Source organism: Mesocricetus auratus, unplaced genomic scaffold (assembly GCF_017639785.1).
Source record: "Mesocricetus auratus isolate SY011 unplaced genomic scaffold, BCM_Maur_2.0 Super-Scaffold_100676, whole genome shotgun sequence".
Classification (NCBI taxonomy): Eukaryota; Metazoa; Chordata; class Mammalia; order Rodentia; family Cricetidae; genus Mesocricetus; species Mesocricetus auratus.
Window position 1 is genome coordinate 142,534,586 of NW_024429266.1, and position 72,089 is coordinate 142,606,674.

General features: G+C 39.1%; 1 pseudogene; it reads left to right on the forward strand.

The window, feature by feature from the left end:
- Positions 1–17,698: 17,698 nt before the first annotated feature.
- LOC110342471 lies at positions 17,699–26,323 on the forward strand (annotated as a pseudogene).
- Positions 26,324–72,089: the final 45,766 nt, after the last annotated feature.

Below are 72,089 nucleotides of genomic sequence, written 5' to 3' on the forward strand. Positions count from 1 at the left end.
GAAGAGGAGAAAAAAAAGGTACTGAGGGATGAAGAGATGGTTGGCTGTGGTAAAATGATGTTAAACATTTGAAAAATTACTTCTTGGAGGTTCTGCACGGAATAGCATGCTCTTGAAAAATTTGTAGCCATTTGAGGAAGCAAGGCAAAAATGTTGACCAGGAGTGTGCTGATGAGTGCAGGCTGTACCAAAACAGATAAAGTATGGCGCAATCATTTCAGAAAACTAACAGTTTATAAATAAAACCTCAAAGAACCTCAAAACTCACAAGTTCAGAGATTTGTGGAGTTTAAAGGAGTTAAACAAAAGATGAGGTGTGTTAGTTATTCTTTATTGCTGTGGTAAAAAATCATATCGAAAAGCAATCTCAGGAAGGAAGGATTTATTTTTGGATAACTCTCTGTGTCTCTGTCTGTGTCTGTCTGTCTGTCTGTCTGTCTGTCTCTCTCCCCCTCTCTCTCTATCTCTCTCTCTCTCTCCTTCCTGTGTGTGCATGGGTATGTGATCAGTCAGCTTCCTGTTTCTATGCCTGTGCCATAGCTTCCTCACTATCATGGACTCTGGCCCTCGGGAAGCATAAGGAAAACTGAGCTCCTATTTCACTAAGTTTCTTTTGTACATGGCATTTCGCCACAGGAAAGTAATCAATACTACTGATACCTATATGTATGTGTGTGCATATATTTTTATGGATATCTGTATGTAACATGTGATGGGGGAATTCCTTCTGTGTATATGTAAATAAAGCACCGTTGGCCAACAGAGAAGCAAGATAGGTGGGACTAAGAGTCTAGGGGGATTTTGGAAAACAAAGGCACAGTCAATCATGATGTAGGACACCAGAGGAGTAAGAGGTTCAGACCCTTTCTACTGTGGAAATACTCAGATTAGCAGTTATAAGTTAACAATTAAGTAAAAGCCAGCCAATAAGAAATCAAAGCAAACAGCCAACAGTTTCATAATTAATATAGTGTCTTGTGTGTTATTTGGGGGTTGAGACAACAGTGGGACCCAAGAGGCTGTGAGGAAGACTACACGCTACCTATGGTGTCAGAGTGAGATATGAATTTCCACGTGGAATGACAAAAGTGTAAAAGGGATTTTAGAAACAAAAGAACAGAGAGAAGCACTACTTCTTGGTAGCAGGATTTTTCTCAGGTGGGCTCTATTTTGTTAGACACAAGCAGAGACTGATACAGATCCCTTAAGGGAGTCTTCCTGCCTCAGCATAAATGGAAAAAAAACCCACAGGGCTCTTTTAAGAAGTCCTGCCAACAACTGAATGGTGTGCACAAGCAGTTGGCTGTGGCAGTGGCCACATCTCCAAGCTAGTACAGACTAAGGCGGTGAGCACAGCTCCCGATGCTGGGTATGCCCGCCATTTTGGGAAACCAGCGGCTGTTTCCACTTTAACTTTAGCAATGTTATTTAGAAGGTAACAGACACGTGGCCAGAAAAATACAAAGATTAAGAGCAAAGTCAGATTCAGATGAAGTGAAACCTCTAAAAGTTTCATAGTGTGTTTAAAAATATATGTAGGCTTGGGATAGAAAAAAAACAGGATTGTGAAAAAAAACATAAACAAATCGAGTAGCTGGGTGTGGTGGCATACTCCGTTAATCCCAGCACCCAAAGGCAGAGGCAGGAGGATTTTCACAGAGAAACCCTGTCTCAGAAAATAAATAAATAAATAAATAAATAAAAGTAAAAGATATAGAATGATATAAGCTACGTAAAGATGGAAAATACACAGAGTCTGGATACTGTAAGCTATTGTGTATTTCAGTTGTTCAATTACTAAGGAAGGAACAATTGCTGAAATATACGTGATTATAAATGCTGCTAAATTAACACAACTTATATATTTTAAAAATGCTTTGACTTCAAAATTTAAGTATAAGGATATGTTACTTTGGAAAAGAGATTTTTTTATTTATGTTTCCACAGAAAATGGAAAGCTGTGGATTCTTTCCAGTCTTCTGTGGTTTGATGAAGCAAGACCTCCTGAAGCAGTGTCCCAAGCAGTCCAGCATCTGAAACAGCTGGGATGATACAGCCATACAAAACAAAATCAAGGACTTGGCCATGTTTCTATGTTTTGTCACAATCCCCATGGTATGGACTGCACCACCAACAAGCAGGAAGCAGTTTGGAATGAACAACACCCAAATTCCCAAATATTGCTTACAAAATTTTGTTTTCATTTAAATGGGGTTGCTTATTAATTGTAATGATCACAGGCAATATCTTTCTAGGGAATATGATATACAAATGAATACTTTGTCTTGGAATGGATTTTCAATTATTGATACAAATTTAAGGTCAATTTTCTGATATATATTTCCCCTTATGTTTACATATTATGTTTATACAGCACTTTTAAAAATGTAATGTATATGTTACTTGACCTTTTTCCTTAGCTGCTCTTAATATTTTTTCTTTATTCTGTATATTTGGCGTCTTGATTATTATGTGGCGAGGGGATCCCAGGGATGCAGGGATGGTTCAACATATAAAAATCCATCAACGTAATCCACCATATAAACAAGCTGAAAAACAAAAATCACATGATCATCTCACTAGATGCTGAAAAAGCCTTTGACAAAATCCAACACCCCTTCATGATAAAGGTCTTGGAGAGATCTGGGATAACAGGGACATACTTAAATATAATAAAAGCTATATACATTAAACCAACAGCCAACATCAAACTAAATGGACAGAAACTCAACACAATTCCTCTAAAATCAGGAACAAAATAAGGCTGTCCACTCTCTCCATAACTTTTCAACATGATACTTGAATTTCCAGCCATTGCCATACGACAACAAAGGGGGTTCAAGGGGATACAAATTGGGAAGGAATAGGTCAAACTTTCACTGTTTGCAGATGATATGATAGTTAACATCAATGACCCAAAGAACTCTACCAGGGAACTCTTACAGCTAATTAACACCTTCAGCAAAGTGGCAGGCTACAAGACCAACTCAAGAAAATCAGTAGCCCTACTAAATGCAGATGATAAAACAGCTGAAAAAGAAATCATAGAAACATCACCCTTTACAATTGCCACAAACAACATAAAATAGCTTTGGGTAACGCTAACCAAACAAGTGAAAGACCTGTATCGCAAGAACTTTGAATCTTAAAAAAAAAATTATAGAAGCCCTCAGAAAATGGTAAGATCTCCCATGCTCCTGGATAGGTAGGATCAATGTAGTAAAAATGGAAATCCTGCCAAAAGCAATCTACAGATTCAATGCAATGCCCATTAAAATCCCAGCACAATTCTTCACAGACCTTGAAAGAACAATAATCAATTTTGTATGGAAAAACAAAAGACCCAGGATAGCCAAAACAACCCTGTTCAACAAGGCAACGTCCGGAGGCATCACCATCCCTGACTTCAAGCTCTATTATAGAGCTATAGTACTGAAAACAGCTTGGTACTGGCACAAAAATAGACAGGTAGACCAATGGAATCGAATTGAAAACCCGGATATTAACCCACACACGTATGAACATCTGATCTTTGACACAGAAGCTAAAAATATACAATGGACTAAAGAAAGCATCTTCAACAAATGGTGCTGGCATAACTGGAGGCTGGCATGTAGAAGAATGCGGATCGATACATGTTTATCGCCATGCACAAAACTTAAGTCCAAATGGATCAAAGACCTCAACATAAATCCAGCCACACTGAACCTCTTAGAAGAGAAAGTGGGTGGTACCCTTGAACGAATTGGTACAGGAGACAGCTTCCTGAACATAATACCACTAGCACAGATAGTGATATCAACAACTGAAGAGCTTCTGTAAGGCAAAGGACACAGTCAGCAAGACAAGAATATTCACTAATCCCACATCTGACAGAGGGTTGATCTCCAAAATTTACAAAGAACTCAAGAAGCAAGTCTCCAAAACACCAAAGGACCCAATTAAAAAGTGGGCTGCAGAACTAAATAGAGAATTTTCAATAGAGGAGTCTAAAATGGCTGAAAGGCACTTGGGAAAGTGCTCAACATCCTTAGCCATCCAGGAAATGCAAATCAAAACAACTCTGAGATACCATCTCACTCCTGTCAGAATGGCTAAAATCAAAAACACCAAGGACAATTTATGCTGGAGAGGATGTGGTGAAAGGGGGACACTCCTCCATTTCTGGTGGGAGTGCCAACTGGTTCAGCCACTTTGTAAATTAGTATGGAGATTCCTCAGAAAAATGGGAATAAACCTACCACAAGACCTAGCAACTCCACTCTTAGGCATATATCCAAAAGATGCCCATTCATACAACAAAGATGTCTGTTCCACTATGTTCATAGCAGCATTATTTGTAGTAGCCAGAACTTGGAAGCAACCTAGATGTCCCTCAACCGAAGAGTGGATATAGAAAATGTGGTACATTTACACAATGGAGTACTATTCAGTAGAAAAAAATAATGGAATCATGAGATTCGCAGGCAAATGAATGACACTAGAAGAAACCATCCTGAGTGAGGTAACCCAGTCACAAAAAGAGAAACATGGCATGTACTCTCTCATATATGGATTTTACACATAGATCTGGGGAGGGCCAGCCTACAATCCCATGGCCAGAGAGTCTGGGAAACAGAAACTTCATTTAGTGGCTGATGGAAGAAGAATCAAACTCCCTAGGTTAAGTACTGAGCTGAACTCAAGAAAGCCAGTAACAGAGAGGGAGGACTGATGACCAAAGTGATTAAGACTGGGCTGGTTTAACCCCCAGAAACAGCTGACCTGACAAAGGTTAACTCTTGAATCCCAGGCATCAGCCTGGGAATCCAGCATGGGACTGATCAAGACCCCCCTGAATGTGGGTGTCAGTGAGGAGGCCTAGGTAATCTATTGAGCCTTGGGCAGCAGATCATTACTCATCCTGAGTATACACATGTACTTTGGACTCCCATCCAACAATGTGAGGTGCACTTTCACCCTGAACTCTTGGGGGAGGGTCTAGGCCCTGCCCTGTATGAAATGACAGACTGTGGACACCCCCATGGAGGGCCTCACCCTCCCTGGGGAAATGAGGGGATAATGGGCAGTTGGGGGGAGGGCACTGTAGGAGGTGAGGGAAAGGGAGAGGGACCTGGAACTGCCTTGTGAAGCAACCTTGTTTCTTGTCTAAATTTAAACTGAAAAATAAATTAAAAAAACAAAAAAATGTAATGTATAATTAGATACAGGTTATAGATAGTTACCTATAGTAACCAAAACTTATAGTTAGGTTAGTTAATTTTACTACATATATGGGGATATATTTGAGACAGATAGATAGTCTTCAAACTTTTCGAAGAACTTCAGAAAATGTCATTTAAAATGGTTTAGGATTTTTTTTGACAAAGAGAAATGTCTGCTCCTATCACACCAGTTATGTCTGAGAGGAAGATGGTCATCAAAGAAACTCCCTATGGAGTTTGCTTTCAACATGAAAGATTAGCCATTAGGGCAAGAAACTACTCTTGCCTAGACTATTGGACTGTTGCTGGATAAACTGGACATGCAGAACCCTCAGGAAAGTGACTCCTAAACTTGGTACCTGGTTCATGGAAGAGTCTGCCAGACATTCTGCTAGACACAGAAAAATGACTGACAAACTGCCAATGCAGACAGACACTTTAAAATTTCCTGTTTTGCTGAGAAGTCTTCCAGACACACTGTGGCCTACGGGCTGAAGATGGATGCCCCAAGGTTGCAAAGGAACTTTGTGTGACTGTTCAGGTACTGAGGTGTCTCTGTCAATTCTAGAGTTTATATATTACCCTTCTCTGGTCTTTTTTGCAGTTGAAAACAGCTAGTTTTAATTATAGTTTTCCTTAGTTATGATTAAAGATAAGTTACATATAAGACTTTGGATTCACACAGATAGGATAGATGATAAAATACTATCTTTAAATCTTACTAAATGTTAATGGACTAAATATTGCAACTATAGTTCTTGCTTGATACCTATTCTATATAATTTGACTATGTTAAATTTAAAAACTTTCATTTTATTTGGACAGAAAAGATGAGATGATGGGGGAAGTCCTTCTGTGTATACGTAACTAAAGGACTGTTGGCCAATAGGGAAGCAAGATAGGTGGGTTATGATTCTAGGAGGATTCTGGGAAACAGAGGCAAGATCAGTCACAATGTAGGACACCAGAGGAGTAAAAGGTCTGGATACTTTCTCTGATAAGAGAGGATCAAGCAGAAATCCTCAGATTAGCAGTTAAGGGTTAATAATTAAGTCAGAGCTAGCTGATAAGAAACAAAACAAATGACCAACAGCTTCATATTAGTATAGTGTCTTGTGTGTTATTTGTGGGTTTAGACAACACTGGGACCCAAGTGGCTGGTGGGAAGACTATACGTTACACATGTGGGTATAAGAATGTGCAGGTCAAAGGTTAAATTTGAGAGTCTTTTTAAATTGCTTTACATTTCATTTAATGAAACAGGCAATCCTGCTGGACACTAAAGATGCCAATTTAGCTATCCTGGCCAGTCACCTGCCATAGGGATCCCATCTATATCACCCCTGAGCCCCAGAGCTGTTGTCAAGATACTATCCTCACCTGGATTTTAGGTGGGTGCAGCAGATGTGGACCTGGTACTCATGCTTATGTGGCAAATGCCTTTCCCACTGAGTCATTTCCCAACCCGAGATCTGAGAAATTCTAGATCTGAGAAGCAGACACATTTTACGTATTCTAAAGTGGACATATATTATTCATGTGATAAAATAATACAAGGCTTAACATGATGACTTTTAGAATCACATTAAATATGAAGTAACTGAAAATTAGAATGAGTATAAAAAGTTAACAGAAATAAATAATTCAGTAAATAGTACTAGGGTAAGAGCTATTGAAACAAAAACAAAAAAAAATAAAACTTACATTTCATTTGCACAAAATAAAGCCTGAAGCACCAGCTGAAACGACTATGTCTGTGAATTACTGGAATTTGTGTGATGTTAGTAATTGGTGACATGGCTACTCTCCATGAGCAGATTCTTTTAGCTACTTTTGTCATAGCTGAGACCAAACCCTGCAGGAAGCAACTTAAGGAAGGAAGGATTCATTTAAGTTCATAGTTGATGGAATAGTCCACCCTGGCAGGGAAGGCGTGACTGCCAGGGTGGAATTCAGCTTCCCCTATAGCATCCACAGTGTAGAGCTGAGAGTGAAGAGGCCAGCTACTCAGGCCACTCTCCTCATGCAGTCTGGAGCCCAGCCTGAGGGATGCTGCTGCCCACATTTAAAGTGGGTATTTGAACTTCAATTAACCTAATCTAGAAAAATTCCTCACTGGTAATCCCAAAGGTGTGTTTCCATGGTGATTCTAAATCCAGACACATTAACTATCACACAGTGCTGCTCCCCTGGGTCTAACATCTCTTAACTCTGTATTGTTAACATCTTGATGTGGCAAATAGCCAACGCTATCCTTTCTGTTTCAAGTGTAAGGAAACAGGGAGAAAGACAGGATAAATTAATGACCCAAGGTCACATGGCTACAAAGGGACAGACACAAACAAGCTTCAAGGACTAGATCCACATTTGCTATGATGTCTTCATGATTCCTTGAGCTAACATTCACTTGAGAAGTTGTCCTGTGTTAAAAACTACATGCTCTCTTTTGTAATCTTTTGCTATTATTTAAATTTTAATAAAAGAAATAGAGGAATTAAAATGATAACAAATAAATACAGCATATGATTTTAATGTCCTTGAGAAAAATATGGAAATCATTAGGCATAGAAAACTGTAAAACCCAGATCCACAACTGCAGGCAAATTGCAGGGTTGAATTAAAGCCAACCGTCTGTGTGTTCAACTAGGAAGGAAAACAACAGAATGGAAGAACATCTTGAAAACACAAGAAATATTTTACTGCTTGGTTGGCTCCCAAAAGAGAGACATGGAAACCCCTGGAAAGATGGTGGAGTGTGTCTGAATTGCTTAACTCCTTCCCAGAAACAAACTGAAATTGAGAAGTTATTCAAGAAAGATCAGGATGTTGGAAAGTCAGATGTGGCTACAGTGTATGTCATAGGCCTTTGTCATACAAGGGATGTTATGTTTGCCTCATGGAACCTCTGACTTACATCACACTTGCCAGATTCGTATCTTGTGATGAGTCCTATCCTTATTTTATCCTTTAATATTTTTATTTGTTTTGATTAAGATAATGTAGATACCAATGTGCTTTCTTATGGCATTTTTATACATAGATACACACATACATGACATCTGATGTCTTCCCTTCCACTACTCCTCATCCTGTATCCTCTGACGTCCTCTAATCAGTGACCAGTCCTCCTCTACAAGGTACTAGCTTCTGCTTCCCTCTTATTTTAAAGACTGATTTCATTTTCATAGTATGTGTGTGTCTGTGTGTGTGTGTCTGTGTGTGTGTCTGTGTGTGTGTGTGTGTGTGTGTGTGTATGCACATGAGTACAGCTGCCTCACAGAGGCCAGAAGTGGATGTTGATTGCCCTGGAGCATAAATTGTCACAGTGAGTTATCTATCTTAGGTACTGGGAACTAAACTTGGGTTCTCTGCAGGAGCAGCAAGTGCTCTTAATGCTGAGCCATCTCTCCAGGTCCTGCTTAGCATATGTATTCTACAATCTTTCCTTGTCCTCTTAAGACCCTGTCCTCCCCTTTCTTGCTCCACTTTCTAGTTTCATAACATAAATGCACGTATGCAGATATATTGTGTTTGTATGTTTGTTTATATGTACGTATATCTTAAAACCTGAATTCTGCATATAAGAGAAAATAATATTTGTCTGAGTCTGGTTTATTTTAGTTAACTTTATGATCTCCATTTGCATCCATTTTTAAATCAATGTTATGATGCCATTTGTCCTTAGAGTGGCATAAAATTCTATTGAGTCTATGCACATTTTTATCACCTAACCCTCTGAGATTAACCTTCTATGTCCTTGAACAGTTGTTGCCTTTCTTCTGCCACACACAACTGCTCAACTCCTGACCCTGGACAATCACTTTCCAGTATATCCAATCCTTTCGGCGACAGCTTTTTCAATACAGCCACAGGTACCCTGACGTGTAGCTGCCCTTGACCTGATTCCTTCAGCCCTTTCTGCATTTTATTCTCCCTTTACAGCTCACTAACTTATAGGTGTAGTTTTCTGCTCTGGTAGGAAGAATGCTTGTCATAGTGTACAGATCTCTCCATTAACGTTGACAGCCTTTGAGAGACTTCCTTTTCTAACATCTCGCCCTCTAAGGTGTACACTTATTTCAAAATCTCTTTAAACATTCCACAAAGGCCAACACTCTTTCTTTTTGATAAGATTTTCTATTTCCTTAAAAAATGTATTTGTAGGGTTTTAAGCATGTGAATGTAGATGCCCAAGGAGTCTAGGGAAGGATATCAGGTCATTCACATCTGGTTTCAGAAAGATGTGAGATGAGCTGCCCTGTGTCGCTATGAGAGCTGAAAACTGGACTCAGGCCCTCTTTCAAGAACACTGTTGTACTGTTGAGCTTTCGTTCTTGCTCCCAAATTCTTTTTTGTTGTTGTTGATAGTAACATCGACAGTGCAAACACTAACAGGATCCTGGACTCACTGAATTGGAAATAGTTGCAGATTGGCCTCCAGACTACCTATTTATATTGTTAACTGGCAGGCTCAGATTCCATATACATACACTCAGTGTTTCAAATAGTTTCTAGATCAGAACTTGGAGAAGAGTGGGCAGTTGGGAAGACACCAGAACCAGGCTGACATTCTTATTTACTAGAAGATTTGCTGTATCTTTGTTGATTTTGGGATGTCAAATACACCCTTTACATAGCTCTGTCTCCACACAAATAAATCAAGAGCAGTGTCTACACTAAATCTACTGTCATTCAAATGGTATCTGCTTTTCTCAGCCATAAGTTTTCCCCTTTAATGTATCTAAAACTTGTCACTTCTAAAAGGTAAATGGCTCTCCAATGGCTAAATAAAGCAGAAATAGTACTCTTAGTAGCAGCTTGCCTTCAAAGAGTAAATACATCAAGTTTGGGTGTCAGAGGTATCGTGGAGATGTTTATTTACTTTTTAAATTTTATTGCACTGAAAAATATCCCTTGTGCCTGTTCATATTCATTACAGGAAGCCCAGTGGTATAAAAAGATGTCATGTTACAGAATTGCAGGGTATCCAACATTATAATATAGGGACATAAGCTGGTGTCCTATATGACCTGCTGTTCCCCCCTAGTTCCCAAATTCTGGGAACATTGCACAGGTTACAAGAAATGGTCCCCTTCATTTCCTTTCTGCTCAAATAACTTCATTTTGTTTATGTCCTGTAAAGTGATCAGCAAAGGTACCATTGCCTTCTGTACCTTTACCTTCTTGAAATAATCACATTAAGAAAACAGTGTTAAGGTGTTTCTTTCAAGATTTACCTTCAGAGAAGCCAGCAAGATGACTCAGTGCACAGAGTACTCAAATCCAGGTCCTAGCATTATCAGAGGACTCACAATCACATGTAACTCCAGCTCTGGAAGATCTTCAGGCACCCATCCACTTTCATGCACATACCCCAGTTCCACATAATCCAAAACAAAACACATTCTAAAAAACTAGGTTCACCAAAATATATACTCTGGGTTTCATCTTTTCTTTATGAGCGGATTATTTCTTCTAACACAACGAGCTACTTGACAGAGCTGTTAAAATACCAATTTCTCTTGGAAGCATATCTCTGTGAGGTTCATTAAAGAACATACTGTGAAAGTATTCCTTAGGGTGCTCACCCCAGGAAATGGAGCATCTGGACACTGAAATGGGGGTGGGCTTTACTTTCTGCCTAAGTAGAAATGGAACTGGTTATTTCTGGAAGTTCCGTGGAAACATACTCTATCGCAACATCCAATAAACACTCGGTCCCACTTGTAATGATTATGATCAGAAATACCTATTTCAGAACATGTCCTGAGCACACTAAAGATGCAAGAAACTAATGATATGCGGGAGTCCTGTGCTCTGCTCACAGAGCAATTAATGTCTTATGAGAACTCTGTCACGGACCTCTGTTTTTTAGCCTTTCCAAATCGTAATGTGTTGGAGAATCTTTGACATCCTCAGGAGGTAGTCCATCATGCAAATTGAAGCTGTTATTATCAAAGGCTTTCTCATTTCAGACCAGTTTGCCGGGCATCATTGTTCTCATTTACATGCGGGGGGAAAAGCTGTGGCCCCTTGGAGTGCTGTGTGCTATGATTCCCTCTGTGGTTACTTTTACAGTGAGAGAATTTCCATGGTTGAATGTGCCACTGAAGTTGAAAGGCTAATGTTATCGACTGAATGAAATAAGGGGACTTTCATCTGACGCCTGGTAATAAAAATGAGTTAGTGCTGCATGTAACACTTTGATTGTTGCGAACAGGGAACTTGTAAAGAATTGACTTTAAAAGAAGAAAGGAGGAGGAAAGAAAGAAATTTGGTTTTAAACCCCCCGATATTTTGTCTTTTGAAGGACTATAATTTTGCATATCTGACTTTTTAAAATTGAAATGTCAACATATACAAGTGTATTACAAGTGAGTTCTACTATGTTATTAAAGTCACACTGACCGCTTCTGTTTAAAAAGTTCAGCAATTAAATTTCTGGCTCTGTTGCTTAGTTGGCTAAAGCACCTGAATAGTGGGATAAGTTCGATAATTATTTGCAATTACTTTCCCCAAAGGTTCATCTTATTAATTTATTGGAAAGACTAGAAAGACCTGGATAAATGTATTCATTTTAAAGTGCTTTAGGTGGAATAAAAGTGGGATTAAGAAATAAAAGTTTGAGGCATCATAGAAAAGGGAGCAGAGAGCCTGGGATTGGTGGTGCATGCCTTTAATCCCAGCACTTGGGAGGCAGAGGCAGGCGGATTTCTGTGAGTTCAAGGCCATCCTGGTCTACAGAGCGAGTTCCAGGACAGCCTATAAACAATACAGAGAAACCCTGTCTCAAAAAACCAAAAAAAAAATAGAGATAGAGAGAGAGAGAGAAAGAAAGATAAAGGGACAGAGACACTACAAGAGCATGGGGATAAGACTGCCCAGTGTAATGATGAGCACACCTTAGCTGTGACTACCTGAACTAGATCTTCAAGAAAAGACAGGCAAGTAAGAGAGACTAGATGGAGAGAATGTGGTCAGCAGGAGGGAGGAGGGTTAGAGAGGATGATGGAGTGAGTGTGATTATAATAACTGCATTCGTATGTGATAGCCATTAAAAAGCAAACAGTGAAAAAAATAAATAAAATTTAAATCTTTGTGTTTTTCTCACCCTTTAGAGGTCTCTGAGTCCCCCTTTTTCTAAAAATAAAATTGCAGGAAACATTCTCAGAGAAAATATAAACAAGTTAACTAATGTGTGTGTGCATGTGCACACACATCTGAACACAAAGTCCAGTGTTGCTGAAAGACCACAGACACTTCCACATTATGTAGAAAGCCAGCCTTAACTAACACTCTTTTAATTTTTGAGATTATAATAACATCATCTCTCCCCTCTTTTTCCTTCCATATGCTCCTGTTTCCCTCCCAGCTCTCCTTTAAATTTATGACCTCTTTTTTCATTATATTTTGTTATATGCATATACATAGATGGATAGATAGATGATAGATAGACAGACAGATAGATAAATCCCTGTATGTAGCCTGTTCAGTATGTGCAATGCTACTTGCAGAAAAAAAACAGTATTTCTGCATACAAGTGCACAAGAATGTCTGCAGAGCTTATGAAGTTCATTGAAAACCATGGGACTGGAATTACAGGCTGTTGTGAGCTCTCTGACTTATCTAGCCAAACTCAAGTTCTCTGCAGAGGCTCTTCAAAGCTCAGGCATCTCTCCAGCACCCTCATCTGACTCTTTGAATGCCTGGAACTCAGTGGAGAATTTCCCATGTTATATTCCACAGTATATTTCTAGATCAGTTGATCCAGGGAACTACTAACTATAGGACATAGAGGCAGCTCCCTTGTTTGACCCACTCGCTTGCCTATCCCCACGGGCTCACAGTCTCACCATTTCCAGCTGAATCAATATGCTACAATGCAGAATTTTGTGGCTCACATCACCATGCCCTCATGTAAGCATTCTGTCCTGTTTGTTTAATGACCTGGCTGGATGGGACCCAAGTTTACCACTTACCCTTCTACAGAGTGCTCACAAGTAGCTCCTTCATACACCACATCCAGAGAGACATACATTCAAATTTTTTTATCTCCATTTCTAACGATGGGCATCATACATTTCCTCTCACTTCACCTTGTCTCTAAACTGTCTTAGCCCTCAATTTGAATATTCATCCTGAAGCTGAGGTCATCTCTTTGGGTCTCAGTGTTCCTGTTTCCAGAAACATTACCTGTCATGACCAGTTCAACACAGACAATAATTTTCATGCAACTCAGATACTCTAGCAAAGAAAGGAGCTATGTACTCATAATGTTAAAAGCTTAGACAGAGTTCTGGAGACCAAGAGATTCTCAAACACTGAGCTCTTGAAGGAGAATGATTAAAACTTTGGGTTCATTCAAGTCCTTTTCCTAAGTATGAACTTTCCAAATTCTTTGGCATGGAATATGTTCATGGCTATTGTGAAAACTAAGCCTGCAAACAACCATCCAGGTCAGTTTTCATCTCAGACTGACCCTTGCACATAATCCAAGAAAAATCATCTAAATTGTCTGAGTCTTAATTTTCTTACTTTTAAAATGCAGGCATCATCATATTCTAGAATCTGCTTTGATTGAATATTATGCTAATTAAAACATAAAGGGCACCTAAAATCATGGTACAAAATACAGATTTAAGGATAGTGTTTAGTATTCTTAAAATATATGGACTATTACTGAATTCTTAAACAGAACATTCCAAACAGGTTATCATGTTTAGGGCCCAGAAGAATCCTGTAAGGTTATTATCCCCATTATAAAGAAAAGGAAACAAATTCAGAAACAAGAAGCACGCCTGGTCAGCTTGGACTTTTCTCCCAGAAAAATGTATTGGCTATTAAGCTTTCTTTGACATAATTACAGGAGGAAAATTAAGTTGTGGCCCAAGGTTACAAGAATCATAGTGAAAGTTATTGTCTCCATTTTCTAGTGGGGGAAAAACTACTTGAAAAACTGATGTCTAAACATTGCCAATTACCATGTGATGAGAATAAAAATGGTGAAATTAAACAGAGGTGATGAACAATGCCAGACACTTGGCCACCCTACAGACAAAGTTAATAGAAAAGTAATTGCTGGATATAAGTGCAACGGGCAGTTGTCTCCATGCAAGTTAAGCCCGCAGATAGCTATTAAACCCCTCAGGACTCTCAACACTAGCTGTCTATGTCACTTATTTGTCACTTATCTTTTGTTGAATTGCCTTATTAATTAACTTCAAATGCACATCCATTACCTCTCCAGTACACCTGAGACCCAGCAGCATAGCCAGCCTCTTCTCTGTCCAGCAGGCCAGAAACTAGGCATGAGCTACTTCACTAAGGACACAACAGGCCAGGGACTCTGAGGTCACCAGGCAAGTGTCTGAACCCACATAGTCTTCCTCTTCCCTTCAAGTTTCATCTTAGCTTTGGAGTAAAGACAGGAGAAAGGAAGTTATCTAGGCGGCTCTCAGGATGAAGTGCAGCCAACAACCAAAAACAAAATAAATGAAGAGGAGGCTGTGAGTAAGGATGGAGGAGACTAACAGGAAACTAGACCTCAAGGGGCTCCCTCTGTATCTTTTGCCAAAATGGTTACAGGATTTCCTTGTGCTTATTTCAGTATTGCCATCCCCCCACTCCCCACATTCTCTTTACTCTCCCTGACTCAGGGATGTTCTGTTCTCTCATTTACCAGAACTCAATCCTCACAACTCAGGAGACTTGGCTGTGAAAACACTGCCCTTACTTAAGCACAGAACAGAGGAATTTCTTCTGAAAGAAAAAAAAAACAGAAGGGGAGAAGAGGATGGGGGAGGAGAACAAGAGGAATCAGGAAGCCTGAGATGGGAAGGAATAGAGGAGAGCAAGAAAAGAGATACCTTAATAGAAGGAAGCCAGTATAGGCTTAAAGAGAAATCCGACACTAGGGAAATATTCAGAGATCCACAAAAATGATCTCAACTAAGAACCTAGGCAGTCGTGGAGAGGCTGCCTTTGATGCCCTTCCCCTGTAATGATATTGATGACTACCTTAAATACCACCTTAAAGCCTAAATCCAGTAGCTGACGGAAGCAGAAGCAGGCACCCACAGCTAAGCACTGAGCCATACTCCTGGAATCCAGTTGTAGAGAGGGAGGAGGGATGAGCAACGGAGTCAAGACCATTCTGGAGAAACCTACAGAACCAGCTAACCTGACCGACTGAAAGCACAGGGACCCCAGTCATACATAAAGTTGGGGAACCAGCACTGGACCGAACCAAGCCTTATGAATGTGGGTACCAGATAGGAGGCCTGGGCCCTCAATGGGACCTCTAATAGTGGAACCAGTATTCATCCCTAGTGCACAAATGGACTTCAGAAGTCCATTCTCTATGGCGGGATTTTCTCTCAGCCCAGATACAGGGAGGAGAACCTAGGCCCTCCTCCAAATGATGCAACAGACTTTGACGATCCCCCATAGAAGGCTTCACCGGCCTTGGGGAGTGGATAGGGGGGTGCAAAATGGGTTGGGGGGTTGGCAGGAGGCATGGGAGGATGAGAGGGTGAGGGAATAGGGGGACTGATATGTAAAATGATTGTTTCTAAAAATGAGAAAAAAATTAGATTATTCCATTAAGTATCATCACTGGTTTCAAAATATATAACAATGCCATAGTAATTAAAACAGAATGGTATTGTCATGGAAACAGATACATTCACTAGTAGAACAGGGCAGGAATCCCAGAGATAAACTTGTACATTAATGGTTCATTGATTCTTGATAAAGTTGCCAGAACAAAACATGGACAAGTCTTTTCAGTAAATAGTGCTGGGTAAAATGGATTCTATGAGCAAAACTCATTACCTCTGTGCAGTGCTCAAACCACCCTGGTCCTACTAAGGGGTTCAAAACAAAACAAACAGCCCTTCTGACGCCTTCTGCTGGCCTCCACAGGTGTCTGCACATATGAGGCATACACACACACAACCAAATATAGCTTTTTTACTCTTTAAAAAAACAAATATGTAAGGATAAAAATATCTGAAAGTATCAGAGTAAGGCAATTTCTTCCAAGAACTATATAAATGCCTAAAATTTAATTCAGCTAAGTAAAGCAAAACAAAAAAATAGACATATCAAATGCCTTATGCATGAACTCAAATAAACAGAGACCTAAATTTTAAACTCAAAACCATAAAAGAGAATTAAAGAGGGAAGTGTTCTATGATAGTGGACACTGAAACACTTTCTTTGGTAGGACCGTAAAAGCACAGACAAGTAAAGCAAATATGCAACTATGGCTGCGTGATGAACTAGGTGATAATACGTTAAGTAAGCAATCCACAGGGATACTAGCACCATACGCTTTAGTATGTAGAACCCCAGAAGGAGAAAATAAGTGTAGTTCCTGGGGAATGGGGAGGAATTTGATTTCTTTGATCAATAAGGACAAAGTTAAATGTAGAGAGAATAGACCTTGTTGTATTATCACACAGGGTGGTGACCACAGCTAGTTGGGGAACCCAGAGTATTTCCAATTAGCAAACAGAGAGGATTTTAAATGTCCTCATGACAAAAATGACAGGCATTTTGGATAGTAGTCAGTACAACAATCATTTCATGCTGTATATATGTATCAAAAAAAGTCACATTAGGGTTGGAAAAATGGCTTGACATTAACTGCATTTGGGTGCTTTTGCAGTGGCTCAAAATTGCCTACAACTCCATTTTCAGGGAATCTGATGTACTGTTCTGGTCCTCACAGACACCTACACTCATATGTACATGCCAACACACACATACACACACACACACACACACATGCACATGTGTGTGGCATGTACACACATAATCAAAGAGTAAAATAAATATCTTTTAGAAATAAACAAAAATATAAATGTAGAATAACATAAGAAATCAACAACAATGTGCTCCTCCAGAAATTTGGTCCCAGTTCTGGAGTAGAGGAGAATACATAGGAAGACCTTGAAGAAATGTTTTTAGGATTAACACCCACAAAAGGAAGTCCTCCATATCAAATAAAGGGAGAGTAGAGTTCCCGTGATGTCTTTTTTATCCCCAGGTGGCCCTACAGGATGTTCTGGAATTACAAAGGCCACACAGATGTTGGAGTAAGAGAGCCAGGCCCTTCACTCTTCCTCACCTCACCAGGTACTGGACAGTGTGGCCATGGGAGGAAGAGTTCTCTCCAGCCATGGGAAAAGAGTGCCAAGAGAAGCTTCCTGCTCTCTTCACAGCAAATCAAGCCTCTCTGTCTCCAGGGGATCAGGGCAGCACCAGAGCATGCACCAAATAACTCTAAATTTCTACAAATTCTACAAAATTTCATAACATAAAGAATGTATATAACCATCTAATTAGGTATATTTGTTGTTACTGTGGTGAAAAGCAGATTACGAAAGGAAGGATTGGCTTTGTCTCACAGCTGTGGGTACAGTCCACTGTGGTGTGGAAGGCACACTGACAAGAGCCTCAGGCAGTTGTTCCCAGTGCAGCAACTAGAGATGGAGGCTGTTGCTCGGCTTGCCTTCTCACCTTCCTTCAGTCCTGACTCCAGACCACCAAATGGTACTGCCCATAGTAAAGGTACGTCTTTCCTTGTCAAAGGAACCAACCTAGAAACTTCCCCAGAGATAAGCCAGCGGTTTGGATTTATTTCCTTAGGTGTTTCTTGATCCGGTCAAGCTGAAGATGCTGACCATCACAGCTATGTTTTCTTTCTGTTACCCCTCTTTCCCTTCTTTTTCACCCCCTCTCCTTCCCCACTCTCTCTCTTTCTTTCTTCCTTAAATTTTCTGCCCAGAACCATGAATTAAACTCAATTTTGTATTGAGTTTGCAAAAATAAGCAATGAAACCTCAAGCCAATCCTATTTCTGAATTCAGTTACCAAAGAGAAGTATAGCCCAGCTGTGCTATAATGAATGCTAGGATTTACTAAAGACTTGAGTGTTATAATTTAATAAAAATTATGATTATATTGACAGATGTCCTTAAAGGGATGTTTATTTATATACACTATGGGGGTTCATTCATGGTTACTAAGTTAAATTTATACTTTATTAACTATTATCCAAATGAGTTGTTCTGTAACAAGTTAAGGTCTATTAATCTCAAGTCAGCAGTTAGCACTCCACTTTGTAAATGTGAAATACTTTAATATATTACTAATTGAAGAGGGAGATAAAATAGATGCCTGTTTTCATAGCAACTAGCTGTCATTGCTCCCTAAGGGCTAGCTAAAGCGGATAGCTTTTCTTTACTTTCTCTTATGAGACTCATGTTTGGGAAGGATGACAGTACTAGAGGTTGAAGCTGAAATACTAGACATGCAGTTTACCACTGAGACATTTACCTTTTGGACTAATTGCTAATCTGGAAAACTCACAGCATTTTCCTGTACCTCAAAAAAATAACGTTCATCAAGACTATTTGAAAATGGGTGGTCAACAATATTTTCTTTAATGTCAAGACTTAGCTGTAACTTTGATGACATTGTGAGAAGCGTTGGTCTCTCCCTCTATTACTCACTGGATCAGTCTACTCATAGCACAGAGTCAACATACTCTAGAAGGTCCTCTACTTCTTATTACTGATTATCAACTGGGCAGGACCTAGGTAAGCATCTGTAGATGTGTCCTTGAAGAAGCTTCTAGATGGGGTTAACCGAGATGGGAAGACACACAGTATAATGTTTGAAAGGCACAGTTCCACTCAGGACTGAACAGAGAGAAGCAAGCCAGCCAAGCACCAACCTTCATCTCTTTCAGTTTACAGATGGGGTAATGTGACATTATGCTTATGCCTCCATGATTTCCTTGCCATGATGAATGGTACCCTCAAACTATGAGACATAATAAATCCTTCCATACTTATGTTACTTTCTTTGTGTCTGATATGTGTTCTCAGCAATGAGAAAATTAACTGGTACACAAGTCCAGAGATGATTGACAGGCTCAGAACCCACATGTCTCTGCCTTCATGCTGTTTTCTTACATTATACTGACTTCTTGCTTTCTATTTCAGACTTCTAAATAGCTAATTCCCCCAAATTTTCTTTCCATGTCCCCGTGTGTGCACATACTAGTGTTGTTCATTATCTTCCTATTGGAGCCCCAGTTGTCAGGTGCTGTTCTGTATCTTTATAAACTACTTGACAGAATTTCTTTGTTCCTAGAACTATTTAACTCAAATGCTATTTAGGAAGACACTTGGCCGATTGAAAAAAAGTTACACAGCAGCATAGATTTAGAATGGCCATCCATAGTAATGTTGGAAAGTTGAAGGTTAAAATTCTAGAATGTTAGCCTAAGAAAGCTGATGTCTTACCCAGATTGTTCTGTTCCATATCTTAACTGAATAACAAGGTAATATATGGAAGACAATTCATAAACATTCATCGATGTGCTACAATAAATCTCCATTAACAGTAAGCACTCGAATATGTTTAAAATAAAGTGATTACTGGTGCCTACGAAGAGTGTGAGGTGAAAGATGGAGAAGGAAAAGTTAATTGTAGACAGTCCAGGATGTATATGGATGGAAGAATAATACCCAATCTTCCCATAGCACTGTGGGATAACCCTGACTGACAGCAAGGAACAGAATGCTTCACAGTAGCTGATAAAGAGAATTTTAAATGCTTTCATCACAAAAAATGATAAAGCTTTCAAGGGATACAAACCAAATAGTTCAATGAGATAATTGCAAAACAGTATAGAAATATTGAACTATGATATGGCTAAGCATACACTGTACCATTGAGATACATCCCCATCCTAGTGCCACAGATCACTGCATAAACCTGAACATTTGTAATGCATCAATATAATAAATCCAATATTGAAGAGACAGCACCAGGAGGTGCCCTGTCTAGTCGAGAAGTGATGGAATGATAAGCCCAAGAGAGACAACAGAATTTGATGTTGGTTTAAGCAGTTGGGAAAGATCCTTGAACCCTTGGGATTACCATTACACCTCAGGAGAACAAAGTGTGCTGGGATACCATGGGTGAGATGAAAGACAGCATCCTTGAAACAAAGGGCCTTGGTGTATAAATAGTGTTCTATTTAGTGTTGAGTAGCACTGGTTCCTTCTCACTTGGTAATTACAAAGGTTTGGGGATACTCTTGTCTTTAAAGAATCTTGAATTTACATCAAAACTTTTGGTTAAAAAATAAAACTAAAAATAGATTGCTGTGTTGCTTAAGTTCCTATGTCCTCTTCCTGCTTGGGAAATTTCACATTTACAAAGGGAAGACAATCTCCTAGAGAGGAACTCTGTGTTGTCTGAGGTCTGCATATTCCATAACCTTTTAAGCAGCTGAGACTCCATCTTCAACAACAAAATGACACTCCTCAGGCACAAAGAACAGCCTGCAGTGTGTGTCCTGGTGATTAGAACATAAAGATATACAGGGTGATTCTGGCCACTGTTGGGGAGACATATGCTGCCTCAATCTGGTTTATAGCATCATCTGCCAAGCAGAGACATCATCAAAGGACTCCACTGGGCAGATAAAGCGTGACACAGCTGAGCTTGACCTGAGAATGCTGCAGTGAAGTCCAGGATGTGGAGTCTCATGGCATCCTAGCTGCAGAAGTATGTGGTTTTTATTTATTGTTTGAGAGTTTCATGCACACTCATGATGTGTTTTGATCAATACAATCCCCATGCCCTCCCCTCCTACTGTTCCCATATCACTCCAAGGAAATGTGTATTTTTAACAGATTACTGTAACCCAGGGAACTATAGAGACAAATCCTATTCACCATTGGAGATTCAGGCTTGATAGACAGAAACCAAAGCATGGAGTCTAGAATTCAAGGAGAAACAACAGGGACTTTGCAATAATTTAAATTTCTAAGTTTATATTTAAAGAATTTAAACTTTAAAACCTATGTGTATCTTCACATATATGTTTCTACATGTTCCTTTGTGTCAGGTGCACTATAGGGAAAAAGGACCAGCCAAAGAAACACACCCTGAATAGAGCCAAAGAAAACACACTTTGGCTCTGCAACCAGAACCAAAGAAATACACCCTGACCCTGAAACCAGTGCCAAAGAAACACACTTTGCCCCTGGAATAAGAACCAGTGAAAGAAATACACCCTGGACCTAAAACTAGATCCAAAAGGCTAAAAAGGACAAGTGAAAGAAAGACACTTTGACCCTAAAACCAGAGCCAAATCTGACCCCAACCCTGTGCAGAAAACTAGCCAATCCCTGAGCAGAATATTAAAATCTAACCAATCCTTACCCTGGAATCCCTATATAAACCCTGTGTCTGTTCATCTTGTGGCCCTGGAAGCCCTATATAAACCCTGTGTCTGTTCAGCTTGTCGCTTTTCCTGCTACCCGACTGTCCTCTGCCACTCTAGCAAAAGACAACCCCTCTCCTGGATTCTTCCCTCTCAATAAACCCCTTGGATGAGCTTTGAGTGAAGACCTTCTTTTGCAGTGGAGCAAGAGACCACCCTGGGCAGAGCAGAGTGAGTAGTGCTGTAACACTTTTGCTGGGGAAACCTTCCCCTGGCACAGTGGAGTTGTTATACCCTGCTGTCCACTCTCCAGAGAGCAGAAGCTGAACTGTAGCAACTTTGTCCTGGAAACCTTCTGCCAGAGCAAAACTGCTATACTGGGCAAATATCCCCAGCTGGAAGACCCTGTCCTGCCAGAACAGAGCCAATAAATTTGGGGAAGCCTTTCCCTGATGCAGGGCTGTAAGCTGCTATGCTTACTGTGGCTTGTGGTATTCCTTGGCTCCCGAGCTCTAGGATACCTTTTCACCTGAGCTGTGTAACACTCAGTATTCTGTGACTCCCTAGTGCCAGAATACCTGTCCCATCCAATCTGTCCAAAAATGCCACATGCACCAGAGTGTTTGTGCAGAGAATGCATGTGCAGAGCAGAGGACCCTTATGGGTGTCATCCTGAGAAATGTTAACTCATCTTCTCAGGGTCTTACCAATTAGGTGAGACTGCCTACCCAGCAGAGATCCTTCTGCCTCTGCTTAACCAGTGCTGGCATTGCAGGCACATGCCAACACACCCAGAATGTTCACAGTGTTTCAAGCATCGAACTCAGGTCCTTGTGCTTGCATGCCAAGCAGTTTACTGATTGAGCCATCTCCCAGGTAACCAAGCAAAAATTAAAAAAAAAGAAAAATCAGAGTCATAGGAGGGAACACCAAACACCACAGAAACACGGTACTATTCAATAAAGAGTTTGTTGTCACCCTAAGGAACACCATTGTCATAGACCTGCATGATAGCCTCCAGGGAACAAAAGCAGAAACAATAGCAAACTCAAGAGGCAGCATTTCCCATGTCATTTGTCATAGACACAGCATCTTGTGTGTCATGTTGCTTCTCTCACAGGTATTGCCTAAAGAGATTTATTCAAAATAAAGATTTTGGACTTTTGGACTCAGAAATTCATTACTGTTTCCATAAGAAAATGGCCCTAGACAGTCACAACTTAAAAAAAGTAAATCTGTACTGGGTGAATATGAAGCCATAAATAGTGAGGCATCCGGCCATCCATAGTATGATCTGCAGACCAGCAACACCAGCAACACTATGTTGCTTACTATTTTATATCTTATGTATGAGTTTTTGCCTGTGTGTATGTCTGTGACCCACAAGCATTCAGTGTCTACAGGGCCAGGAGAAGAAACTGGATCCTCTAGAATCAGAGATAATAATTCTGGTGAACAACCATGTAGGTGATGCGAATTGAGCCTGGGTCATCTGGGAGAGCAGTGGGAGCTCTTCCCCACTTGAGCCATCTTTCCAGGCCCTAGGTTGTCTATTAGAAGGCAGCATCTCTCAGACTTGGAAGCCACTTCAGCCAAGAAAAAAGAATTGTCTTACAAGCAGAAAAACTTGAGCTCACTGTTAGAAGCCACATAAAAGACAGCTATGATAGAGAGTGTGCTTGTAATATCAGCAATGGTGAAGCAGAGACACACGGATCCCTGATGCATGCAGCCCAGTCATCCAAACTTAACTGGTGAGTTCTGAGCTTGAAGAGAAACCCTGAATCATAAAGAAGCAACAAGTAGGATGGTGCATGAGGAATGACACTAGAGGTTGCTCTCTGGCCTACAAATACACAGGTAAAAACATGTATGTGCACTCACACAGTAAAGAACATGCACATACAGGAATGCACACACAATTGCACACAAATGGTATTACAAATACATATACAAAAGTAACAAAATCTCAAGCCCTTCATCAGGCCAGAGGCCCTAGAATCTCCCTTTTTTAATCTCTAGATAATTTGCATGCAGAGAAAAGTTCTAGACTCTAAAACTTGAGAGGCTGTGATTGATTTCAGGACATACTAACTCAGAGTTCACTCCAAGGTAGCTTCTGAGCTAGTGCCAGGTCTCTAATCATGGAGATCATTGTCTCTAGCAGATGGCATGTTAGGGGACCCTGTGATTGGGACTGGCATATCTGTCTAAGTTGCATAGATGGTGATTCTGCCTGATACATGTGCAGATGACTTTGGAGGTTATAAAAATATTTAAGTTGAGGAGTGGTGAGATGGCTCAGCACAGAAGGACACTTGCAATCAACCCTGACGACCTGAGTTCGATCCCAGAACCCACCTGATGGGAGGACAGAACCAACTTCCATAATTTATTCTCTGTCTACACATAATAAGACATGCCCCCACTCTACTATTGCTGCTTTGGAATTCTACAAAAGGGTTTAAAAGGAGAGCCACATTCCAAATCTGCCTGGAGTGAAGCAAACTATGGATCCATTGCTTGAGACAAATGACAGCTCATTGTGTCTGGGGAGGAGTAGTGCCCTGCTCAGCGCCAAGCATGCAGAGGGAGTCACATTGCTGAGAAAGCCACTGCTCATCTGTCATTGACTACTTAACCTTGATCATCAGCTGAGGCAGCTTTGTGAGTTCCCAGGATAGCAGGGAAACAGCCAACGTGAACTGAGATGTGAATGGGAGGAGGAGGAAGGTGAAGCAATGTAATGAGGATAAAAGAGAAAGCCCAAATAAAAAGTTAATTTTTTAATTTAAACCTACTCCAATTTAAAAAAACTAATAATGGGCATATTTAACACTTCAAGGACAAGACTCCAATTTATAAATATTGGACATTAGAAGAAAAAAGATAGGAGCTTTAATATTTATGTATTTATATTCAAATGCCAAAATCCAGCACATTTCTCTCTACACACACACACACACATATACACACGCACACATACACATACACAATGGTTGTATTTTTCTAAGTACTAAGGATGACTGTTCTCTATATGCATGACTTCATCTGGAAAGATCTGGCATGTTCACTGATGTGGGCTCTTGTTAGTATCAAATCATGACCAGCTGTCCCTCATTTACTTATTTAAACACTGTGTCTTGTTTGTGGCTGTTGAGGTTATTTACAGAGTCTGTCAGATTCTGTGACTTCTCATTATCTCCCTAATTCTTTTTTATGTGAAAAAAATTGCTGCCAGGAATTGGAGTTTTCCAGATGCATCCATCCATCCTTCATGATCCAGAGCAGCCAAGCCTCTGGGCTCCATTTCAGCCACCCTTCCTCACATCTGTCCGGCAAGCTTTCTCTTTTCTTCCTTCACTACTTTGCATCACTCCTCCCATACGCATTCCATTTCACCTTGGCTGTTTCCCTGTTGTCCTAGGAATTCACAAAGCTGGCTTAGATGATGATCAAGGTGAAGTAGTTGGTGACAGATGAGCAGTGGCTTTCTCCCCAATGTGAGTCCCTCTGCATCTTGACGCGGAGTCGGATACCTCTCCTCCCTAGAGACACTAATCTATCATTTATCTCAAGCAATGAACCCACAGTTTTCTTGGTTCCATAAAAGTTCAGAATGTGGGTCTCTTTCTAATAATTTTGTTGAGAATTTCTAGACAGCAACAGCAGAATGGCAGAATGAACCCACTTTGTGCACAAAGTGGTGTCTCTGGAATTTCAATCATAAAATATTTCTTTTTAATAATTGTCAGTCTGTTTTGCCAGTTGGAAACCTTGGGCAAATGCACTTTTCCATTTTTTTCCCACAGTATGTAGCTACCATTTTCAGCATGTACAATTATTTACTGATAAAAGAACAAACTTAACACATGGAAAAGGAAAGTGGAGAATAGAAAATTTAAGAACCTCAGAGGGATTATGTTGACTATTAAGTAAGAAAAGCATTTAAAAACATAATTGCCCCTGGCGTGATTCCATCCTGAGTGTCTGTTCTGAGGATCAGTAGGCAGTTTCCTCCGTTGGACTTCTCTCACACCGAAGGGCGTGCCTCCACCTCATTGAAGACTTGATGGAAATGGACATGAGCCCTCTTAGGCCACAGAACTACCTTTTCAGCTGTGAACCAAAGCTGACAAAGATTACCACTTTTAGGTGGATAATGATGAGAATGAACACCACTTGTCACTAAGAATGGTTAGTTTAGGGGCAGGGGCAAAAGATGAATTATACATCGTAGAGGCAGAAGCAATGAACTATGAAGGCAGTCCAATTAAAGTAACACTGGCAACTTTTAAAATGTCTGTACAACCAACAGTTTCCCTTGGGGGCTTTGAAATTACACCACCTGTGGTCTTACGGTTGAAGTGTGGTTCAGGGCCTGTGCACATTAGTGGACAGCACCTAGTAGCTGTAGAGGAGGATACTGAGTCAGAAGATGAAGATGAGGAGGATGTGAAATTCTTAAGTATGTCTGGCAAGTGGTCTTCTCCTGGAGGTGGTAGCAAGGTTCCACAGAAAAAAAGTAAAAATCAATGAAGATGAGGAAGAGGATGCTGATGATGAAGATAATGATGATGTTGATGATGAAGAAGCTGAAGAAAAGGTTCCAGTGGAGAAATCTGTAAGAGATACCCCAGGCAAAAATGCACAAAAATCAAACCAACATGGAAAAGACTTAAAACCATCAACATCAAGATCAAAAGGTCAAGAGTCCTTCAAAAAACAGGAAAAAACTCCTAAAAGCCCAAAAGGACCTAGTTCTATAGAAGACATTAAGGCAAAACTGCAAGCAAGTATAGAAAAAGCACATTGAACAGTCCTGGGCACTACTGGTAAATTAAGCCCAAAGATGGGGAAAGAGGAAAAGGAGAAGCAAATATAGCCCATACTGAGTGCCATCCAGACTGAAGGCTTCTACTTTAGGCTCAATCCCCTTTCCTAATTGGCCATCCATTTCCCCCTTGCACGCTGGAAGCAATCTTTTGTTTTCCTAAAGCATTTTTCTTTCACTCTTGTGATGCAGAGAACTTAACTGCTTTCTACACTTGTGCATATGCCTCATCTTTGACAATGTTTTAATACCTTTGTATCCTTAGCTGCTCAATACATTTTTGAATTAACCAAAAAAAGATATAATGGCCTGTAATACAGCTTTAGTGGGTACAGGTACTTGACACCCAAACCTGAAGACCTGAGTGCCCCCAACCCCCAAATCCTTGTACTAGCTGTGATACATTATTATTATTCAAGAATCCATTCCATGTTTTAGTTCAGGGCATATTCCTATTAAACATTTAATTTCCTACCTTGATTTGAATCCCCATTCTCCAAAGACACATCCAATGTTCTAGATCATGTTGCAGTTCTATTAATTGAGAACATACTGTCTTAATCAGGGTTTCTATTGCTGTGATAAAACAACATGACCAAAAGCTACTTGGGGAGGAAGTGTTTTGCTTTTTTTTTTTAAACTTTTACTCTTCTCTCACACATTTACATGCTGATTGTAGTTTCCCCTCTCTTCACTCCTTCCAGCCTTTCCCCCACCTCTCCTCTCCCCCCAGATCCAGTCCTCCATCCCCCTGTTTTTTTTTTTAAAGAAACTCTTCCAGTATATCCACCTACCATGGCCTAACAAGATACAATAAGACTAGGCACAAAGCCTCATATAAAGGCTGGACCAGGCAACCTAGCAGGAAAAAAAAGGTCCCAAATGCAGATAAAGATCAGATACACTGTCTACTCACATTGTCGCAAGTCCTGCAAGAACACCAACCTGTACAACTATAAGGTATATGCAGAGAACCCAGCTCAAACCTATATAGGGTTGGTGTTTTTTACTTCAGTTTCTATGAGTCCTTATAAGCCCTGCCCTGTTGATTCTGTGGATCTTGTTTCCATGATGCTCCAATTCTTCCTCCTGTTCTTATTCAGGATTCCCTTGACTCTGCCTAGTGTTTGACTGTGGGTATCTGCATCTGCTCCCATCAATTGCTGGGGATTCCTTTGCATGTGTATGTACATGTACACACACAGACACATACAAACACAGACACACATGAGAGAGAGAGATTTAAAATAAATAAAATCTTAAAAGAAAACAGAAAGTAAAAAGACTAGCTGTTCACAGATCTACTTGGAATCATTTCCCATGCTGGTCACTTAGTATATAAATCACCATGTAAAGGCAGGCTTTTTATTTTCTAAAATAACTGGCTTTATTATATCCATTGACTCATAACTACTGACCCACATAATTTTATGCCTTTTTATTATTTAGAAAAAACATAGCATGCCATTTCCCTTCATATGCTTTTGGTTGAAAAATAGAAAGCAAGCATGGTGGCATACGTCTTTACTCCTAGCACTTAAGGGCCAAGACAGGAAATTCATAAGTGCAAGACCACCTTGAGCTATATGGTAAGAAGATGACTCAAAAATAAAATTTTAAAAGAAGAATGTGTCAAATAATAACATATTTGACTCATTAGATAAATATGATGATTTTCAGAAATACACATGGTGCGCTGAGTATGGTCTCAACAAAGGATCTTAGAAAACAGCAGTTTTCTATCCAAAATAAACAAAAATGGGAATTAATAGAAAGACTAGAAAACCAGCTGAAAGGAATGTTCTTCCAACTCAGCCATGACTGTCATACAAGCATCTAAAAAGCGTTGATCTGTGCTGAAGTGAGCTCCCCCATTAGGAATCACAACCATATAATCTACTCGCTCAGGATAAGTGAATATTCTCAAGGCTCACAGACGAGTTTGGTTTATAGGTGAAGAATGGGAGAGAAGCAGAGGAGATGGCTCAGTTGGTAAAGTCCTTGCCACCCAAGCAGAACAACCTGAGTGTGACCCTCAGAATTCACATCAAAAAGTCAAGTGTGTATTTTTAAGCCTGTTATCTCAGAAGTAAGGAGACAGAGAGAGGTGTATCCCTGTGGCTCACTGGCCTGCCAGCCCTGCCTACTTGGAGTGTATCAGGTTATTGAGAGATTCTGTCTCAAACAAGTGAAGACAATGGTTAAAAGAATGGTTCCACACGCTCATGAGCCTATGCGTGTGCACGCACGCACACTTGCGCACACATCCCCCCACCTCACACACAAATACAAACACAGACTGGATGAACAGATGAATACTAAAGTGACTATGACAAGTTGGTGATGATACCTGCTTTGTCTGACAAGGACTGAATGTGGCATTGACTGCTCACTGCTAGGCTGTGTTGTAAATTCCAAGTAAGACAGAAGTTGAATCAGAACATTAAACAAGGTATTATCTACCCTACTATGTGCCATGTAAGCATTAGTGAATCATATTAAAATGACTAAATATTAAAATTAAATAGAGCTTTAGAATATAAGAGAAAATTATTGTTGCCTTCAACCCATACCCACCAGGCATGATGGAGTTTTCAGACCTTCTTTTTCTTTATTACTGTCTTCAAAACAAAAGCAAAAAACACAATCAAGCTGTAAAGGGTATGAATGACTATGGTTGTTCTGTCAAAAAGTTTGAAAAGCATGCAAATCCCAAAAAGACTTCTCAAAGTATCTTCTTATGCAATGGGCTGTGTTTCTTCAAAAACTAATTCACAATTTCCTGATCTTGTTCTCTCAGAATCGGACCTTAATTGGAAACAGAGTTATTGCTGATGTAATGGGTGAACATAACATGATAACAAATCTGGGTGAGAATTCATTCAAAAATATTTGGGATAACACCACAAGAAGATGTTGGCAGGGAAGGGGAGCACCCTTCTGGCAGCCTAGGACTTCTACAAGCCAAGTACTACCAAAGATGGGTAGAAAGCCCCCCCCAAGCTTCCAAGAGACATGTGAATCAGAATCTTCCTCTGAGCCTGTCCTCATATTTCCAGATGTCATGACCATGAGAGAATAAATTATTGTTGCTTAATCGAGCCAGTCTGTGAGACAATGATACAGTTGCCTTTGGAAATGAATACTACTGCTGAATACTAGAGTAGCATTCCTTTCCTAGGCATAAGTCATGTTAGCAAGCTGTCTGAAGGGACCTGGACTCCCTCAAGTGCAGATAGGATCCATCTACTCCTAAGGCGGCTTTTCAGGGACCCCATGAACATGATGATGCTTTGTGCCATGCTCCTAAGGGGTAACTAATGTCTGCTGTGGAGTATGAGTATAACAGCATCTTCAAGCTTCCTGATTCTCAGTAGCCACTAAGGATCTCCTACATCCTTTAGTGATTTAGAGTCACTCTGGCTCACAATGATCCCTTCCTACTTTAATATGGCTGAGAACACCTGTAACACAAATAATAAATACCCAGAGTCAGATAGTGGGGTTAAAGTTGAAGATTAGAGAAGGAAAGCAGCCAGTTACTGGCTCTTACATCTACCTCAGACCAAAATGGGTGATCCTGTCTGGATGAATCCTCAGGGTGCAATGCAGACTGCTTGGTGAAGACCAAGCCTCAGACTGCAATCCTCTGAGTTCCCTTCTCCTCCCAGACATATCACTCCTGTCTCCACCTCCCTAATGCTGTAATTAAAGACGTGTGTTCCCAAGCTCCGAAATCACCTTTGGGTGAGCTGTTTCTCTTTTAGATTGGATCAATTTCATGTAGCTCAGTGTGGCCTTGACTTAACAGAGATCCATCTACCTATGTCTCTTGGTTCCTGGGATTAAAAGTATGTACCATGACTGCCTCGTCTCTATGGCTTGTGTCTGGCTTTGTATTCTGAACCCTCAGGAAAGCTTTAGTAAGTCATAACTTATATAAGACCACAAACACCTACAGAGCTTTGAGCAAAATCAGGCGTTTCTACACACGTAGCCTGTAATTTTGAGCATAATTAGGTATCTATACACACAAAGTCTGTGACTTTGAGCATAAATCAGGTGTCTCTTAGTGATGGGAGCATGTTCTGAACAATGTGTTGCTAAGCAATGTCTTGTGATAACATCAGGAGTATGCTTACATCAATCTGGACAGTAGATACCAGCCAACCACTGCAGCCTCTTGACATAATCAAGAGACACAGCAAGCATGTGTTATATGAGGTGATAGGCACTGTACACACAACAGTGATTTATAGACATTTAAAAACTTCATCTTGTCTTTTAAAATTTCATACATGTCTACAAGGAAACTTGATAAATCCATCTGTCTTAGTAATGGTTTTTATTATTGTGAAGAGATACCATGACCATGGCAACTCATATAAATAAAACATTTCATTGGAGTGTGTTGGGAGACATCATTCTGTAAATATGTGTCTGATTTGTTCGAATAAAGCACTGTTGGCCAATAGGTAAACAAGATAGGTGGGACTAGGAGTCTAGGAGGATTCTGGCAAATGTAGTGAACTGACTCATCACCATGTGATCTCCCTGGAGGAACGGACTCCGCAGGATTGTGTCCTCAAAAAGATAAATCCTTATAAAATATATTAGTAATTATGGGTTAATAATCAAGTCAGAACTAGCCGATAAGAAACTGAGTAAACGGCCAACAGCGTCATAATTATTATAGTGTTCTGTCTGTTATTTGGGGGCCGAAAGCAGCAACAGCAATCAGGTGGCAGGCAGGAAGACTATAGAGGAGTGGATCACTTACAGTTTCCATCCATTATCATCATTATTATCATCATGACTGGAGCACAGCAGCATTCAGACATGTTGCTGGAGTAACTGAGAGATCCACATCTTGCAGGCAACAGGAAGTATACTGACACAGTGTGTGGCATCCTGATGATAGGAAACCTCAAAGCTCATCCCCACAGTGACAGACTTCATCCAAGAAGGCCATATGCACTCCACCAAAGTCAAGCCTCCTAATAGGGCCACTCCCTATGAGATTATGGGGCCGATTACATACAAACTACCACACCATCCCTGACTGCATCACTACAATTCCCCCAGAACTCCATACCAATGTCATGTCTTAAAAATAACCCATAGAGTGCTGGTTTGCTCAAGATTGATTTCTCCCTGTTCTTCGATTAAAGCATGTGGTGTTTTAAGCAATAGGTATTTTTTCTATCTACTTCTGGTGGGCAGCCAAGAGCAATGGCAATAACTTGTTTCTTTTGGTTGTTTCCTGAGCCTCCCTGACCAAATTACTGGTAAGGAAGTAACCAATGGTTGGCACAGAAATTTTCATTAATAACCTATGTCATTTGTGAGCAGCATGGTTTACCCATGTGCGATGCCTCAGTCTAAACTCCTTTCCAATGAGTAGACACATGCTTTAAAGTCATTATTTAAAAGCATGATGTTATTATTATTTTTTTTTGGTTTTTCAAGTCGGGATTTCTCTGTATTGTTTTGGAGGCTGTCTGTCCATCCCGGCCTCAAATTCACAGAGATTTGTCTGCCTCTGCCTCCTGAGTGCTGGGATTAAAGGCGTGCGCCACCACCGCCAGGCACATGATATTATTATTAATAAACCAGTAATACCACCATTTATATCATTATCAAAATATATTTGTGTGTGTGGTTTTGTGTGTGCATAATTATACATACAAATTTGAGTTTGTGCACACATGTAGAGGCTGAAGTACAACCGCAAATTCTATATCCCTTGCTTTTGTGAAACAATCTCACACCAGTTAGTAACTTACCTGTCAGAGTAAGCTCTCCAGTAAGCAAGTCCCAGGAAATTTCCTGTCTCTGTCTCCCCAAACACTGAGATTACAAACATGCACCACTGCATCCTGGTTTTGTAGATAGATTCTGGGGATTAGATTTGGGTCCCAATGCTTGCATGGCAAATACTTTATTGAGTGAGTCATCTTCCCAGCCCCTTTTGCTGTACTTTTACACGATTCGTGACCAAAAGATTTGTTTACCACAGCATGCATTTCCACCAACAACTAATTCATTGAGCTGTGACATGACAGGAAAACTCCCAATGAGCAAGAGAAATTCTTCAGCTTTGTTATGCTCTTAGGGGACCACCAACGAACATGTCCTATTACTGATCACAGGTGTCAGGTAGCTCAGAACAGTATACAAAATAAAACTAAACTGGGGATGAGAACTTGCTGTCATTGTTACATAAAAACATGACTTTCTATTTATTCATGAAGATTCAGTAAATATACATTGACAAAGGTTTTTTTTGTTTGTTTTTTACCTGACTGGGTAAGACATTGTTTACTACATGTGTATGTTTGATGTATTGTCTCTGTCCTCTTGCCATGAGTTATAGGAGCCAGGACTCTCCTTTGCTTATCCCCTGGGGTCTATAATCCTCAGTCTTAGAACTATTGTTTTCTTGTACAACTGATTTATTGGAAGGGTCCAATTCTGAGAGTCTAAACATGAAATGCTTTTCTCTCTCCAGTCCTCACTTTCAGTGGAGTTTTGGTGAATTATTCTGTTCTACTACTCCATATTTTCACAGCTCTCTCAGTTAGAGCAAGTTCATTTTAACTTCCAACTCCAATCACAAATTCATTTAAATCTCATTTGTTTTTCCTCTTTCCCAGCAAAGCTGATAGGGTTTTCCCTATGAACTTTTCCAGTTTTGTAGTGTGTAACTTCTTGGCTCCTCTGAAACAGAGATGAGTGAGGACTAAGAACGTGATCACAGGTGCTGACTTTCGACTGACCTCTTTTTTGATAACTGCCCCCTGTGGTTAGGAGGCAAAGGATGGACATCAGCCCATTCAAGTTCTGTCTCTTCAGATGTGCATCTGATTCTCATAATTCTTCTTCCAGGGACACTCAGCTCAAGAGTCTCCTCTCCATTCTTCCTTTAATCATCCTCCACTTACAATTACCTAGTAAGACCCTGTTCTTGGGCTTCCTTGAGTAGGGGACAGTTCCACTGTGCTAGCTACTTTTATGACAGCTTAACACAGGTTTTAGTAATTTTGGAAGAGAAAAATTCAACTGAGAAAATGCCACCACAAGATTGGCCTGTGGGTAGAGCCTGGTGTAATTTCCTGATGGATTAATGATGTGGGTGGGTCCTTCCATTTCACAGACCATGTACTTATTACTCTGTGTGGATTGTTCTGGATAGTATAAGAAGGCAGACTGAGCAAGTCATGAGAAACAAGTAAGTAAGCAGTGTTCCTCAATGACCTCTTACTAAGTTCCTAACTCCAAGTTCCTGCCTTGAGTTCCTGCATTTCCTGCCCCAGTTCACCTTGATAATTTACTTTTATATGGATATATGAACTGAAATAAAACCTTTTTTTTAAACAAGTTGATTTTGTTCATGATGTTTGGTCACAACAATATAAACCTAACTAAGATATCCACTAAGCAAAAGATTCAATAAGACCATTCCATCCTACCAGCCATATACAACTTCGTTTTTCTGCACATCAAGTCCAGTGGTCCATGTATCTACTCAGCACTCTGCTGCCAAGTTTCTTCTGCATGAAATAAATCAGGAAGTGTATCCATGGCATAAGTGGACCCTGTTACTGGTTTTTGCTACACTGAATTAGACACTGGCAAGGGAACATTGACTATACTGTTTAAAATCTAGCCATGTCGCTGCAAATAAATTATTCTTTAGTGCTTATACCAGATGGAAAATGAATGATCAAGAATGTATAAACCTGAGAACAAATGTCCATTTTTCCTCTTACAACAGTATTGTCTTTTTTGGCTCTCCCTGAGACAGATGTTATCTCCAAATGGACATGACGCTACATCCACCATACATCCAGAAATCCAATCACACTGATTTATTATTTTTTGGACTCATCTCTCACCAGGATTGATCAAAAGAGTTTGGATGTTTAGTGTGATAATCAGTGCAGTCCAAGGTGGATTCCTACAAGTCTTTTGATTTTAGCTATATATATTGGTAATGAATTTCTAAACAGTAAGTGCTATTACTAATCTCTTACTAAAACAAAAAAGTAATAACAAATAGATGCAGATAGACACAGAGAGATAGGTAGGTAGATAACAGATAGATAGATAGATAGATAGATGCATAGATAGAGCTATGAAAAAATATTCTGATTAAAAAAAAAGACCTTACAGGAGAAATGGATTTATTTGGCTTTCAGTTCCAGGTGACAATCTGTTATTGTAATGATGTTAAGGCAAGAACTTAAAGCATCATGCTCACCCTTGCTTTCCTGCTAGCTTTCTTTACTATTATGTAGTTCAGGGTCTAGCCTAGAGAATGGTACCACTCACAGTTGGCAGGGTTAATTAACAATCAAGATTGCTCTGGCAATCTTCAACTGAGATTTCCTTTTCAAGTTGTCCTAGTCAAGACTGACAGATGGATGCATAGATAGATAGATAGATAGATAGATAGATAGATAGATAGATAGATAGATAGGAAGAAAGAAAAAAAACTTGTTTTGGGGAAAATGACATAAGGAAAACCATAAAACTTGAGAACCAGGACTTGCTTTTTCACTCATTTGTTTTACAAAGTTATTGAGCATCTCCTTTGTGCAAAATATCAGGCTATTTCTAGACATTTACTATAGGAAAAAGGCAATCAACTGGGGAATTACTGAACAGTCTTATCAAATATGAAGGTGGATAGAAAGCAAAAGGACAATAGCCAAAATTCAGAGGATCTTAGAAGACTTCCTGGAGGAGGTACATGCATTCAGTGATCCAAGGTTTAAGAAGAGGGAGCAAAATCAAGACGAAGAATGGATATTTTAGGAAGAGAACACATTTAATCTTTCTGCTCTTTGTCACATGATCAGATTGGTGTGTATTAGGTTATATTACAGCACAGTCTGCAAGCCTAAAATAAAAAAATACAGCTGTAAAATAATCTGTGTTCCCTCTGTTACAACTCTTTTGTGACTTTTGTCTGCATGTAAACAGTGAATGTTATCAGTCTTAGGGAACAGTGAAAAGGTAAGGACAGCTCCAAAACTTATGCTCTACTTTCTACCATAGTTGTGAAAGATACCTTGAAAGCTGATTTTGCAAACTTTAATAAGGTTTTGCAATGTCAGAGTCTTTCATTACTTTCTTTCTAGAAATTAAAAATTACATCAATCTGATAAATACAGAAAAGTTCTGGAAGTCATCCTCTTACAACATGTGTTCACATGCAACTATAATTACCAGTATTTTCTGTACCATTTACCATATCTCTATAAGAGCAAACATACCATGTCATGTACAACAAAAGAAGAACATTAGATGGTATCTTGTTCTGAAGACTTACTGAGTTGAAACTATGGTGAGAAGCAGAAAGAAAGTAAATTAACTAAGCTATCCTAGAGAAGAAGCCAAAGGTGTCTTTTCCACTAAAGGACATGTGTAGGCAGCATCGGGGTATGACTGGCAGTAGAGTTACAAAACACCTAAACCAAAGGCCACTGTGTAAGTTTTAGGACAGCCAGACAACAGACTGATTTAAGTATCTAGTAAGTGACCATGGTGGAGGAAGAGCTCTTCCAAGGAATGGGAAATGTTGAATAGCATTATAAAAAGATAAGGGAAAACTAGAAAAAAGAAGTTAAATGGGCAGGGAGTTGGAAGGCCAGAGTAAAGTGTAGCTATATTCATATTCTTCCCTTCCTTCAAGTCCTCCAAGATCCTCACACTCCCTGTACACCAAACTTAAATTGCTTCTAAAAAACCAATGCAACAACAAAACCCCCAAACCCAAGAAAACAAAATAGTACCCAAACAGAAAATGAAAACACATAAAACTACAGCCGAGTAAAAGCACACACACACACACACACAAATCTATGGAGTACATTATATGTTAGCCAAATACTCCTGAACATGAGGCCTGGCCATTTAGAACTCAGCATGCCAAGGTCTCCCACTCTGGATAATATCTGGCTGTGGGTCTCTATATTTGTTTTCATTTTCTACAGGAAGAAGCTTCTATGAGAATGGTTGAAAAAGGCACTGATAATATTTATCTTTCTAGGTTGGGGATACCTCACCTAGGATGATATTTTTTCTAGTTTCATGCATTTGTCTGCAAATTTCATGATATCATTTTATTTTATCAGCTGAGTAATATTCCATTGTGTAAATGTAGCACATCTTCTTTTTCAGTTCTTCTGTTGAGTATCATCTGTGTCATCTAGACAAAATGCTAAGCTAACTGGCATTACAAACCAAATGGAACTAACAGGTATTTACAGAACATTTCACCCAGACACAAAAGGATGCAAGGTGTTATTTTGATTTTCTTGCGTACTTAGACACAAATTACAACTCAATAGATAATAGAAAATTAACTCCCTGCATCTTATTTGATCACATGGATGAAAGTTGGATATCAACAACAGCAGAAAAAACAGAAAGCTTACAAACTCATGGAAGGTGCACAACTCTCTAATGAATAAAAAATGGGTTGAGACAGAAATTAAGAAAGAAATTAAATTTTTTTATATCTGTGGAGATTTGCTATGTTTCTTATTATGTGGTCAATTTTAGAGAAGGTTCCATGTGGTGCCGAGAAGAAGGTATATCCTTTTGTATTTGGCTAGATTTCATACTAGCAGCTTGATTGTATACCTGAAAAATCTAGAACAGAAAGAAGAAATCACACCCCAAATGAGTAAATGGCAAGGCATCAAACTCAGGACTGAAATCAATAAAATAGAAACGAACAAAATAAATCAATACAAAAAGTAATGAAACAAAGATTTGGATCTTTGAGAAACTCAGAGAGATTGACAATCCATTATTCAAACTAACAAAAAGGCAGAAGGAGAATATCCAAAGTAATAAACTTAGAGATGAAAAGGACTTAACAACAGATAGGAAATCCAGAAAATCATAAAGACATACTTTGAAAACCTGTACTATGCCAAACTGAAAAAAAATCTATAAGAAATGGATAATTTTCTCAATAGATACCACTTACTGAATTTGAATAAATATCAGATAAGCAATTTAAACAGATCTATAAACCAAAATTAAATAGAAGCAGTACGAAAGTCTCTAAACAAAAAATAAAAAGAAAAGAGAGAGAGAGACAGAAGAAACAAAGAAAATCCCAGGGTCAGGGTCAAATTGTTTTAGCACAGAATTCTAGAAGACTTTCAAAGAAGATTAATGAAAATACTCCTCAAATTATTTTACAAAATAGAAATAGAAGGAACATTTCTTAATTAATTTTTATGGCCACTTAAATACCAAAACCACAAAAATACTTAACAAAGAAAGAGAATTATAGACCAATTCCCCTTATGAACATAAATGCAAAAATTCTCAATAAAATACTTAGACACTAAATCCAAGAACATAGCAAAAAGATTGCTTACCATAATCAAGTAGGTTTCATTCCAGAGATGCTTGAATGTTTCAAAACACAAAACTCAGTCAATATAATCCACCATATAAACAAACTAAAAGAAAATGACACATGATCTTATCATTAGATACAGAAAGGCATTTGACAAAATTCAATACCCCTTCCTAATAAAAGTTCAGGGGAAATTAAGGATAAATGGGGCATGCTTCAACATAGTACAGGAAGTTTTTGGAAAGTTCCTAACCAGCATCAACTTAAATGAAGAGAAACTCGAAGCAATTCCACTAAAACCAGGAACCAGACAAGGTTGTCCACTCTCTGTGTACATAATCAATATAGTACCTGAAGTCTTAGCTAGACCAAAATACAAAAAGAAGGAAATCAAAGGGATATAAATTGTAAAGGAAAAGGTCAAAGTACCTTTGTTTGCACACAATATGATTGTATAGAACTGACCAGAAAAAATCACCAGAAAAACTCCTACAGCTGATAAACACTTTCAGCAAAGTATCTGGTTATAAAATCAACTTAAAAAACTCAGTAGTCCCCCTGTATACAAATGACAAATAGACTGAGAATGAAATCAGGGAAACACCACATTTCCCAATATCCTCAAGTGATATACAATATTTTGGAGGTAACAAACACTGAAGAAAGAAATTGAAGAATATATCAGAAGATGCTCATGGATCAGTAGGATTAACATATCAAAAATGTTAATCCTACCAAAAGCAATCTATAGATTCAATGTAATTACCACCAAAATTCCAGCAAGCCTATTTGAATTGGCATGTTACAAGCCACATATGTTGGTGTCTGAAAAAATAAGAATAATTGAGTGTCCCTACAGAAGAAAATGTAAGGTTTACCACTGCCCTCCACACATGTGTATACACTAATAGATGTATATGTGCACACATACAAACAAAACTAGGAAGACTCAGGGTAGAAGACCAACTTTGTTACAAGACTAAAGAGTTATGATGAGGGGTGGCTGCAGACTATTTGCTCAGTTGAGATGACCTTTGCTTCCATCAATAACGCCATACAACGGTGCATCTTATTTTTGTCACACACACAAAAATTTTCTTCTTTATGTGAAGGGTTAGCTCACTATGCTACACCAAGCCCATGATAAAAGTTAAAGAGTTGATGCTAAAACAGTTAATGGTAAATAATAAGAGAGTTTGCATAGCATTACCACAAACAATTAGAAAAATCACTATGTGACCACATCACCACAGGTCTAGTACACTATACCTTCCTATGCTGAATCTGAGAAAGGAAAACATATTTGTATATCTGGCTCATTTATTAAGGATACCAAAGACATCTTGAGAAGACATCATTAGATAAGATCTGAATAGAGGATGTCTCTGAGAAGAAGCATTACTTAGCAACACCGTAAAAGCCCATTTTGTTCAATATTCTTTTCCAAAGGAGCATGCAGGCTTATCCTGGTGCTGTGGAAATGAATCACTTGCTCTGATTGTCTTGTCCAGGACTCAAGCAAATCATCTTGCTTGGAAAGTTACTAAAATAGAAGAATGAAAATTATCTTTCCAGCAAACTTATTCAGATGCCTATATCTGCAATAGATTAGATTAACAGCTTAATTAACAGCAAGTTTTTAGTCAGACTTAGGGATTTTATTCTGTTCTCAAATACAACTAAGCACCAACGAGTGGTCCAAGCATCCCACAATCTTGCCACACTTTTTAGCAGTGAGCTGCTCCTCTTTCTCCATTGACACACGGCTCTTCAAGTACAACAGTCTTTAAAGCTACTTTTTCCATCCCTAGAAAAAAGGTTCATGTGAAGATGAGTCAGTAGATTCTAGTTCCAGTCTCTACCTTTGTTCCAAATGGCAAAGTGATATATAAGCTGTACCTCACCTGGCCAAGTCTGGAGTCTTTGACAATACTGAACCCTCTACATTGCACCAAGACATTGGATAAATTACCAAGAAGTGGATATGCTAGAGTAATCTGAAAGTAATCTAATTAAAATGATGCATATTCTGTTTCTAAGTGTAAAGATGTGATTTAACTAAGCAAATTTATGCAGAAAAGTTACACTTAAAACTCTACTTGGTATAAGCAATTTGAAATTAATTTGCCACTTTAAACAGGAACTGCTTGAAAAGAACAATTTAATTTTACATTAAAGACAAAACATTCCAATAAAGTGAGAAATTGCACATAGATGCAAATTTTCAATGACTACTCATGTCTACAATTTAAAGTGCCAATAAAATCTGAGGACAGTTACTGCATCTCTGTGAGAAAACCAGGGCATAGTAATCCTTAAAGAAGCTTGGTGAATAAATGTTTGCACACTGCTGGGATTTCCTGCATGTTAAGACACATAACAGGATAAAGCACACTGACAAGTGCACCAGAGTAAGCCACTTAAAAAGGCTGTCATATGAACCATAGCCAAGTGTCTGGAAAGATGTCTCAGCAGTTAGGATCACATGCTGCTCTTCCAGGGGATCGATTTCCACCATCTGCATTTGGTAGCTCAACAGTGGCCTCAAGGTCTATTTCCAAGGGAATCTTGCACCCTCTTTTAGCCACTACAGGCACCTGCACACACACACACGCACACACACACACACACACACAGAGAGAGAGAGAGAGAGAGAGAGAGAGAGAGAGAGAGAGACAGAAAGAGAGAAAGAAAGAGAGAGAGGTGGGGGAATAATTATTTCAACCACCACTGAGAAGAAAAGGATAGGTACATTTTGAGCAAACGACACTTAATTCTTTGCTACAAAAGAAAAACAGAAACAAGAAAAACCATTGACCCTAGCCGCTCCTGGAATACCAAGTCCCTTTCTCAGTTATTTATTTTCCTATGTATTCCAGTGAGGTCTTGAATTGACAGATACACTGTATGATTAATACAAAATATTATTTCTAGATGGTAAAATACATTGCCTGGGATAAAAAAGGGCTGTTGGAGATGCATATAAAACGTTCTCCAATTGTTGGAGAGATGTCTCTGTTGGTAAAGTGTTTGTCTTCAAACTCAAATGCCTTCAAACTCAAGTTCAAAACAAGAATGGAGACGTGTTTGTAAGCCCTGTACTGGAGAGGCAAAGGCAGGAGTATCCTTGCCCAGAGAGACTGAGAGACCCTGTTGCAAAAAGGAAGATATGTAGGTATAGATATAGATGGTATGGATAAATATAGATGGTCTATATATGTACATATAGAGATGACATAGAGATAGATATGATATAGAGACAGAGATTATATAGAGATTGAGATGATTATAGGTATATAGAAACACATATAGGTGATATATATATATATATACACAGAAACATAGAGAGATGAGAAAAGAAACTATGTACAATGCCTGAGAAAGAGCACTTAGGGTTTTCCATGTCCTTCACAGGCATGCAGATATGAACATGTGTGCTTGCACATTAACAAGAATACAAAAGGAATATGCATAAAAATAAATAACACTGTTTATCATTCTTTTATTGAATAACTTTTATCCTTTAATGCTATTATGGTGGTATCTATTGAATGTAATAGGCTATGATTTTTTATTACTATCCTTCCATGGTTATCAATACCTGTTAGAGCAGTTACTGACAAAAGTAGCAAGTCAGGAAATAAGAGGGTTTGTTGAGCTATGGCATTGTCCCAAAGAATCTCCTACACTCTTTCTTTCATTACACTAGTTCCAAATTATCTCCAAGCCAAATTCTTTTTACACAGGCAGGCTATTTTGATGGAGAACTTGTACCATATAGGATTTAATAATAGGCGGCTGCCAGGAGTGTAGCTCTCTCTGACTGTTTCAGATCCAGCCAAAGTCACCAATTACTGGATTCTCAGGAGACTGGACCTTGCAATGAGTTTCCTGACCCCATGCGGATTTAGATAAGCTTTGGATAAGTTCTGTTCTGTGACATGAGCACTGAGTTGCTTAGCTGTAAAACTCTCCCCATTTCTCTACCCCAGCAAAAAAGAATTTCCTAGGATTTGGGAAGATGCCACTGAGGGAAGTTGCTGAGAGTTCAGTGTGAGAGCAGTTTTTACCATTTTCACATGAGCTTTAAGACTATAAGGCTTTTCTCACGCTCTGTGAGTCCTGTCCTGCAGTCAAGGACCCAAGGGACAGAACACTGCCAATACATCTTCCTCTTCTTTCCCAGCAGATGAGGGCAATGCCAAACAGGTAAGGCTTTGAAGAAGTAAGAGGTCTTAGATATGTTTGTCTACTAGGTCTCCTTGAGGAGAGTGAGGACATATGGGAGGAAAGCAAAGGATTTTTGGGGATGATGGTAAGCAAATATTTGAGAAGTTGTGCAGTGGCTATGAAAAGGCAAGGCTCTCAAGAGGGCTGCATGGATTTACTTACAAGTCTATCCCTCCTGGTAGGCTCTCTGTGTCTTTGATCACCATCTATAATAAAGGAAATAGTCAAATAAATTATCTAATGGGAAATTGGGATGAATAACATATGGAACTAGGAGGGGCTTCTGAGACTCCATCCATTTTTGAAGAGCTATTGGCAGTTTAAGGCTGATGAAGGAGTAGAGGCACTTTCTTTAGGAGTGTGGCTGTGGGAAGGCTGTCCATGCCCCAATATTGTTCACTACAAGATGGAAGGGAGAGTCCTCTATAAACAGGCATAGTACCCAAAAGGCAGCATTAAAGAATTGTTTACACTCAGTCCTCTTTTATAAAGTAGATTGTTCTGGAAAAGCTGTGATTCATACTTGAGGGAAAGATAAGAGTATTGATATTGGATTCCATATGTATTACAAGCTGAGGGATGCATAATGTTCTAGGCATCACCACTCCTCATTTCTACAAGGAGTGTTGGTGTTGCTATACCAGAGGAAAGGAAAACATGAAGTTGTAAAGAGCACCAAGGAGGGGTTGTGGTAGGGGAGTGTGTGGGTGTACATGTTGAAATACATCATATGTATGTATGCAATCATCTAAGAATAAATAAAAGATAATTGTATTTTACAAAAGCTATTTATTGATGAAACCAAGAGCGTTCAACAGCCAATCTTTTCCTTGCCTTTTCAGGAGTCTCTTTTCTCTATAGTAGACAACATAAATGATTAATTTCATTTTGAATTTTTTATTTTATTATATATTATGAATTTATGATTGCATGTACATATGGGAAGCCCGTGTATACAGTACCTATGGAGGCCAGAAGAAGGCATTGGATCCCCTTGGATTGAAGCTACAGGTGTTTGTGAGGGACCAAGCGAGTTCTAGGAATTTAACTATTTTCCTCCCAATAATAGTGCCCTTAACCACTGAGTTACCTCTCCATCCTCAATTGCTTAAAGGAACACAAATTGAATCACATTACTCTTGATGTGGTATTTGCAGTTCTAGCAAGAGCTTGAGCTACAGCACTTGAATTGAGGACTCCACAAACCTTGAGGGGCTGCAGATATGTAGAGAAAGGGCTGGGGAGGTTGAGAAGCAGAGAGCTACCATCCTTCATCGTTAGTCAGCGGGCCCTCAGAACACTACAGGCCACTTGCCTCGCTGGAGACTGACACAGGTTTAGAGTAACAAGCAGTTAAAAATGGATTTTGCCATCAATTCAAGGCAGTTCTGATTAATGCCTTCCACTCTGTTCAGAAGCAAAGTCAGTTCATTTTCCTTTCAGAAGGCCCCATACCTAGGAGATTCTGTAAATACAGCTCTTAATTTAACTCCCTCAAAGGGATGGCAGCAACTCCCTGAGTCAAATTACTGCCTTTTAGAAGCACTATCTCTCCCTGGCTGCCTCTGCTTCTTCCCTGAACACTCATTAACCTTCCTCTGGATAGTGAATGGTTTTGTATGAGGGCCTCAAATAAGTGGTGTCCTTAGGTTGAAGGGCATTTGATCTCCATACCCCATCTGACTCAGCAGTGACGTATGGATGGAAGAAATGTTTCTATGCCCATCTTCACTGCATGCTCATTGTTCTTTCAATAGGAGGGCTGTGATTTTTCTTCTCTCCTCAAGTTTTATTCAGGATGCAGTGGAGAAGCATAATTGTCTTCTGGTTCTTAGCATCTTCCTGGCACAAAACATGCAGAAATCAAGACATCTCATTACTGAAATAGGGATAGTCTTCATAATTTATTAAAACTGGATTTGGGTTGATTAAAAGATTGCCAGTGTACAGGGAATGAAACCTGAATTGGCAGCACAGAGATCCAGTTCATGGAGTGTCATCATACAGCAGGCTGCCAACTGACTGATGACCAGAATGAGGCTTCTGGGACATTCTGAGACAAATTGTTCATTGCCTCTCTGGTTTTGGAAAGCATTCACAGCATTCCAAGGATTTTTTTCTGGTTGCCTTGAAGAATTAAAGAAAATGTCAAATAACTCCGTGTAGAAGATGCCAAATCCTTCTGCTGAGACATTCTCAGCAGAGGTCCAATAGCCCTTGTCACAGGGGTGTCAGGCTGTGAAATGCCAGCTACCACACGACACAGGCTGGTCATGGACAACTTCTTTCCCTAGCTTTTGTTAAAGGAAAAGAAACAAAGAAGCACCACATCCCACTCCACACATACGCAGAAAAGGAAGGTATGATCACAGGGGAAGGAAATGATGCAGGTCTTGAAACCTGCCACCTTCCTTTCTTTTTTATTCATTTGTTATTATTATTAGCACTTTGAGAAGGTCATACAGCTTATGCTGATCATCAACACACCCTGTCCTAACTCCTCTCAGATCCAGGCCATTTCCATACCTGCCAGTTTGTGTTCTTTGCAAAAAGAAAAAAAATCCATGAAGCCAATTTTGAGTTGTCCACATGTGGTTGAGTGTAGAGCCATCCACTGGAGTGAGGTCAACCTACCAAGTGCCACACACTTAAAGAAAATCGGCTCTTTCTCTCCCAGCAGCTATCCAGTGGCAATAACCTCTCTGCTACAGATGAGGCTTTCTGCCTACCCCACCCTCTCCATTTTTGAATTTTATATGGGTTGAGCTTGCACAGATCTTAGGCGTGCTGTCATAACTGTGGTGAGCACAGATGTGCAACTGACATATTGTATAAAAAGAAATCTTTTCAATGATTTTGCCAAAATAAACTCATCACCACCCCCATTCAGATTGGTTCTGGCCTAAAAGTGAGAGTGGAATAACCATCAGTGCCACCTCCTCAATTACTAGGATCACTGTAATAATAACTATAATAATAAAGATCTAGATTTTACACAAGGAAAAAAATAACCAAGAGTGGTAACTGCTACCATGGAAGAACTCAGACCCAACACAGTTGAAACAGAGTTTTGTCTCTAGATACCACTGGAGGACACCTACCTAATGGAAAAAAAATAAACTGAATCAAGAAATCAAATAGACTCCACACTAACTCATTACTTCCTAGTAGTGTGTCTGCCAGTAAACTGTTCAACTTTGTAGTACCTTGAATCCCAGACTGATGGCTGGTAATCCAGCATGGGACTGATCAAGAACCCCTGAATGTAGGTGTCAGTGAGGAGGCCTAGGTAATCTATTGGGCCTTGGGTAGTAGATCAGTATTTATCCCTGGCATACAAATGGATTTTGGGTGCCTATTCACAATGAGAGATACACTCTCAGCCTGGACTCTTGGGGGGAGGGTCTAGGCCCTTCCCTGGATGAAATAGACTATGGACACCCCCATGGAGGGGACCTGGGATTGACATGTGAAGCAACCTTGTTTCTAATTTAAAATTTTGACTTGAGATTTATCACTGAGATTATGAAAAAAATTTAAAAAACAGGTATGCTTATAATCCCAGCCCTAGAGAGGCAGAGTGAGGAGGACACCTGTGGATCACTGGACAGCAATCTTAGCCTGTTGTTGAGTTCCAGGTCCTTGATGGAGACATCAAAGGGTGTCCTATGGCCTACAATAACTGCACACACACCTGATTAAATGTGATCACCCACATACAAACACACACTCACATGGAAAAGGAAAATATTGACATACTATAAGAGATATGATACTTTTCTAGGTACTTAACACATTGCCTGAGATGTAGATGATTGTACTTAAGCCTTATCTGCTTAAATAGATCTTTCTAGTCATATTCTATTAATTAGCATCCATATCTAGGAATGTTACTTTACCTCTGCAGACATACTCATGCAAGGTAAGTCTGAATGCTTATGTTCGTGGCCAACCTCTTTAGCTCCCTCTGCAGGATGACCATATGCACAGCTATCTTCACTGGAGCTGCTCAGCTCTATGTATTACTAGACATACCTTCTTCTGCAGGGAAGTATACGGTACTACTGACCTAGTGACATTAGTTTAGCAGAGCAAAGACGGGCATGGCAAACATGCTGGCCACAGTCTGAGAGGAAAGTTTGCAGTATTTATTTCATTGAGCTATAGCATTTGACTTTTTAAAAAAATCTAGTATAAAACCTGATCATAGAAGGTAAGTTGTCTGTTTGTTTGGTGTGTGTGTGTGTGTATAGCAGAGATCTTTTTGTCTCCTTCCTTGCTATATTTTTCCTTTACAGATTTCTATTCCTAGGAGTAGGTGACTGGAGAAGTAGTGAGGTGGGTAAAATTTTTGATGGATGTGTGTGGGCACCTGAGTTCTGATACCCAAAATCCATCTGAAAGCCAAACATTGCACATACTTCTGTATCCCCAGAGCTTTGAGTTGGAAACAGGCAGATCTTGAAAGTTCCCTGACCAGCCAGTGAAGCTAAAAGAGCAAGTTCCTAATTCAGTGAGAAACCTTCCTTAAATAGAGTGGAAAAGTGATTGAGGAAAATATCCTGATATGTATGCAACACACACGCAAACACACACACACACACACACACACACACACACACACTATCATGTTTCTTTTATGGAGGATTTTTCTGTGCTGCAAACTAAATAAATGTTAACTTAGGTCCTATATGTTCTGCCTATCAAAAGATTTCTATATGACTTAGTGCCTCAGGAACAATGAAAATGGATTTCTGAGTTTTGGGGTGATTCACTACAACCAAATAAAAAGATTGCTATATGGAGAAACAAACAAAGAGGGGGTAAGATGAGAAAGGTCTGTCTGGGTGTGCAGGCCACAGAGAGTCAACACTGGAAGAGAAAGTGAAGGCAAGAAATACTCATAAGGGGCACAAGTCTTTGTCCTAAATCACAGCACTGGAGATTGAAGGGAAGACCAATGAGATGCCAAGCCAGCATGAGTCAGCTTTCCATAACTCTCAGGCTACAAGTATCTGTCAGTAACACTGGTTGATGGCCATAGAGTTTGACATCACTCCAGCAAGAGTTCCAGCCACACTGTCATATTCTTTTCTAAAGCCAAACATTATCAAAACGTTTCCCAGCAAGCATATTGACCAACTAAGTAATACCTTCAGAACGTGTGGGAAAGCTGATTTAGTTTGAAAATAGGTAATACACTGTTACATGCAACTGAAACACACACACACACACAAACAAACACGCACACAAAATATAATTTGTAAGTAAATGATATAAACTCATTAACTAGAGTCCTTTTGCCTTAATCTTTATGGACATGTTACTTATTGAGATTCCAAGAACAGTTTGATGTCATACCAGTGTTAAAATGAATGCAACAGGGTAAAGAAGTTCTGTCTTTCTGTAAGCAATCTGTCCTACAGGAATAAGCATATTCTAAAAGGACACTTGTGTGTTCCCATCTTCTGCCATCAACTACTGAAAGAGTGAACCTCTAGACATTTGTTGAGGTCAAGGAATGGAACTGTTATCAGGTAACCACTGAAATCACCAAATAATACTATACTTTGCATGGTAAGGTGGATGAAGAATGAGCAGTAACAGCAAAATAAAAAGATAGATAGGGATTTGGAAGCATAAGATACTCTACATTGCTTCCTTTCATTTACTAGGAAACAAGGAGGAGTTAGAAGTGAAATATCCCTTAAAACTTTGAAGAGATCCTTTTTGGTGTCAAGTTTCAAAGCATGATCTTAATACATAGTTTTTGGTTCCCAGTGGAAGTTTTTGAAAGATGAATGGGTGAAGTTGATTAGAACCTGTGGTTAGACGGGTGTTATGTCTAAGAGGAGATGCTTCTACTGTTATTCTGCTAAATGGACAAAGTATTAAACCAATTCTTTATACTTATAAATTAGTGCATCACTCAACATTCAACAGAGAAACTTCTATTTGCAATAGATGGTTAATAACACAGACTTATACTTGGTCAAGATGCAGAGAAGAGACTGTGGAGTGCCCATCTCTAAATGGAATGTTTATATCACACTCCTCCCCAGGCTTAGAGACCATCAAAGGAGATGAGAAGAGAAAGAATATAAGAGCCAGATGTTGTGGAATACTAGTTTAAGATGTGTTACATTCATTTATGTTGTGGAATGTTTGTTCAATGATGTAGAGATGTGTTGAATTGTTTTATGTTGTTTTTTAATGGTACACATATATTTATTAATGTCTATCAAGATCATAAAGAAAAACAGAAAAAGCATGAAACATTTAGAAAACAAATAATGACAAGCATAAATATAAGTCTATTAATGAATTACTAAATATGTATAAACAAAACTGAATAAATATAGGTGAATATTTGGGTGTATCTGAATGTGGACCTAATTTTCATATCTCTTAAACAGAATTCTAGAAGTAAAATTGTTGCATTACAAGGTAGCTATATAAAGTTGTGTAAGAGAATGTGTTACTCCTTTCCAAGGTGGCTGTATAGTCTTCCATCAATAATACATGAACAATCTATTTGCTCAATATTTTCATAGCACTTGGTGTTGTAAGTATTTATGACTTCAGCTACTCTTATGGAGCTTTAATTTGCATTCCGTTAATGAGGAATGAGTAGACTATCCAATATTTATTTGAATTTCTAAGTCTTGCTTAATGAATTGGCTGCCACATATTTTACCTGTTTATAATGCTTCATAAGGTTTACGTATATATTGGTATGTTATCTAATTATTCTTTTTTTCCTCAATACATGTTTTTATTTAAATTAGAAACATGCATGCTTCACATGTCAATCCCAGCTCCCTTTCCTACCCCTTCTCCCTTCTCCCTTGTCCCTCTACCAGTTGCCCACTTGCCCCCCACCCAGTCCACACATCTTTTCCCAGGGAGGGTGAGGCCCTCCTTGGGGGGATCTCCAGAGTCTGTCATTTCATCCAGGGCAGGACTTAGGCTCTTCCTCATGTGTCCAGGCTGAGAGAGCATCCCTCCATATGGAACGGACTCCCAAAGTTCATTTGTATACCATGGTAAACACTGATCTACTACCCAAGGCCCCAGAGATTTCTGAGGCCTCCTCATTGACACTACATTCATGGAGTCTGGATCAGTTCTCTGTTGGCCTCTCAGCCATCAGTCTGGGGTTCAAGAGCTTCCCCTTGTCTGATCAGCTGTCTGTGTGGGTTTCACCAGCACAGTCTTGACCCCTTTGCTCATCACTCTTCCATCTCTGTCATTGGGTTCCTGTTTAACTCTGTAAAGTGGTATTAGTTTGCCAGACTAAAACACCTGATTGGTCTAACAAAGAGCTGACTAGACAGGAGAGGGTTGGGTAGGACTGCTAGGAAGAAAGAAGTAATAGGAGGAGAAATCTAGACTCCAGAAAAGGAAGGAGCAAGAAAAGGAAAGGGAGAGGAGAACACCAGGGGCCAGCCACACAGCCACACAGCCACACAGCCACACAGCCACACAGCCACACATCCACACAGCCACACAGCCACACAGCCACACAGCCAGCATGGAGTAAAAAAGGAAAGAAATGTATATAGAAAAAAGAAAGATAAAAGGCCCAGAGGCACAGCATAGTTAAAGAGAAATGCAAAATTTTCAGTTAGAAAAGATAGTTAGAAACAAGTCAAGCTAAGGCTAGGAATTTGTAAGTAAGAATAAGTTTCTGTGCATTTACTTGGGTGCTGGATGGCAAGCCATCAATGAGAAAAAAAACAAAACTAAACAAAACATAAACCAGAACCAGTGGATGACTACAAAACTACATCTTCTGGACACAACAAAGTAGTTGCATATCTCACTCCCAGAAGTTATCCAGCATATATTAAATAAGTCTGAGCCAGACTAAATCCAAGCAAGGACAAAGGAGATGGGTAGGAAATACCACCAGATCAGAGGATCTATAGCAACTGATACAGCTACCGAGAGAGGAAATGCCAGTTTACTGTAAGAATGTGGCCTCTTGTAGGTTAGTCAACCAAGCTCCTGTGGAAGGTCACATCCAAGAATGTATGGATGACAAATTAGACTCCGTGGGTCTTTAAAACAAAACAAAGCAAAAACAAAGACCACAACAAAGTTGGATAGTCATGTAAAAGGGCATGGATCTGGGAAGATTTAGGGGTTAAATATGCTCAAAATACATTACATGAAATTTTCAAGCTGATAAAATACAGCTGATCTGAACAGGGGAGATCTCTTGGACCCCAGACCGACAGCGGGGAGGCCAGCATGGGACTGATCTGGCCTCCCCCCGAATGTTAGTGTCAGTGAGAAGGCCTGGGCAACCTATGGGGCCCTGAGCAGCGGATCAGTGTCTATCCCTGGAATACAAACAGTCATCGTGTGCCCATAGCACAAAGAGGGATGCTCTCTCAGCCTGGACTCTTAGGGGAGTGCCTGGACCCTACCCTGAGTGAAATGACAGACTCTAGATATCCCCTATGTGGAAGGAATTGGCAATATGGTGGGAGGCTGTGGGGGATGGGGAGTGTGGGAGGAGGAGATGGAGAGGGAACTGGGATTAACATGTAAAACAAGCTATTTAAAATTAAAATTAAAAATTAAAAAAATATTTTAAGTAAATTAGGAGAGACTGTATATTACCTTGAAGCTATCCAGTCACTCCCAGTAAATTCTTGGCCAAGATTCCAGCTATGGCCCTACATCTACCCAATTCTGTCTGTGTGTTCTCAATCCAACAGCTCAGAGCTTCTATAGACCAAGAGATTAATCTTCTACCTACTTGAAGTCCTTCCAAAAAGAGATCCTAGGTAGCTTAGCCATTAGAAATTTGATTTGCTTTCAAATATTATGTAAAGCATAGTTTTCCATTGCCTCTGATAGTATTCATAAGATGAATGTTTCAGGTTCTTTTGCAAATATGCATACCTCCCCTAAAAGTGAACTAAAATTTAATTAGGTTAAACATTTTAAAAAGCATATCATATATATATATGTATATCTATGTATATATATATTATTGTGAAGGATGAAAAAACCCTAAAAATATGATCTGATCATGCCAAACATGGAGTCACAAAAAACTGACAGTTTTTTAGATATCTAGATGAAAGGGAGAGTGAAGGAGCCTGTGGCTCCAGCTGGCTGAAATTTGACTGCAGGCATAGTACTAAATCCTTGCTTGTCAGAACGTGGATGCTGGACTTTGCCCCATGCTCTCCAGAATTCCATGCTCTCCCACTTGAGGGAAGAATAACACTGAGATGGGTGTGGATGCAATGATACTTGAGGCAGGGCACAATAGACATACCGGGCAGAAACATTAGCATTTAAACAGCATCCTCTGCCTCTGAGTAACTGCAAAGGAGAAGGAAACAGATGATGGTTTCTGGACACTCAAGCTGAACATGTCTGTCACTAGTTTTCTGTACTAAACCATAGCACATCCATGATCAATTTCCTCCCTGAAACTGATGTCCATGATGGAAAATTACACAGGAAAAGAGATACCCACTATAAATAATCATTTCACTATAATTTTGAATAATTATTTTTAATGTGACAAGGGAGCCTTCTATACTTTTATTGGTACGATATTTTACTTATTTGATGAATAAGATGTCTTGGGGGACAAGAGTTAGGTACAATAATGAAGATTTTCTCAAATAATACTTGGTGACTGCATGCTGTTTTGAACTCCAAAGTCATTCATAATCTAATCCACTGGCTACTTTCCAGAAGCAGCAGTAGTAGACTTTGAACAGAGCTTATCATTTCCCTTAATTTAGAAGTTATAATGCCAAAACTTAGGGAGACAGCTCAGCAGGAAAGAACATATACTGCACTTGAAGAGGACCAAAGTGTGTTTCACAGCTCCCATGTTGGGTGGGTCACAGCTTCCGGTAACTCCAGTTGCAGGGGATTAAATGTCCTCTTCTGGGATCTATAGTCATTGTACTCACACATCATATTCCTATACACATGGCATAAAATACAGTGTAAGCATTCATACTGGGTGGGAAAACTTCTTTGTGGTTGCTTTATGCATTTGTCCACATGTTCCTTCATGAAAATGCTTATTCTTGAAGTACTCAGAATCAGTGGCCATTGATAGCTCCTGGGGAAAACCTGGCATTGCCATAGAAGCAGTTTCAGAGCTCACTGATGCTCAGTGCTTAGTTCAGACTCAAGGAAATTTCGATATAAATCTAAAGCATAGCATTAAGCACACACACCACAGTTGTGAATGGAATATTAATGTGGGGTAGGGTGGATCTGGTAGGAATTGGAAAAAAACAGGGCTTGAATATGGTCAAATTATGTTGATTGAGATCCTCAAAGAATTAATGAAAATATTATTGAAAGTAGTTTAGCCACAAAAAGAAATTTAACCATACTAGAAAATAGAAACAGTAAAATGATAAAAGACAAACATGGTATGTACTCACTCATATATGGATGTTAGACATGGATCAGGATAGTGCTAGTCTGCACTTCCACAGATAGAGAGTCTGGGAAACAGGAAAGAACCTAAAAGATATGCATATATGCATAGTACCCAAGAGAAGAGGATGGAGACAAGATCCTCTGATGGGGAACACGGCGAGGGTGGGGGGAGTGGGACCTGGGAAGAATAGAGGGGGTAAAGAGGAAGGGAGTTGGTCATGGGGGAACAGGAAGTTGAGGGGGTGGGGGTAGAATAGGGGGAAGAGGGAATCATAGGATCGAAGACAGATCAGGCACCAGAGTGACCTTGAGTGATCTAAAGGTACAACATCAATTGGCAAGCTAAGCAATAGTGGAGGGACCACCTCGAATGCCCATTCCTGATAATGAACTTGATGTCTATAACCATCCGGGAGCCTTCATCCTGTGACTGATGGAAGCAGAGGCAAACACACAACTAAGCACTGAACTGAACCCAAGGAACCCAGTGACAGAGAGAGAGGAGTGATGAGCAAATTGGCAAAGAATGGGCTGGCAAAACCAGCAGAGACAGCTGATCTGAACAGGGGAGTGCTCTTGGACCCCAGACCGACAGTGGGGAGGCCAGCATGGGACTGATCTGGACCCCCCAAATGTGAGTGTCAGTGAGAAGGCCTGGGCAACCTATGGGGCCCTGAGCTGTGGATCAGTGTCTATCCCTGGTATACAAACTGTCTTCATGTGCCTATAGCACAAAGAGAGATGCTCTCTCAGCCTGGACTCTTAGGGGAGTGCCTTGACCCTACCAAGAGTAAAATGACAGACTCTAGATATCCCCTATGTGGAAGGATTTGGCAATAGGGTGGGAGGGAGGGGGGGAAGGGGAGTGTGGGAGGAGGGGAGGGAGAGGGAACTGGGATTGACATGTAAAACAAGCTATTTAAAATTAAAATAAAAAATGATAAAAAAAGAACAATTTGAATTAAAAACTTTCAAAATTAAAAAAAAGAAAAAATTAAAGACAAAGTACAAGAAACACACACACACACACACACACACACAAAAAAAAGATATATGAGAATTCCCAAAAACACTGTACCCAGTCCTTATACTAGAGTCGCTGATTACTCTATGACAAGCTATTCTAAAATTTACTGGGAAAAATAATGCTGATGTTTTCTGTTGGGAAGTTGGACAGACTGATAAAGGATTTGTCTATGACCTATAATGGCAGGAGTCTTAACATTGAAGACGTACATTCTGTATAGTATACACCATGATGTATGAGAGCCATGATTTGGATATTGAATTCATAAATTTATTGAATGTATAGAAAGTAAAAGTTTAAAAATTAAATGAGTAGCAGATAGCAAATCATCATCAAATCAGGTGCTCCTGAAGGAGACAGCTGGAGTTATCAATTGAGAAAATCCCAGGCAGAGGGATATTCTATCAATGGATGAACTTCTGGTTTCACAGTGTAGACATTTTTATACCATAGGATAAGCAATAGTAACATCTGATAAAATAGTATGTCTCATAGCTATTTTCCAGGGTGTAAAGAGAAGCTTTTTCTTTGCTAGCCGCTTTGGTTTATCCCCTGCCAGCCGCCTGGGCTCTGCCGCATTGTAGTCCCCAAATAAACACACAGGAGGCTATATTAATTATGAAGCTGTTGGCCTTGCTTGTTTCTTACTGGCTAGCTCTGACTTAAGTAATTACCCCATAATTGTTAATCTAAGTATGTCTCTTACCAGAGAATAGTTCCGGGCTCCTACCCCATGGTGTTACATCTCGAACTCTCCTGTGTTTCTCCTTCCCAGAATCCCCCTGGACTCCTAGTCCCACCTATCTAGGTTCCTATTGGCCAGCAGTGCTTTATTAACAAATGTACAGGACTTCCCCCATCACCAGGGCCTAATAGCTTTATTCTTGACCTCTGCTGTCAGGCTTAAGGGAACACTGTGCCCAAGAAAGGGAGGTTTTTTCCTTTTGTCTTTTTTTATTTTTAAATTTAAATTAGAAACAAAGTTGCTTCACATGCCAATCCCAGCTCCCTCTCCCTTTCCCTCCCCTTGTCCCATGTTCTCCCACCAAAGCCCCCACCCTCCCTTCTCCAATCCCCACTCCTTTCCCCAGCAAGGGTGAGGCCCTCCATGGGGGCTATCCATAGTCTGTCATTTCATCCAGGCCAGGGCCTAGGCCCTCACGCAAGAGTCCAGGCTGAGAGAGTGTCTCTCACTGTGGGATGGGCACCCAAAGTCCATTTGTATGCCAGGGATAAATACTGACCTATTACCTAAGACCCAATAAATTGCATAGGCCTCCTCACTGACACCCACAAAAGTTCCATGCTGGATTCCCAACCTCCAGTCTAGGGTTCAAGAGCTCCCCCTGTTCCAGGTCACCTGATTCTGTGGGTTAGACCAGCCCAGTCTTGATCCCTTTGCTCATCAGTCCTCCCTCTCTGTCACTGGGTTCCTTGAACTCAGCTCAGTGTTTAACTGTGAGTGTCTGCCTCTGGTTCCATCAGTCATTGATTGAAGGTTCTCTTACCCAGACTCTGGCAGTGGGATTTGTAGGTTGACACTCCCCTGATCCATGTCTAAAATCCATATGTGAGTGAGTACATACCATGTTTGTCTTTTTTTGACTGGGTTACCTCACCCAGGATTGCTTCTTCTAGTGCCATCAATTTGCCTGCAAATTTCATTATTCCATTGTTTTTTTTCTGCTGAATAGTACTCCATTGTGTAAATGTACCACATTTTCTCTATCCACTCTTCAGTTTAAGGTTATCTAGGTTGCTTCCAGGTTCTGTCTATTACAAATAATGCTGCTATGAATATAGTGGAACAGACATGCTTGTTGTATGAATATGCATCTTTTGGTTATATGCCTAAAAGTAGAATTGCTGGGTCTTGTGATAGGCTGATTCCCATTTTCCTGAGGAATCTCCATACTGATTTCCAAAGTGGTTGTAAGAGTTGTCACACCCACCAACAATGGAGTAGTGTTCCCCTTTCTCCACTTCCCCTCCTGCATAAACTGTCATTGGTGTTTTTTATTTTAGCCATTCTGGCAGGAGTAAGATGGTATCTCAGAGTTGTTTTGATTTGCATTTCCCTGATGGCTAGGGATATTCAGTAATTTCTTAAGTACCTCTCAGCTATTTTAGACTTCTCTACTGAGAATTCTTTATTTAGTTCTGTAGCCTTCTTTTTCATTGGATCCTTTGGTGTTTTGGAGACTTGCTTCTTGAGTTCCTTGTAAATTTTAGAGATCAGTCCTCTGTCAGATGTGGGTCTGCCTTTTTGTCTTGTTGACTGTGTCCTTTGCCTTACAGAAGCTTCTCAGTTTCAGGAAGTCCCATGTATTAATTGTTGACCTCAGTGTCTGTGCCACTGGTTATGTTCAGAAAGCAGTCTCCTGTACCAATTAGTTTAAGGGTACTTCCCAATTTCTCTTCTAAGACGTTCAGTGTGGCTGGATTTATGTTGAGGTCTTTGATCCATTTGGAATTAAGTTTTGTGCATGGTGATAAACATGGGTCTATCTGCATTCTTCTACATGCCAGCATCCAGTTATGCCCGTACCATTTGTTGAAGACACTTTCCTTTTTCATTGCATATTTTTATCTTCTTTGTAAAAGATCAAATGTTCATATAGGTATGGGTTAATATCGGAGTGTTCAATTTGATTCCATTGGTCTACCTGTGTATTTGTGTCCCAATACCAAGCTGTTTTCTTGACTATAGCTCTATAATACAGCTTGAAATAAGGGATAGTGATGCCTCTAGATGTTGCTCTGTTGAATAGATTTGTTTTGGCTATCATGGGTCTTTTGTTTTTCCATATAAAGTTGATTATTATTCTTTCAATGTCTGGGAAGAATTGTGCTGGGATTTTAATGGGGATTGCGTTGAATCTGTAGATTGCTTTTGGAAAGATTGCCATTTTTACTACATTGATCCTACCTATCCAAGAATGGGGATCTTTCCATTTTCTGGTGTCGTCTTTAATTTTTTCTTTAAAGACTCAAAGTTCTTGTGATACAGGTCTTTCACTTGTTTGGTCAAGGGTATACAAATTGGAAAGAATGAGGTCAAACTTTCACTATTTGCAGATAATATGATAGTTTACATAAGTGACCCAAAAAACTCTACCAGGGAACTCCTACAGCTGATAAATACTTTCAGTACAGTGGCAGGATCCAAGATCAACTCAAGAAAATCAGTAGCCCTACTATATACAGATGACAAAAGGGCAGAAAGAAATCAGAGAGACATCACCCTTTACAATTGCCACAAACAACGTAATATAGCTTGGGGTAACCCTAACCAAGACAGGGAGTTTTTGAGGATAGTTTTGAAACTTACATGCCTGGGGATGAGATGTAAGGAAGAAACCCTACTTCTAGAGCCAGTGAACCAAAATAGCATTTGATATTTAATCAATACAATGTGTGTTATAATCAAAGTTGACTTAAATTGCTAAAGTTATGTGGAAGTTTCTTCATTCACAAAACTGAAGTAAACAGTGGGATTAATTCTAAACTGATTTAATTCAACTATTGTTCAGGCACCTCCATCAACATATGTTCACCTAGATGCAGACCACCCTGCTTCTAGACACCAGGGTCATTCCATATCCCAGTGTTCCTTGATGACATGAAGAGCAAATTCTACTAGTCCAATGTAACATAACCATTTCGTGAAGAAGAATACACATAACACAATTTACTGCTGAAAGTTTGGAGAACATTTAATATAGAGAAGGTAGAGTTGTAAGGATGTTTTGGAAGGAACAGAGGTAAATACTAAGGGGTCAACTGTTGGCTTTTAGGAATCTATAGCATAGGAATCTCAAAGGTATCTCCATCAAAGACGTGACTTCTCTGTAGCTCTGAGGAGGTGATAATCAGAAGGTTTTCCATGAACCAAAAAAGAGCCTCATGCTTCCACCCAGCAATGTATTATTTCTTTGTCTTGTGTTGACTAAATACTCCACAGGAGGCAACTTAAAGGAGATAGCATTATATTGGCTCACAGTGTAAGGGGATGCAGTCTATCCTGGTGGGGATAAGGTTCAGAAGCAGGAATGGGACATGGCTGATATCTCTTGCTCTGTGTCCACCATGTAAGCACACAATGAGGACTCTGAAGTCTGCAACTGGGAACAGAATGCCTCTCTGGTCAGCACTCTGGTCCCTGACTTACTTAAGCATAGAAAATTAATTTCTGTTGTTAACAAGACACCAATTCCTGCTCCTGATTTCAATGGTCTAATTATTCTAAAAAATTTCTGGATTTGATAGGGCCAGCCCAGTCACTTACCAAAAGACAGACTTCTCATATTCCTTGCCATTTTCCTACATAGAATCCAAGTTCCTATAGAGAGGTCAGTGTTTGGGAGAGTCATCTCTATAACTGTGCTTCTAGTATAGGGCACCAAGCCAGAGTCAAGTAAGTGCCTGAGAATAAGGATATGAATATGAACAGACAATTAATGAAAGCCTCCATCCATTCATTACTGTGATTAAGCCAGATGTCACCTGAAAATGTCACACCATAGTCCTCCACCACAGTTAAGGAAATAGGCAAAACAGGCTCCTTTTGCGATGGATTTTGCATGCTGTGCATTAAAGTTTTCAGTACAAAATGGAGATTCTGAAAATGATATCTAAGTATTCAGATCAAAACAGAGGAGCCCCATGGTTTAATTTCTAATACTAGTTAGCACTTTGAGTGTGTTTGCTGAACATGATGTCTTAGTTTATTTTTCCACTGCTGTGATTAAATACTCCAACAAAAGGAGTTTAAGAGAAAAAAGGTTTATTTGTCCTACATTCCCTGGTTGCTGTACATCAATACAAGAGAGTCAATGTGGCTGGAATTTGAAGTCACTAATCACATTGCATCCCAACTAGTTAATGTATACATGCCACTATGCAGCTCCCTTTTCTCCTTTTTATTTAGTTCAGGATCCAGTCCATGAAATAGCATCACCCATATTCAGGACATATTTTGCCACCTGAACTAACCCAATTAAGAAAATTCATTTGGGAATTTGAGAAATGGTTCTGCAATTAAGTGTGTTTACTGCTCTTTTAGACTACCAGAGTTTTGTTCTCAGCATACATTTCAGAGGCAACTCAACAGCCTAGTAACTCCAATTCCAGAACATCTGATGCCCTCTTCTGGACTCCACAATTATCTTTTCACAAGTGAGCACATGCACACATACACACACACACACACACACACACACACACACACACACACACAGAGAGAGAGAGAGAGAGAGAGAGAGAGAGAGAGAGAGAGAGAGAGAGAGGAGAGAAACAAAAATAAAATAAATCATGAGAAAAGAAAATAAAATTCCTCCAGAGATTACTGTCTATAAACCTCATTTAGAAAGTTTATCCCTGAGATTCCCTTCCCAATTGATTGATTTAATTGTCAAATTGACAATTATAACTAGTCATCACATGTAGGGATAAAAATTATGTGACATGGAGTTGTTTAGGATGTTTGTGTCCTCTAATAGACATTATATTTCTCTAGCCAGTAGAGAACTATACATGAAACTTAAAATATGGTTTCCAAAAACTTAAAAGCCCTGAGTCTTCTCCTTCTATTCCTTAGATGAGTAGGATAAGGAGAGGCATAGGCATCCATGTGATGGTGATGTTGGTGGACTCATGGCCATCCTGTAAGAAACATGGCTTTATATTTCACCTGAGGAGTGAGAGTGAGGTTGCACCAAGTACACTGTTCTGACAGTGAGATATGAAGGGTTGGGCTAGTTTCAGGGGAGATAATGTAAAAAGAGATTGCACTGCCAAGAAAAGTTCATATCATATGGCTAACTCCACCACTCAGGAGTCAGAGAGGGCAGGGCATAACTTCCAGAAGAATTTCCTAGTGTAAGTAGATTTGAGAACCGGAGTCAAATGAAGGCTAGCATTTATTGTTTATGTAGCATTTGACCTTCTGAGTCACCTCTGCTATGAATTAAGATCAAGGCAGCAGCTCTCCATAGCCTCTCTACCCTGTGCCCAGTCCTGAGGAATGCTTTCAGATTAAAAACCAAAGAACAAATACTCACAGAGGAGACAGGGACCAGCTGGGATTTATTTCAGTGTGTTAGTTTGACATAAGCATGGGTGAAGGCCAGATATGGATTGGTGACTCACCCACATTTAGATGCAGTCTGTGTAAAATGTTTTCATTTCCGCATCATGGAAGCAGATCTGAAATCCTTCACTCAAATGGCAGAATTTAATTTCTTTCAACGAAAAGTGACATACCTCCTAGAGCAGATTTTGTAAAAGTCCCTACTTTGACTTCTGCTGAGTTTTCAAATCTTGTTTAAAACTATGTCTTATTTAATCCCTAAATTAGAAAAAATGAAAAGAACCAAAGTGATGATTTTTACCTCTAGGTATTTCTGTCTCTGACTGCATTGTTTTTAAACAAAAATGAATTAAAGTTTGGTTAATATTTAGTATTACATAATCCATTCAAAATAGACTGGATCTTACATATCTCTTGGAAAAGCATGGTTCTGCAGGTTGAATGTCTGCACTTTAGGGAGTCAAAAGAGATAAGCAGAGTCTATCTGCCTGAAGCTAACCAACCACTCATGAAGTATTCATTTCCTGTGAGAGTCTTATCATTTCCTTAAAAGTATTTTGTATATGTGTGTGTGCCTCTGTGTGCCTCTCTCTCTCTCTCTCTCTCTCTCTCTCTCTGTGTGTGTGTGTGTGTGTGTGTGTGTGTGTGTGTGTGTGTGTGTGTGTGTGTGTGTGTGTACAGGGGCTAGGGAACAACTTTAGGTATCTTTTCTCTACTTCCATCACTTTATAAATTTTTTGAGACTGAATCTTGCCCTGCCATTTAGGGATAGAAGTGTCCTGACTAACTAGGTTATAACCCTCAGGGATCTTCCTGTCTCAGCCTCTCCCCGGTGATGGGATTGCAATGTTTGCCATCATGTCGAGCTCTCCATATGCTTTCTGAGGAAAGAACTCAGGTGGTAATTCTTGCAAAAGAAGAGTTTTCTGACTTATTACACTCCCAGGCCCTGGGCACACATTACAATGAAACATTAAATATATAAACGTGGCTTTCAGATTTTTTGACCCAGTATTGCTTTCTCATATTCATGATCAAATCAAGTAGTTGAGATGTTCTAACTGACCATGGAGATAATCTAGACACTTTTGTCTATCTTAACCATATATAGCGAAGATTCCAAAGCATAGGAAGGCCTATGGATTTTCATCACAATGTCTATAAAACCAAAATTCAAATTCATGTGGTATATGTATGAAAATAACTTATTCAGTAATTATTGTTTCATGGGCTGAGATACATCAGTGAGATCAGTGAGACCCCAGACTTTTAGTAACCTATATTCCTTTTGCTGTCTTCACCTTTTCCGTTAAGAAAAGTAGAGAGAATTGAGGTAGATTTCATCAAAGGGACAGCCTAGCTCTAAGCCCCAACAGACTCCAGGCATTGGGACTTGGTAGCAAGGGTATGTTAACAGGCACTGGTGAGAAGAGGGGCACCTGCCTAATGAAGGTCTACAATGGGTGAAAATAGTCCTAGGAGGAACCACAGTATGTGTATGATGCCCATAATAGCAGATCACTTACCAACATCACTTTAATCTGGATAATGATAAAGGACAGAGCCAGCTCTAGTGGCAGCTGCCTTTTAATTTTGTTCTATTGCTTTTAGTCAAGAATAAATTAAGAAATTACTGTCATTAAGATAAAATAAGCTTCCCTGGAAGACAGAGAAGGAATTATTTGACAAGTGAAGAGTAGAATACAGATGTCTCAAACTAGATAGTAACAACAGGTAGGTCTCAGAAAAGAGAGAACTGATCTGATTTCTTGTGGAAATAAGTGTGCTGAGATGTTATCGATGAATTATTTGAACACTTATTCCATGTGTTTATGGAAAACCATGAAAATAGCCTTAAAGACTTTCCTGGCAGTTTTGATGATAAAAGGAAGATTCATATAAGGCTGTGTCAATCAATTTCAATATTAAAAGGAGAAAATATTTTCAAGAAAGTTCCACTAAACATAGACAAAATATATCCTCTACTTCAATTTTAAAATTAGTTTCACAATTAATTCAAGTTTCTTTAAATATAAATAGTAGACTCTGGCCAGGTAAGAGGGCAGGCTAACTGCAGATCTTTACTTCTCTGACAGCTCCTCCAAATTCAAACTCCCAGTCGTATCACCAGCTCTGTAGCAGACCACCCTTAGGAGACTCCCTTTCGTCCCCTTCTATAGTGGATCACACAGACCTTGCCCTCCAAACATTCTTCCGTGCTTACTTTATCCCATCCCAGATGCAGAAGGCATTCACTGGAAAACCTCAAGCCACTCAAGCTAACTGAAGCAGATAGGCTAATTGCAAATTTTCAGCTTTTCCTCAGCTCCTCCAAGTCCAATCCCACAGTCACATCTATGTCTTCATAGCAGAATACCAACTACAATCTCTCATTCCTTTCTGACCCCATCTCCTTTGGATCACATAGACCTCCTCCAACATTCTTCCTCCTTTCAATTCCATTATCACAACCTCCAATAACAGCAGGAATTCCCTGGGAAAATTTCCTTACACAAAACTTTTCTGGGAAACCATGAAAAGACCAAATCTGGAGGAGGGTAGAAGTAAGAGAAAAGACCAAATCTATGAATAACAGGAATAAAAGAAGTAGAAGAAATATAGGTCAAATGCACAGAAAATATCTTCAACAAAATCAGAAAAAAATTTCCTAACCTTTAGAAGGAGATGCCTATCAATTTACAAGAAGCATGCAGGACACCTGACAGACTGGACCAGAACAGAAAGTCTTCTGGGCACATGACAAAACATTAAATTTACAAGATAAAGAAAGAATATTAAAAGTTGTAAGGGAGAAGACCAAGTTACAGATAAATTATACCTGACAGTTACAATTACACCTGCCTTTTCACTGAAGACTCCAAAAGTCAGAAGGGACCATATAGATGTGCTACAGACTATGAGAGACGACACAGATGTCATCCCAGACAAAATGTTTAATCACAATAGATGGATAAAATAATAATGGTAAAACTAAAGAAGAGGTAACTAATACTTCTCAAATTATTCCCAAAATAGAAATAGGAGTATTGCTCAATTCATCTTATGAGGCCACTGTTAGCCTGATTCCCAAACTACAAAAAGACACAACAGAGATAGAGAATTACAGAATAATTCCCCTTATTGACATACATGCAAATCTTCTCAGTAAAATACTTGTAAATAGAATCCAAGAACACAGCAAAAAGATCATTCATCATTACCAATTAGGCTTTATCCCAGAGATTCAGGGATGGTTCAATATACTTAAATTGATGTGCAATCCACCACAGAAACAAATGGAAAGACAAAACCACATGATAATCTCATTACATATAGAAAAGATCTTTGACAAAAATCCAACCACACTTCATGATAATAGTCCTGGAGAGATTAGGTATACAAGGACCATACCTAAATATAACATAGTTTACAACAAAGCTCATAGCCAACAACAGTTTAAGGAACAAAGCTAGGTTGTTTACTCTCTTTGAACTCTACAATTGTTTTAAGCCAATAACCCATTACCACAATCTATTTCTACCTATGACCCAATATGATAGTCTGACTGCATTTTGACACATTCCTTAAAGACTGTTTGTGTACTCTGCCTCTACTTCATACCAACAATACTCTTTCATGTACTTTGAATCTGTCAAGATGGATCTTTATAAAACCATTAGTAATGTTCATGTTCTTTCAAAAGAATGGGCTCTGCTAGTCTCTGTCTGAATTTTCAATTATTTGTAACAGATTTAGTTGAAGTAGTTTAAAAATGTATTTTCTTTCCTCCATCATACTTTCTCATTTCCTCCCACGTTTGTCTGTGATTGTCTTCAGACATCACATTCAGGTATAAATGATTCTATTACCATTTCATACTCATCCAACATTATTCATAATTAAGATTATTCCTTACGTTCACTACAAGCCATGTTTGTATCTCATATCTGATACTGTATAATCTTCACTTCATATCTTAACATGTCCTCTTCAGTGTCCTAAAATTCTCCAGCTAAACATCTAACAGCCAAATCTGAACTCCATGATGCTTCCTTTCCTGAAATTCTTTCTCTTCAGATCGGTGTTTCTCATATTAGTGGTTGTTGCCACTGCATCATGCCAAAGACATAACATTGAACAATTCATAGGCATATTCATCCATCAGAAAGAGATGACCTAGATTTTTCTTCTGCTATCTATCAAGATCTTTACATCATCATGTCTATCACTCTGGTACATCATACTCTGTTGGCATGTTAAAATTCTGGGGACAACTGGGCAGGATCTGGCAAGGCATAAATGTTACTTTCCATGTAATATCCCTTTGCAGTGGATGTAGGCACAAAATGTGCCTATGGAACCAAAACTAAGCTATGACATGTTATATTCCTGTAATGCTGCCAAACTTCCAAAGTCTGTACATATCTGTGTCCCTCCATTATTAGGATAGGAGAGGAGGACTATGTTATTAGGGTAGGAGAGGACTACATTATTAGGATAGGAGAGGAGGATTTCTTCCACTTATGTGGTATTTTGTCTTGCAAGTTTGTTAATGGCTTATCCCATGAAAGATAAGGAATGACAGACTTTCCTTCTCTGTAGTGATGCACATTTTCCATATTACATATAAAACAGAAAAAATAAAAACAAAAAGGATTGACTACAGTGACTTCTAGCAAAAGTTAGATTTATTGGGATAAGGTAGGCTCCCTAAATTTTTGGTTATCCTTTTGTATTACATTTGAAAAGAAAAATATGTTGCTTCTAAATGCAATATCTTAGATAATCTGATAGGATAAGACCCAGCCAAGTGATTGTTCCAGTAAATCAACATAGTCTGTTTATAAAAGGTTCAGATTTTATACTTCAGTGCATTGAGTTATTCTATTTCTTAATGATGGATTAGAGCTCTTAACTATTATTCCCAAAACTCTATTACAGAGTAGCTTTAAAAGATTTGCATAGAAAAATATTTTACTGTCATGCTCTAGATGAAATGAATCCTTCTCAGTACCCATAGGGACAGTTTTACATGTGAACAGTATCCCCAGAATGATAGCACAGCCAGGTCCTCTCATAGCACTAAGATATTCATTCATACACCAAGGAATGCACTTATACACAAAGAAACAGAGAGGGTTCCTGTATTACTCAATAATCTAGCTAAAGTATGAATGGAACAATCAAAGGAAAAAAGAAAAGAAAAGAAGTCAGAGATGAAAGTACAACCCCATAACTGCCTAAACCGTAAGAGGAGGATGAGTGTGAGTGCCTAGACTCACAGCAAGCAGAGAGGTGATATGTGTCATTGAAAAACTTCAGTGTTTCTCTCATCAGTTCTGTCCACCTTCCCTTGTGACTCTAATCCAAGGATGTATGTCTGGACTCAAAATCAGAGACTCTTATGATGAGCCTCTATGGGAATTTTCTTATTACTCTACCCTCTGTATCATAATTAGTGACTATTCTTTCCAAATTTTGAGATTGGGCTGTTAGACTTATTTCATCTGTTGCTATAACTTTTGCTTTTTTCTATTACTTCAGGCATATTTTAATGAGAATTTCATAACTCCACTGATTGTTCACATGAGATTCTGTTTAGCATTATCAATTTAATGCAAAATAATATCAATCAAGAGAGCATAGATACTTTTTGAGATATACATAAAAGATGACTATAAAATGTAAAAGAAGAAACCAGAAACAGAAAAGTAATAATAAAAAAGGAGATGTCAATCAATGATGGGATACCATAATGCTCAACTCCTTTGTCATTCACTTAATTGATAAATTATTGTCTACCGTTTTCTCATAGATTATATTTTGAAACTTGAACCAACAGATCTGAAGCCACCTGGACTTGTAATTGAAATGTATTTTTTGACAATATCTGCTGAAATTTACATTGAGTGTAGCAAGGTACAGAGTTATGTAGCAAGTTACAGAGTTAGGATATTCTCGCAAGGGTTGTGGAAGTTCAATGACAAAGAGAACATTGTTGGAGAAACATGCTTCCATTTGATGAATCCATAAAATGTCTAGCCAACGGAAACATTCTGGATTATTTTTGCAACTACATAGACCTTCTGGTTCACCACAGGAAACTGAATAACACTATCCTACTTTATTAACTCATTCAATAAAAATAAAGTTGAATATGAGTTGCAATATTAATGGCTGACAGAAAGAGAAACAGTAAATGTGTTAAACTAAAACATGGATGAATATTTATATAGTTTCCAAATGTAGAAATCCTTCTACATACACAGGCAAAACAAAATGTTAAAAATTAATTCTATACAAATGATGTCTAAAGCTTGAATTAGAATGAACAAATGAAGAGCTAGGAAAATGAGGACATTTTTATTAAACATACTTTTAAAAAGCTCTGTGGGTGGTCTTTGGTAGGTTCAGGCCCACACTTCTGCACTTATAATTCTCAGAAATAAATGCAGAAATGCATCAGTGGGTGTGGCCTAGACTTAAAAAGTACAGAGTCTGCCTAGTATGGCTGAGGCCATGAGTTGCATCCCTAAGCATAAGTAAGACAAACAAGCAGATAAATAAATAACGAAAAAATGCAGAATGTTCTAGCAATAAAACATTCGGACATAAGGGTGAATGAAATAAATAGTTCAAACTTTGCTTCTGTCTTTCTAGAACAAAATGTCCTATGTGTTTTTCTTCTTGTTGTTAGAATTTACCTTTTATTTACTTTGTTGACTTTTTTTTGCAAGTGGAGGTGGATTCCCTGGAACACGGAAGGCACATAGCAACTTGCAGGAGTTGATTTTCTCCTTTCACTATGTGGGTATGAGGAATCAAATTCAGATCATCAGGTTTTGTGGCAAGTGCCTTTAGCCACTGAGGCATCTTTCAGGTCCTAAGTACATTAAACCAGAAATCTATATGCCCCTGTGGATTAAACCTGTGTGCAGTGTTTTCTTAGGCTGTTCAGCTGCATTACAAGTAGGACTTGAACGAAAGAGATTCCATCTGCCCCGATAGATTTCTGAGCCACGAGAGACAGTATCTTTTTTTTTGTTATTGATCCAGGATCCTACTGTTCCTTTCTTTAATAAGAAAGTAATAAGGTTGCTTCACTTAACGTGTGATGGTTCTGTCCCATTGGCTCATACAATGGACAGATACTGAACCTGTTGAAATTCCAGTTCCTGTGGTTGGCACAGAAATAGCACTCACCATCCTCCACACAGTGCGAGTGTTCTCCTATGATGTGTAGCCAATGCACAGGAGTCGGAGTCTGCTTTGTATACATGACAAATAAATGCTTCTGAGACTTCTGTTAATGAGTGATCATGTGAAAATTAAAGATTAACACTCCATTGCTAAAATGGGAATGACTCAAAGAAAAATCTTCAAGTAATAATTAAAATGTGCCAAATAATCAAGTCCTGTTTATAAAGAGAAAATCATTGACAGGGTTAAACAGTGATGATGCATCTTGTTTTAAATAAAATAGAAAAAGAAATTCTAAATTGCTTATGTAAATAAAAACTTCTTCAATGCTTCTATTTTTTATAAACCATTAAGTAGATTCACAATTTAGAACATGCATTTTAATTTTAAACTAGGCAATTCTTTGAACAGAGATTTCCCCTTTCTATAATGTATTACAGTAAGGGTATATACAAATGAGAATTGAATTAGTGAAAAATGATATAGGAGAATCTGGGCTTCTGATTTGGAGAGATGGCAGTGGATTATATGCTTCCTTGGCAAGCATGAAAATGGGGATTAATGTACATAGAACCATCATAAAATGTGAGCATGCACAGCACTAGCCTACAAATCCAGCACTCACAATATAGATGCAATGGGTTCATGGAGCAGGCTGGCCAGCTTAGAATAACTGGAATTGACATTCGCTGGATTCAGGAAGTCTTAATAAATAAATAGTCAGTCTTAATAAATAGATAGCAATTGAGAAAGACACTCAATATTCACTTAGCTAGGTAGGCCCCCACCTCTTCAAAATCCCCATAAGATATGTACAGATAAACAGACATACACACATAGGCACGTCACACACATATACATGCGAAAAAGTTCCTTTGTAAGTCTAACCATTAAAATGTTGGACTAATTACAGTACATTTAACAAGTAATTCTGAAATCATGTGCTTAAGAATAAGCAAAGAGAGAGTTAAAATGCAGACAAATCACACAACATTCCTCTGACCCAGTCTAGACTAAGGGTCTCATTCATCCACACCTTTAATCACCATTGTTAGCATAAAGAAAAAAATAGAGAAATTGATCATTGTACATAGCTCACATTCTTCATCTTAAGAACTATTGATCTCTTTCAGAAACAGATCACTGAATTACTATTACAGGGGAACACATATTGATCTAGAAAAACGTATTTTGAGATGTTGAACTTTTAGCAAAACAATGGCCTGAGCTGACATGAATTGTTTGTCCTCCAAGTAACTCAAATACTAAGCAAAATATAACACATGCCAAAAGTTCAAAGGTAAACAGTACTCACTGTGGAAGTGGGTAGAGGAATCCTGTGGTTCTAAGCACACAGCACCTGTACAATCGATGACAACCTGGGCATGGTAGAACTGATCACAGGAGGACTTTGGGTGTGAAGTCATCTGTCACATTATTTGAGGTGACAGAGGTTACTCAGCTTTGATGCTATTCGCATGAGGAAACTAGAGCTGATATTTCTACAACAAGCTTCAGTTCTGGTAGGAAGGCTTTAATTATGTAAAGAAAATGAGGAAAAGCTTTGCCTACAGTCATAAATGCCAGGAGAAAGTCACTTCAGCTCAAGGTTGGATGAGGCTGGTGTGGTGGATTAAATCAGAAAGTAAAATACTGAAGCTGAGCCCAGCTCAAGCACAAACCTGGGCAGCAGACAATATGAATGTCATAGAATCCATGAGGGGATGTTGCCTATGAATAAAACCTAGTCCATGGGGCTGGAGAGATGGCTTACCAGTTAAGAGCACATGCTACTCCTACAGAGGATCAGAGTGACATGGTGGCTGACAAGTCATTGAGAAACAAGAATGAACAAACTGGAAAAGAGACAGAAAATCTTCCAGATAGGAAAACTCTTTTCACTCATCTAAACATTGAGTGGACTCTTTGACTGTACACAGACAATAATGGGTCCAAAGCAACACTCTAGAAAAGAAATCTCAGGAGTTATATCACTGATGCCTCTGGTTCTCAGGATTTTGGACTCAGACCAAATGATACCAACAATTTTCATGTTTCTCTAGCTTTGTGGAATATCTCAGCCTCCATAAAACTGTGGGTTATTTCTTATAATAAGTAAATTTCTCTTCCCTGCCACCTCTGTTTCTCTGCCTTCTTTCCTTCTCCCTGTGTCTCTGTGTGCATATCTCTTTATCTTTTTATCTCTCTGTGTATCATAAATAATTTGGTATGTACATACACTGGTGATAGTATGGATATATTATTTTATCTATACTACATATGGACAACATATACCCATAATATATATTGATAATATAATAATGGTATATCAATACTTAGTTGAAATTTTGAGGTTATTAACTGCTTTAACAAATTCAATTGCCTTTCTTTCCACTAACCTTTTATAGATACAAATAGTTTAGATATCATCAATGACCAAACAGATAAGGTATTGCATTTTATACAAGTATTAGCATAAACAGAACAACCCAGGTTCAAATAGAATATGTCATGTGATTTTGTTTTAGTGGAATAGATAAGTATCAGGTAGTCTAGTTCACAGTAAGGATTATTCTACACAGGGAAAAGCCTCATTCAGTCACCTGAAAAGGAAATGTTCATCTGAGTCTAGCAGTCTTTTGGAGGAAGAAATTCTCATCCTTGATATTCACTCGTAAGACAAAGAATAGAAAACTTGATGGTGTCAGAAGTTGCAATCAGTGCTTGGCTTGGTCAACAAGTTCTAGGAAAAGAAAACAGGTTGGACTTGGCCTTGGTGTTATGAAGGCTCAAGTCAAAAACCTGTGCCATTTTTCTGAAGCCAAAGGTGTACATTCCAATTAAGCACAGACACTTGAGATCCAAAGGACGTGGATGAAATGTTTACTTCTGCTAAATGAATACATCAGTGTGCTTCATTTTCCCCACATGTAAAAAGCAGAATGAGAATCATAGCAACTGCTTACAATTACTAAATAATCAAAACAAAGAGGCTGAGAGGCCAACAGGGGACTGATACAGACCCTATGAATGTACTGCCAGGGAGGAGGTCACAGAAATCACTGTGTTCACCATAGTTTATGAATGAGTTTTGGGAGCCCATTCCAAATAGAGGGATGCTCTCTCAGCCTGGACACATGGGGAATGGCCTAGGTCTTGCCAAGGATGAAATGACAGACTTTAGAGATCCCCCCAAGGAGGGTCTCACCCTTCCTGGGGAATGATGTGGGGATTGGGTAGGGGCTGGGAGGCTGGTGGAGGGACAAAGTAGGAGGGGTGGAGAAGGTGCTGGGACTGACATGTGAAACATTCACGTTTCTATTTTAAATAAAAACATATATTGATAAAAAAATTAAAAAAAGAATTCAAATACCAAAAAAAGATAATGGGAAAAAAACAAAGCTCACAGTGAAAATTCACTAAATATTTAAAGTAAAGCTATATACAAATCACATGCCTCCCAGTTGAAGACAATTGTATGCCCAAGGTATTTCAGTGTAAATGACAATTGGGTGTATATGACCACTCCAGGTTTGTTTTCTTCAAAATAGAACAAGAAAGGAAGGAAGAGAGGGAAAGAAGGAGGGAGAAGGGAGGAAACAAAGGAAAAAATAAAGAAAAGGACAGGGAAGAGAAAATACACATGTATTTATTGAGGGAAAGACAGGACTACATGCCGCTGTGTGGAAGTCAGAAGACAATTATCACAGTAGGTTCTCTCCTTCCATCATGTGGATTCCAATGATTAAAATGAGGTCATTGGGTTTTGCTGAAGGTGCCCTCACCCACTGAGCCATCACACCAGACCTCTAAGTCCTCTCATTATCAGTTTGTGTGTATATGTCACTTATGCATATATATGTACATATACATGTATATATGCATATATAAAGATGTATTAATATGGAGACATGTGTATATATTAAAAGAAATGAGTATTTACTACCCTCTAATTTTCCCAACGTTTTATTTTGACAGTCTAAGCTCATGCACAGAAACGCTGAAATGATTACACAATGAACATCCATAAACTTCTGGCTAGTTTCTACAATGATTATTTCATTAAATGTCATTCATCACATATGTAGCTCTCCATCTGTCACCATATATTAGTATCAAATGCATTTCAAAGTATGTTTCCAACAGCCACACGTTCTTTTAGCCCTTCAACACTTCTGTATGTGGATCATTGACTAGATGTCATTATTGCTTTGCCTTTGTTTTTCAAGCTTCTGCTTCAAAGGATTATCACTTTCTTACTTTACTGGAGCTTTATAAATTTGCATTTGTTTATGTCTCCTGCCAGGATCAACATTCTGTTGTATTTAGAACTGACAATAACTTTCTCATGTAAATCTCCACTGTCTGCCTGACTTGCCTGTACCTGAGAAAGACCATAACTTATTCATGAAAAATTAAACAAATGTTGGGGGCTGGTGGCACAGGGATTAAGTGTTGTTACTGATTTTCCATAAGACCAGAGTTCAATTGCTAGAAACTATACCAGGTGCTCACAATTTTCTTGTGCTCAAGTTACATAAAATCGGTGACCTATTCTGGCTGCCATGGACACTGCAATCATTGGTAAATAGTTCTACCTGAAAACCTAGCTCTACAGATGATGTTAGAAGGAAACGCCAACCTGAAGAAGTTAACTAAACCCATGAAAATATAGGAAATAATTAACAGACCAGCAAAATCAGAAAAAGGGAACACACACACATACACACACACACACAAATGTATAGAGACAAACACTAGCACACCAACAACAAAATATCAAGAATCAACAACAAAATATCAAGATTCAACAATCATTGGTCATTGATATCTCTTAACATCAATGGTCTTGAAACCCCAGTAAAAAGACAGTCTAAAACAATGATTGTGAGAACAAGATGCATTCTTCAGCTCTATTCAAGAAATACAACTCAACATCAAGGACAGACATTTCCTCAGGATAAATGGTTGGAACAAGATATTCCAAGCAGCTAATTGGCATATATATTTTAATACCTAACAAAATAGACTTCAAACCAAAACTAATCAAAAGAGATGGGGAAGGATAGTACATAATCATCCAAGGAAAAATCTAACAAAATGACATTTCACTAGTTAACATCTATGTCTGAAACACAAAGGTATCCAAATTTGTAAAAGAAACACAGCCATTTAAATCAGACATTGACACTCAGACACTGATAATAGGAGGCTTCAATGCCCAACTCTTGCAAAAGGACAGTCATCTTGACAAAAACTAAACAGAAATGTTGGAACTAACTGATGTTTTAAACCAAATGGGTGTAACAGGTATGTAGAGAATATTCAATAAAACATCTTTGTCTCTGTACCTCATAGAACTTTCTCCAAATTTGACCTTATACCTGGACACAGATTAAGTATCAACAGATACAAGAAAACTGATACAAGT